The sequence below is a fragment of the Antechinus flavipes genome, chromosome 1 (genome assembly GCF_016432865.1).
Source record: "Antechinus flavipes isolate AdamAnt ecotype Samford, QLD, Australia chromosome 1, AdamAnt_v2, whole genome shotgun sequence".
NCBI lineage: Eukaryota > Metazoa > Chordata > Mammalia > Dasyuromorphia > Dasyuridae > Antechinus > Antechinus flavipes.
Genome location: NC_067398.1, coordinates 676,932,688 through 677,002,988, shown reverse-complemented (window position 1 = coordinate 677,002,988; position 70,301 = coordinate 676,932,688). Strand labels below are relative to the sequence as shown.

Here is a 70,301-nt window from a genome sequence, read left to right as displayed (position 1 = left end):
TTGGGGGCTCAGTAATCTCTTCCATTGCTGTGGGGGTGGGAAAGGGAGAGAGGTCAGCGGAAGGGTTAGTGCTCTGTCTAGGGAAGGCTCGGAGCCCAGAACCAGGAGCCTAACTATCCCCACCTTTGCCCAAGATGAAGAAGCCTAAAGGCCAGATGAATGCAGATGAGATGGAAATGCCACAGTAAATCCCAAGTGATCTCGGCCCAGGGTGGCTCTGGGAAAGGAAAGAGAGAATCCCAGTCCCAGCCCCATCACTCACCCGGCTGCTGTGGCCTCTGCCTGCTGCTCCCCAGGCCCAGGGGAGGAAGGGGGGAGAAGGAACGAGAGAGACAGAGAAGGGGGAGGAGGGAGCGAGCAAGAAAATAAAGGAGGGAGGAAGAATAGAGAGGAGGGGGAAAGCAAAAGGAAAGGAAAGTGAGTGGGTGAGAGAGAATATAAAAGAGATGATGAATAGAGAGGAGAGAAAGAGAGAAGAGAGGGAAGAGGGGGAAGAGAAAGAGAGAGAGGGAGGGAGAGAGAGAAAATGAATATTATGATTGAGGACAGCTTTGCTTCTCATCCCAATATATCCTTTTTCTCCTGTATTTTTGTGTCACCCTCTTTCCCCTCTCCCCAGTAACGGCCCCTTTTCTATCCCTTCCCAATGTCTGTCTGTCTGTCTGTTTCTCTCTCTCTTTTTTTTTTTCCCCTGAGGCAATTGAGGTTAAGTGACTTGCCCAAGTCACACAGCTAGGAAGTGTTAAGTGTCTGAGGTCACATTTGCACTCAGGTCCTCCTGACTTCAGGGCTGGTGCTCTAGCCACTGCGCCACCCAGCTGCCCCCAATGTCTCTTTTTAGCCCTCCTTCCCCAAGCCCTCCCTCCTCTCTCCACCTCAGAGCGAGCCCCTCCCTTACCTGGAGGCTCCTCGGTGCTTGGGCTCCTCTGGTCCTCCTTGGCAGCTGTGTCGGTGGCAGTGATGGTGGCTGCCAGCTGGGCCTGGGTGGCCAGGGCTCCAGACAGGGCTAGCAACCCCGCTGCAGGGTGGGGGGTCAAGGGTACGGGTGGAATGTGGTGTGACAGGTGCTGTAACTGCTGCTGCTAGATTGGAGAAGGGTCCAGGTTGGGGAGGGGGGCAACACGGCCAAGGTTTGTGACCCCATTTCAGAGAAGGGCAAACTGAGGCTGAGGGGGGAATGGCAAGAAGGTGTCCCGGAAAGTCAGGAGTAAAGTAGGGAGCAGGGAGACTTGGAAGCCGCCCAGGTGTGACCTAACCCAATGTCAGCTCCTTGGCTCAGCCCCAGCTGCACAAACCTCAGCCTGATGGACGCTGACTCACCCCGAGGATGCTGTTCAGCTCCGCTGTGGTCACTTGCTTGGCTCTCTCCACAGCCTGAAGGACTTGCTGCTGATGCTTGGGACAGGAAGCACACGGGGGCGGGGGCGGGGAGAAGGCGGCGACAGGGGGAGATGGATCGGTCTTTCCGGGCCAGAGACGGCCCCTCTTCCCCCCGGCCGTCAGCGGTCATCCTCCCGGCTCAGCCCCAAGTCCGACGGGCCCTGGGCCTAAGCTCCCAGGTACCCGTCGGGCTCTCCAGAGAACAACTGGCTCTGAAGGACCCCGGGAACAAGTCCCAGCTCCGCCTCTCAGGGCCTGGGGGACCTTGAGCCGAACATTTCCAGGTTGTCAGTTTCCTAATCAATCAGCATTCATTAAGTGCCTCCTGTGTACCAGACCCTGGGCTAAGAACTAAAGATACAACACGGGGGCGGGACAGTCCCTGCCTTCAAGGAGCCTGGAGTCTCATCTGTAAAATGGGCGGGTTGAAATGGGTAATGTCCGGGGTCCCTTCCAACCCCAAGTCTATGAATGTTCTTTCCACGACCAGACGGATGGGTTAGGGTAGCCTAGCCTGGGGATAAAGGAACCCAGCCCAGCACCCCAGTGCCCCCAAACAGGATGAACTTAGCACCAAGGGGATCTGGGTTCAAGGCCCACCCTTGACTCAGTGGTTGTGTGATCCTGAACGAGAGAAATCTCTCTGAGCCTCAGTCTACTCATCTACAAAATGAAGTCACTGGGCTAGATGGCCTTGAAGGTCCCTTCCAGACCTTGAGATCTGCCCTTCCTCCCTTCTCGGAAGCCCCAGGCTCACCTCCTGCTTCACAAAGGGGATGATCTTGGCGCAGATGGTGCTGAGTCTCTTCACAATCTCCGCCTGGCCGAGAGACAGACAGACGGGGTCAGGCTGGCGGCGAGGGGAGGGGGGCGGCGGCTCCGGCCCCCCAACAGTCCCTTCCGGGGAAGAGAGGAAGAGGAAACCTGCCCTCCTTAGCAGAGCCGGGTCTGCTCCCTGCCCTCGGGGAGCTCCTGCTCTGCCCCTTCCTCTCCCAGCCACTGCCCAGCCTGCCTCGCAGGGAGGAAGGGGGAGGGAGAAGGGAAAGAAACGGGCTCTCTCTGAGAGAAGGCCAGGGCTGAAGACCTGCAGGGGAGGGAGGGAGGTGTGTGCGTTGGTACCCTTGAACATGTCGGCGGATGTCTGTGTGTGTGCACACAAGTGAGTGTGTGGAAGTGTGCATGTGTGTGTGTGTCTCACTCCCACGATCATAAAAGGAGCAAACCGGGAGGGAGGCCTCTCCAGCTGGAGAAATATGGCTGTTGGATTCACCACTTGGTCGGGCTCGGCTCCAAACTAATTTCTCTGGCAGGCAGCCCCGTGATGACGGGATTGATGGATCTGAAGAGTGACAGCAAATTACTGCCGGAACAAAGCAAGCAGCCACGAGGAGGAGGACAGGAGGTGGGGGGGAGAGGGGAGGCGTGGGGGAGGCAGCGGAGGCAGGAGTGGAGAGCCAGGCTGGGCAGGGCAGGGGAGGCTCTGGGAGGATGTCGGGCCTGGAGAGCACCTTAGAGATCCATCACTCAGTACCAGCCTCCCGGTAACCTCTGGCAAGTCACCAACTCCCACTTTCTCCATGTGCAAAATAATGGGATGGGCCCAACCAATCGCTAAGGTGCCTTCCATGTCTGTCAGAACAGCGGTTTCATTGTTGTCAGGAGGTCTTTGAGAGCTGGCACCCCGCAGTTTACATTTACAGAATTGTCTCGGTGGGCAGGGATGGGGGGGGGAGAGAAGCTGAAACATTATGTGACAGGTTCAGGGTCACACAGGTGACCAAGGTCCGAGGTCGGACCTGTACCTGGGCTTCTTTACTTCTCTCTGTATCCTAAGACCTCTTCTGGAGCTGACAGTCTAACTTCTGCATTCTCCCCTCCCTTCTGGTTTTGATGCCCTATGAGTCTGTGGTTCTCCCCCTCCTCTTATTTTATATCTGGGAAAACTGAAGCCAAAAGGTGGGGAAGGTGCCCAGGGTCACACCTCAGGCTCAGGCAGGACCTGGGTAACCTAAAAACAATGTTTGGCTCCACCCCTAGAACACATACTCTCTCTTAGTTGTAGCCCTGGAGGGTCTGGCTATCACAGTCTCACCTCCCCCCTCACCTGCTTGTGCATCTCCAGGTTGAGGCCATAGGACATCTCATAATACTGTAAGGCAAGGGATAGTTGTCATGATCACCAAGCACAGCCAACGTCCTTCTCTGTCTTCCCTTTGGTTCAACAAGAACATTTGTAACCTCAGGTCAGCTCAGAAGCAACCAGCTTAGCTGCTGACATTGTCCTTCTCTTACTCCCCAAAATACTTATATGCAACTTGCATTTACAGAATTTAGTCCCTTATCACTTATCCTATAGAAATCTCTCCCAAGGACTACTGATCCCCAAAACTCTCCAATCTATTTGGCCCCCAGGAACCTAAAGAACTCCAGTCTATTCCATCTTGACCTCACTGATGGAGCAGATTGCATTGGAGAAACCTCTACCATTACCTCCAAGAGCAGAGGAAGGAAGGCTCCTAAGGCATTCTCCCTCCACCATTAATAACCTTCTCCCTTCACCAGGATCCATTGGGACTAGGAAAGAAGCATGCCCAGCTCTCCTGGCTTCTGAACTTCCCATTTCCAGCTCCCTCCAACCCTAAGCCCCTATTCCATCAGCCTGGAGAGAACACAATCATCAAAAGGAAGAAACACCTCCCAGAAAACTCAGTAATGGCTGAGATCCTCCATAGAGGGGTCCATTCAGGGCACGGGAGCTCCCTTCTAGAACAATGCAGTCCCAGCTCTCAAAGAGCTTAAGGTCTTCTGTTGGGAGTGGAGAGAGGAGTGTGACAGATGAGGTCATCTGTGCAAAGCATTTTGATGCTTTAAATCACTGTAGAAATGTCAGGTATTATTATCGATGATAACCTGGTAAAGCCAGCACTGGCAGGCAGTTCGGTACAGAGGAAAGCATCCTGCACCTGGGATGAAAGAACGTCCTGCTCCAGTCACTATAAGAGTCTGGCCTTTTCCATCCTTCCCAGAGCTTGTTTTTTTAATTTGTGAAATGAGTAGCTGGGTGAGTGGGAAGGTATGTCGGATTATATCCTTTCTAAGGTCCCTTTCAGGTTGAATATTTTGTAATTTTTTTTAGACTTAGAGTCTTGATTCATTTTAGAAATAGTGAAAAGAGTTCAGGGAAGAAAGGACCTTCACTAGAACCTTGTCATAACCCCAAGGCAGGGTCAGGGATTGGAATTCAGGTCTTTAGATAAAACAATTAGTAGAAATTAGGATAGGGCTGGAGGTTCCAGGAGGAGGTTCAGTGTGCCCCCCCCCTCACCATGACGTAATGACGCTGCATTTCAGTCTTCTCACTGGCCAGTTTTTCACACTCCAGTTTGAGGCTGGGGAGATCAAAGAGAGGGCAGACCCAGCATCAGGAACTGCCCCGCCCCATTCCCTTCCTCAACTAAACCAGAAACTGCCTTGTCCCAGTCCCTATTTCACTCTGAAGGATACATCCCACTTTTAAGTCAATTCTTAAAATGTTCCTGGCTCTTCTTCCCTCACCTGGCACCGCCCCATTCTTCACTATTGGTTCTTTGAGTCCTGTGGTTCCGCCTTCTTACCCTCCCCATTGGCTCCTCCCAACCCTCACCTGCTCTTAAACTCCACTCCGGCACTCCCTGCTAGACTATGCTTTCCTCTCCCCCCCTCCCCCCCGGCCCGCTCACCTGGCCGCTCCCACTCCTAGACCACGCCCCCAGTCTCTCCAGGCCTATTGGCCCTTAGCTCTCCAAGGCTCCGCCCTCACCTGACATCTCCCACTTTCTACCCCATTGGGCCTTTGCGTTCGGAGACATCGCCCTCACCTGGATGCCCCTTTCCTCCCACTCAAAGTCTTAAGCTCCCAGACTGGGTGAATGTTTGGGGGAGGGGAGGAGGAGAGGGAAAGGGACCGCCCTCCAGCCTGACTCTCCTGGCCCGACTCACCTATGGTACTGAGCTTGCAGGAATTGGAATTCCTCCTTCATGCGGTCGCAGATCTCTAAGATAGAGAACTTGAAGGTCTGTCCGGCCTGGAGTGGAGCGTAGCAGGGGGAGGGGAGAGCGAGGAAGGGGGCACGGAGGAGGGCATGAGGTGGGGAGAGAATAAATAAGGAGATGCTAGGTCTCCGGACCAGAATAGCCTTACCCTCTGATCCCCAACATTCCTACACGCCCCGGGAAGCCACTCACCGGAGGCCTGCTTTGGGGGTACATCCTGCGGGGCCCCGCCTGCTCCAGCCGGTACCCAAGGGCACCCCCGGCCCCGGGCCCCCAGCAGACGCTGGGCCAAATGTTGAGCAGAGCTGAAGGAATAAAGGAAGACGAGAGGGAGGGGAAAGAAAGCAGGATTGAGGATAAAAACCTAAGGAGGGACAATGAGAAAGGGATGCCGCAGGGGGACCCAGGAGTCCAAGTCTCCCTGCGGAACGAGGCTAAAGAGGGAGGAGGAAAGGAAGGAAAGTGGCGGGGAGGTGGGCAGGAGCTGGAAAAAGATGGGGGGAGAGGAGAGTCAGGCAAAGGATCCCAGAACCCAGGAGTTCCCGGCTCCCAGGGGTCGTCTGGAGCTGGAGAGAGATAAGAGAGCGCCCCGGGGCTCCCGCTCGGGAGGAAGAGTGAGCTCAGCTGCTTCCTTTCCGAATGTGCCAGAGGAACTGGGCAAGAGAAAGGGGAGGGGAGGGAAAAAAGGAGCAGGAGGAGAAAAGCGCTGCGGGCGGGGGCGGCGGGGGAAGGAGGGGGGAAGGTCAGGAGCGAGGTGTGGATCTCGGGTGGTGGTGGCAGCCGCAGGGCCAGCGGCCGCGGTCCATCCCACTCTGGCCGCCTTGGGGCTCAGCTCTAGCAGAGACGCCGCTAGCACGGCGGCCTTAAGGTGGCCCGCCTCCCCAATCCTCCTATCCCGAGCCTAACCCACCCCTGTCCATTCTACTCACCCAGACCTGGCCAGCCTCCACCTGCCAACAGCCAGACTGAGAATGTGTGCCTGAGCATTGGAGCCTCCTCCAAACTTCATCTGCGGGGCGCTCCAGAAGGGATGGGGGGGGGAGGAGGGAGGGGGAGCTACTGGTCCAAAAAGGGCTGAGGACCCATTTGGGCATCTGGGGATGGAGACTTGATTGAGTCCAGAAAAATGAGGCCTAACAGATCCAGTTTCTTGGCAATATATTCCCTGATTCTTAGGGGGAGTTATCATATTGTGTAGACTTCATCCCTACCAATGGGATACGTATGACCCTAGAATAAGACTAGAATCCCACAGAGTATCAGAACTGATAGGGTCTTTAGATAAGAGGGTATGAGAGCAGGGAGGGTCCTTAGAACTCACAATGCCAGATCTGGAAGGGTCTTTAGAACACATAATGTCAGAACTAGAAAGAGCAGAGAGGGCTCTTAGAACACAAAATAATCAGAGCAGGTAGAGACCTTAAAATCTGAATGTCAGAGCAGGTAGAGACTTTAGAATACAGAAGATCAGAGTAAGGAGGGATTTTATACCACAGAATCTTGGAACTGGGGAGGAACTTAAAAGTTAGGAGTATTCAATTAAGAAGTTTTTATTAAAATCTATATAATGTCAGACCTGGAAGACTCTTGGAACAGAGGGATGACCAAGCTGGGAAAGATGTTAAAACATGTTAGCATTGGAAAGGACCATGGAACCAACAAATGTCAGAGCTGGAAGGAAGCTTAGAGAACAGAACAGACTAAATCTGAGGGTTATCCCAGAGTTCCCTGTTCACAGAGCTAGAAATAAAGAAAAGAAGGGAGAAAAGAAAAAGTTGATTGGCCTTGCCCATTTTAGATGGTAGCAGAAAGGGATGTAACATCAGAAGATGCTAATTCCTGCTCTACTGCATTTTATTCATTCAACCTTGGACTAGTCACTAACTTGTGTGTTCTAAAGCTGAATTCATTATCCCCTAAACCTGTCCTTCCTCCCCAACTTTCATATTTTCATTGGAGACACCAATGGACTTGAAACCTCAGGAGAGAGACTGTTAGATATGGCTCATGTCCCCCCATCCGGGCCCAGTTCCAGATCTGACAATGCTCCCTCACCCAAGGCAGCCAATCATTGACCAAGTTCTATTCATTATACCAGTCCTTTCATCTACCTCTGCCATCTTCTTGGTTCAGTCTTTCTGTGTCAACTAGAGAGAATGGGGTGTGGAAGAAATAAAAAGACTCTAACCAGAGTTAGAATCAGAAGACCTGGCTTTTCAAACTATCATGCTAGTTGTTGTTCAGTCATGTCTAAAACCATTTAAGGTTGTCTTGGCAGAGATACCAAAATGGATTTGTCATTTCCTTCTTCAGCTCACTTTACAAAGGAAGAAACTGAGACAAACAAGGTGAAGTGACTTGCCTAGGATCACACAACTATTGAATGTCTTGAGGTCAGATTTGAACTCATGAAGATGAGTCTTCCTGATTCCAAGTCTAGAATTGGCCATGGTGCCACCTAATGGCCAGTACATTTAGTCTTTGCATATCTAGCATTTAGTACAATGTTATAGTAGTTTAACAAAGCTTGTCAACCTGATTACAGAATCTTTGACAAATCACTGAATTTCAGGGCTTCCAATAGAGTAATTCCTTGAAACTTCCTTGAAAGTAGTCAGTTTTTCATTTTGTTATCGCATCTAAACCCAACCTAATAGGAAACCTAGTTGCAATTAGAAGATGGTTAATATGCTTGTTAATTTGGATTTGATTAGATTTAGTTTCCTGATCTATAAAATGAGGGAGGAAGGCCCTTTCCAGCTATACAGCCTATATGAGATAACTAAGCACGAGCCTTCTATTTGATCTCCTTGTCGCTAATCTCTCTCCTTCCAAAACTTCTTCCACAGGCTGTCAAAAACAAATTTTTTGACATAATAGTCCCTTCTCAGCTCAAGAGACTTCAGGGGCTCCCCATTTCCTACTGACTAAAGGAGGCACTCCTTTATCTTGTATTCAACCATACAATTTGTCTCCAATCCATTATTTATTTAGTTTTGTTTTGGTCTGGACCTATGGCTTTGCTGGAGCTGGGAGATCCTAGTAAGAAAACGCTCTGTTTATGAGAATTAGCAATTGTTTGACAATTTATAGGCTCAGAGAGCTGCCAAGGAGGAACTGAGAGGTTAGGTGACTGGCTGTCGAAAGGTCACTACAACCCAATTTTTTCCAGCTTTATCTAGTACTCTTTTCTTGTGCTATGCTCCAGGCAAGCTGTTTCTCCATCCCTCATTCTCTTCCTAATCCATCTTTGCCTGCCTTGGATCAAACTCTTATGTCCTAAGTAGACTCCTCTCCCTACTTTTCCCTCTATTGAAGTTCCCTCCTTTCCTTCAAACCCAAGTCAGGGGCCCCCTCCTCCATGTAGCCTTTCTTGAGCCCCTGCTTGAAAAATCAGCTCTCCTCCATCTACGCAGGACCTTGCTCACTTCTTGCACTTTTGCACTCTCCCTTGTATCAGTTATTTATATGTCTCCCCTTCCCATTCAATTGTAAGCTTTTTTAGAGCAAGACCTACATCAAATCTACCCCCCCAAACAATTTGGATTTCTCTCTACTCATCCAGTTACCAGCAGAGTTCCCACTTTGATCATCTGTGCCTTCTAAGACAGTCTTCCAATTGGTCTTCCTTCTCCCAGTCTCTCTTCATTCTCCTCCCCACCCATCCCTTACATGACTGCCAAAATAATCTTAAGGAACAAGTCTCACAATCTGACCACATCATTGTCCTCCTTAAAGACCCTCTGAGACTCCTCCTACATTCCCTCATTAGACTGGGAGTTATTTTGAAGGCAGGCACTGTTTTTACCTTTTTTGGTATTCCCTGTGCTTATCACAGGGGCTTAATAAATGTTTCTGACCTGACAGATATAGGAAAACAGAAGTATAGAAAGTTAAAATTACACCAATTCACAGGTTCACACAGCTGTGTCACTTCCGCCAGGAAGCCTCTGATAACCCTAGTTGTATTGGTTTCTTCCTCCTCAAACTGTCTTATCTATTTACATGTGGCAACCTCATATAGAAGGTAAGCTCCTAGACAGCAGAGACAGCTTTGTTCTTAATCTTTGTATTTCCTGAGCCAAATATAATTGCTGGCACATAATGAACAATCAATAAATCTTTGTTGAATTATTTGAAATGTTCTTGCTACTTTTAGTTTTGAGAATAAGACATTTGAATTCTGTAGGTGACTAATAAATGTATGGTCACTTGGAGGTCTTCAAGCAGAGCCCAAATGAATCACCTGTCCAAAATGTTGCCCAGGAGAGGCTGATGCAAGTAGAGATTGGACAAGGAGGTCTCTGAGGTTCTTTTCCATCTCCAGATGTTATGATTCTATGAATTAAATTCATTTCAATGCAACCAGAAATTGAATTACTTTCTGTGGATTAAATTGCATTGCACTGAATGACACAATGTCTGAACTGGGAGGAACCTTAGAACACCAAACACAGAGTCTCAAAGCTGGAAGGAACTTTAGGGCTGTAGTGGGATAGGATGCTGGATTTGGAATCAGAGGAAACCAGCCTTGTCTCTGGCACTTGTTAACTAGGTGATGTTGTGAAAATAATTTCACCTCTCTTAAGTCTCCATTTTCTCATCTGAAAAATAGGGTGAGGATGAGGACAGCTAGGTGGTGCCGTGGATAGAGAACCAGCCCTGAAGTCAAGAGGACCTCAGTTCAAATCTGGTCTCAGATACTAATACTAGCTGTGTGATCCTGGGCAAGTCACTTAATCCCAATTGCCTCAGCAAAATAAATAAATACATAAATGACGGAGTGAGTATCTGTAATACTTATTTCACAGGAGTGTTGTGAGCATGAAAAGAAACAATGCACAGATAAAGTACTTTGCAAACCTAAAAGCATAATAACACAAATGGCAGCTGTTATCAGGAGGGAGTATCTCCAAGAAGAGATGAGAATTTGCACCTCCCTTTTTTCCAGAAGTGGGTGACAAAGGGAGTGAAGCATTTCATATACTATCAAACTTGGTCAGTTTTGCTAAATTTCCTTTCCTCCATCTTTCTTTTAAAATCTTTGTTACAAGGAATGGTTGGAGATTGTATATGGAAATAAAAGGTGATGTGAAATAACAAAAATAAAACTTAAGTGTCAGAGCAAGAAGGAGTCATAAAATATAGAAAGTCAGGGTCGGCAGAGACCTTAGAAGATGTATGCCTCTGCTAGATAATACTGTGTATCTTCAGAGACATGGTGTTCCCTGTACACTATAGGTGCTATCAACCAGAGGACTTTATAATCTTACCCTTGCAAGCTACTATCATAGGTGCTGACCTAAAAGAGTTTAATATTTAGAATACAGGACATAGCATTTCAAATTCTGAAGGGACTTTCTAATGGAACACAACACACTGGAGCTGGATGGGACTTGGGTATATAGTACTTAGTACAGTTATTGGGAAAAGACAGTATCCCATGGAACTCAGAATCAAAGTTGGAAAAGAGATTAGAGATCATCTAGTCTCACTCCCTGGTTTTACAGATGGAAACACTGAAACCGGGGAAGCCTTGCAAAATGTCCAAACTTCAGGGGAGAGGGATGCACAGAACTGACATTAACTGTCATAAGAAGAGAATCGGAGAGATCAGAGCACACCAGTTATCCAGTCCAGTCTGCGGCTGAACGGGAATCCTCTGGAGCTACATGTCCGACAAAGGGTCACCCTCACTCTGCCTGACTCCGTCCAGTGATGGCGAGCTCACTACCTTTGAGGCAGCCCGTTTCACTGGGTTCTAATTGTTAGGAAGTTTTCCCTCACATTGAGTTTGTCTAGACAGCCTTTCAGATGGCTCTAGCCTTTCTGCCCCTGCAACTCCTTTTATCTGACAGATGAGGTAAAACGCAGAGAGGGGAAGGGGCCTTGCCCCCAAGTAGGCGTGTGACCCTCGGAGAGTCACCCATCCTCCTCGGGCCTTCCATCTGGCAGCTCCCCGCTGGCCCGAAAGCCCTCCAGTACATTGGGCTGTCGGCTTCCTCCTGGCTCCCTACCCAGACTTTATTATGTGGATTCAGTTTTAAAGAGAAGAAGAAAAAAAAAAGGAGGGGGAAGGAAGAAAGAAGGAACCCAGGAGACGGATTGAGGGACCACCTTAAAAGAGCTTTGCAACCCTGGCTACTGTGGAAATTCCATCTCTGGGCTGCGGTTGGCCAATCGCGCCAACCAATCGGCTGGCAGTGATCCCACATGGGTCTCTGACGCCACATTCGCAGCTGACCAATGGGAGGTTGGGTTCGGCCAGCCAATGATAGGCTAAGTATGGGGCCTTCTGGGCCAATCTGGTGGGACTTCAGAGTTGAAGCATGTGACCCTAGGGGAGCCGGGGGCGGGGGAGGAGTATCTCTAAACTGCCTTGGCTTAACTGAGGTTTGCAGGCAAAGAGAATGAATGCCAGAGATCAGGGAGCAGAAAGGGCCCATTCATGGAGGGCTCAACAAGGCGAAGCGACGCCCTGCCTTTCTAAACTCCTGAGGACTCAAGAGTCCCGGGCTCCCAGCTTGCCTGCAGCCACGCAGAATGAGCCAGGGGAGAGGGGAGAGGGAGAAAGCGTGGGCGCCTGCTCTTCCCGGACTAGGACTGAAGCACTACAAGCCCCACAAGGCCCTGCGAACTGGCCCCTCCCGGGCTGTCAATCAAAGTAACGTGGGTCCCTGGTTCTCTTCCCCCAAACCACCCCCACCCCCCGCCCCGAGCCGAGTGGCTGCACAGTATAATTACCGCACATTGATCTAACTGGGCCCGGCTTTTCTACTGCTGCTGCTGCTGCTGCTGCTGTCCTGGGGAGCAGCTCAGCCCGGAGCTGGGAGCCACGGCCCTTCTTCCACCTCAGACCCAGCCAGGGCGACCCGGCGTGACCTCCCCCGCCCCGCCCCAAACACACACAACAATTAAAATAGGGCCCGAGGACCCCGTATTGGCAAAGAACTCGGCGCCGCGGGAGCCCGGCCCGGCCCGCTCCCACCTGGCTATGGGCGACCTCGGCACTTCCCTTCCCCGTCCCCAGTTTCCCCATCTGTAAAAAACCGCTCGGGGGTCTTCCAGCTCTGCGGCGGCTCACGTTGTCGGTCCCCTAAAGAAGCCAATTCTTCAAGTTTTTCCAGGCACAAATAACCACAGCTAGGGCTTATATAAGGCTTCAGAGGTTTGCCAAGGGCCGTTCCCCCGTTCCGTCATTCGCTTCTCACAATAACCCTTCAAGATAAGCTTCTATTCCCATTTACACTTAAGGAAACTGACTGGCCCACAGCCCTACAGCTGGTAACTTTCTGAGGCTGCTTTTGAACTCGTCTCCTTGGTTTCGGGCCGAGTCCGAGGCTTACCCAGGAAACCTCGAGGCAGAGGGGAGAAGTCCCTGCCACTGAGGCTGGAGGTGCGCCCCTTTGTCAGCATAAAACGGGAGAAGGGGATCGTGCTCTGTGTTTCAAGGTGGCTCTTAGTACCGGCAGTCTGTGCAGGGTCCTCAAACTTTTTAAACAGGGGGGCCAGTTCACTGTCCCTCAGACTGTTGCAGGGCCGGACTAGAGTAAAAACAAAACCTTTTGTTTTGTGGGCCTTTAAATAAAGAAACTTCATAGCCCTGGGGGAGGGGGATAAACGTTCTCAGTCACCGCATCTGGCCCGCGGGCCGTAGTTTGAGGACCCCTGAAAGGTCTTTCCCAACTCTGATGTTCTAGGTTTTGAGAGACTTCCCAGCTCTGACATTCTGTCCATACACACACACTAACTCTGATGTAAATTTTGCAATATCTCCAGCCCTGACATTCTCTGTCCTATGCACACACACTCGCACACACACACACACACACACCTTGGTGTGTGTGCTTTCTATTTCTATTACTCTGATTTAGGCCGTAAGATGACAAGTCTGTTCCCTTAAAAAGTGAGCTCAGGCTGCTAAGGGCAGGGTGAGATTGCGCAGGGTGAGGAGTTCAGACTTTCTCCTTCCAGCCATGGGAAGTCACGTCAGATGTCTAAGCAGGGAAAGGTTAGAGGCAGGTTTATGGCCAGAGCCAGGCATGAGGATTATCCTATGCAGAAGTGATGGAAAGGGGAGGAGCGGAAGGCCGAGAAGCCAAACAGCAATCTATCTAGTTCAGCAGAAAGAATCCGCTAATGGCAGATGGGATATGTGAGTGAGGGAGAGGTTAGGAGGCGAGATGACTCAAAGTTTCAAATCTGGGTAACAGGGGTGCCACATTAAAAAAAAAAAGAAAGGGAAGTCAGTTCTGTGAGCATCAGAAATGAAAATACAGATTCCTAGGACCTAACACGAATTCATCAGGAACAATTCAAACCAAACTCATCTTTTCTTGATGGGATTCATTTAGATTTAATTCAACAAAAGTGTTTTGGGCATCTATTCTGTGCAAGAAAATCAGTCAATCAATCAACATACGTTTATTAAGTGTTTATTACCTACCAGCCCTGGGCTAGATGTTGGGGAAACAGAGAGAAAAGTAGAAACTGTCCCTCCCAGCCAGGAGCCAACAGCAGGGGAGACAACGTGTGTGTATGTAAATATATGTGCGTAGGTATGTGTATAGATATGTGTATGTGTCTCTATACACACATATATACGTAATACATATCTGCATGTGTGTGCATGTTTGTATGCTGTTTTTCAGGGTCTTCATGCCCCCGTATGGATTTCCTTTGGCAGAGACACTGAAGCAGTTTACCACTTCCTTCTCTAACTCATTTTGCAGATGAGGAACCTGAGCCAACTTGGTTAAGGGACTTGCCCAGGGTCACACAGCTAGGACGTGTCGGAGGTACCTGAACTCAGGAAGCTGAGTCTTCCTGCCTCCAGGCCTGGCACTCTGTGCCCTGTGCCACCCAGCTGCCCCTCTACCCACATAGAAAAGATAAACAAACACAAGCTCATTCAGAGGGGCACCAGCATCTGGGGAGGAGGCGGGGCAGGTCTCGTGCAGGAAGCCGAATTTGGAGTGAGCTTGGAAGAAGGCTGCTAGGGATTCTCCAAATCAAAGGCAGAGAGGGGAAGCATTCCCAAGGAGGGGGAACTGGGCTACGCTCTGGGAAGGCTTCAGTGTTTCTGTGGCTTCCTGATCTCATTGAAATGGGTATGCCTTTCATTGGCACAGATCAAAACCCGTCCCTGTCTCTCATCCTGACCAATGAGATGCAAGTACAAAGGGAGACTCCGTGGATGAGGGGGGGAGCACTTTGCTTAGAGAAGAGAGCACTTCGGGGGACATGATCCCTGTCTTCAAACATCTGAAAGGCTGGCTGGTAGAAAAGGTTCACATCTGACTCAGTCAGCTTGGCCCCAGAGGGCAGAAAGGGGAGCAAAGAGTAATTAGAGCAAAGGGAGCTTTAGTCCTGACATCAGGAAGAAGGTAGATAGAGATGATTTTGGGAAAGCAGGAAACAGACATTTGTAAAGCACCTACTATGTGCTAGGCACTTTACAAATATTATTTGATTTGATTTTTATTCTGCTCTAGGTTACACAGAGGTCAAGTGACTTGGCCAGGATCCCACAGCCACTAGTAAAGGTCTGAGGACAGTCTCCTCCACTCCATCAATCTGGCCACTGCTGTTCTAAATAAAGGCTGAGATCCCTTGGAACTCCAGGATTCTGGGATTCTCACCTTTATTCTCCAGTAAATGTTCATTAGAAGTCTCTCCCACAGAACTACCTTCCTAGAATGGCTCTGGCCCCGTTCTCAAGGTGCTTGTAGCTTGCCCTTCATTCTCAAAGAGGTTGGAGATATATCAGGGAGATGACGCAGTGACATGCAAGAGAACTGGATTTCAGTGAGGGAGGTCTGGGGGAGGTCACCTACCTCACTTTCCCCTCCAGAGCAGACTGGGTCCAGGGGCCACAATGGAGACCAGGACACTGGAAATGGCCCTGGATGCAGTAGGAGCCCCTGGCCTTTTTAAGCTAAGGTCTTTAGCAGCAGGTTTTAATTTGACTGAGGCAATTCCCATTCAGTGATTAAGGTTAGGTAAAAAATGAGACCAAGAAAAAAAAAAAGGCTTCTTTTATCTAATCAAAAAATAAGTTTGATCTGGGAAGGGAAGGGCCTTCTGGAAAGGAAGGGAAGGTGGGGATTTCTGACAGATACACAAATGAGTATAATGCAAGACAATTATCACTAGCATTTCCAGGACACTGTAAGGTTTTCAAACTATAAATTTCTTTTATCTCATTTCATCCAAGGTAGAGTGTGATAGGGGCAAAAGGCAAAATCAGACAAAGGTTACATAGGAAATCTTAGGGAAGGAAAGAACATTTTCAGGTGGGAGATGGAGAAGGTGAAGAGACAAAGACTTCATGGAGAACTTGTCAGCTTGAACCGAAACTTGGCCCTTGGTGAGGGAACCCACCTTCTCTAAAGGCAGCTTCTTCCACAAAGGGACAACTCCATTTGTTCAAAAGCTTTTCATGATGTTGAACTGAAATCCCAACTTCCCCTCACCTTCTTCCCCTCCTCCCCCATTGTTTCCCTGACCACCATTTTTTCATAAATCTGCCCTCTGGGACCAAGTAGAAGACTGAGAGACCATTATAGTGCTGTGGGGAAAGTCCCAAATTTGGAACCTCAAATCCTCTGTCTGAATCCTGGCCAGATGCATGACACCCGTGTGACCTTGATGGAGGCACTGAAATGCCTAGTTAACCTCACCTGTCAAAATGAAGGGGCCCAAAGTTCACTTCCAGCTGCAGCAGAGAAGTTGTAGGTGAGCTGTTGATTTGTTTTTCTGGAGGGAATTTCCCCTACATTGATAAAGAGTCTCCATCCCTAAAAACTAATTTATGAAGACCTAGAATGGAGAAGTTGCCCTCTGTCGATGGAGGTAATACTCTCAAAAATAAAATGGCATTATTTAATGTATTGGACAGGTAGAATTTTTATCCCTGGATTTCAGCAGAAATCCTGGTTAGGAGGAACTTTGCCAAATCTTCAGCTGAAATCCCTTCTGATTGTTCTGCCCATAAAAGGGTTCAGAGGGGACTGAATGGTCAAACCTAACCCATGTCAATGTGGAAGAAAGTGTCCATTGGAGTGGCCCAGCATTTGATAGAAAATGTCAGAGCTGGGAGGGCCCTTAGAACCCAGGAGGTCAGGGCTGGGAGTGCCCTTAGAACACAGGAGGTCAGGGCTGGGAGGGCCCTTAGAACCCAGGAGGTCAGGGCTGGGAGGGCCCTTAGAACCCAGGATGTCAAGGCTGGGAGGGCCCTTAGAACACAGGATGTCAGGGCTGGGAGGGCCCTTAGAGCCCAGGGTCTGAGAACTGGGAAGGACATTAGGACACAGAAGAAGAGTGTCCAGGACTCGGGAAATAACAGACCACACTCCATGTCCTGCTCTGGTCAGATTGTATCAGCTCCTGGGATTTCATTTTAGAAGTTTCACTGACAGTCTGGAAGGACATTCCCAGAGGAAGGCAGGTGAACAGGCCATAAAAAGACTGACTGAAAGACCTGAGGATGTTCAGCCTGGACAAGAGGCAAGAGTGGACAGAAGCAACCGTTACCTTCAGCTGCGTTAGAAGGCATCAGGAAGGAGCAGAGGGAGCGCTAGAAGCGGGGAGGAGAAATCAGAGGAAGGCAGATTTTCACTCGGTAGAAGGAGGCCCTTTCTAACGAAGGAGCTACCACAAGAGCCAGGCCTGGCTCGGGACGCGCTTCCTCCCGGGAGAGCTCAAGGGGAGGCTGGCAGCTGGACAGGTGGTGTCAGAAAGGAATCTTGCAGGAGGAGGAAGTTGGATCGAAGAACCTCCCAGGTCTCGACTGGCTCTAAGAGAACAGGCTTCTTGGAGGCAAGGGCAGATGGAGGATTTGAACTCCAAGCCCCTGATGATGAGCTCTGGGGCTCTGTCTGTTCCTGGCAGCTTCCCCGCCTCAGAGGATGAAGTTACAGGCTCCTTTCAGGACAGAGGGAGGGAGGGAGAAGCTGTAACCAGAGACCATGCTCGGCTTCAAGCCTGGAGCAGAGCTGGTTTTAAGCCCAGCCAGGACAACCTCCCTCAGGCCTGGCAGGCTCGTGTCTCCAGGAACTGGGGTTATGTGGCCTTGGATGGGAGGCTTGGCAAGTCCGGCTGTCTGACCCCGACACACAGTCCTCCGGGTGTGACTGGCAATGGGGAAGGGGCGGGGGGATTTATAAGCCCAGAATAGTGGCCAGAGCCCAGTCACTAAGGCCTCAAACAGAAAGGGTGGATGGCCCAGAAATGGGGGGAAAGAAACGCTGGGAGGGCCCTTAGAACCCAGGATGTCGGGGCTGGGAAAGCCCTTAGAACCCAGGAGATCAGAGCTGGGAGAGCCCTTAGAGCCCAGGAGGTCAGGGCTGGGAGGGTCCTTAGAACCCAGGATGTCAGAGCTGGGAGGGCCCTTAGAACCCGGGAGGTCAGAGCTGGGAGAGCCCTTAGAACCCGGGAGGTCAGAGCTGGGAGGGCCCTTAGAACCCAGGATGTCGGGGCTGGGAGGGCCCTTAGAACAGGGGATTTGGGGACATACCTTAAAAGAAATAAAAATAAATCTATTTTGACATAAAGGTCCAGTGAAATTAATTATAAACTAATTTCTAGGCTGAGAATTAGTAAGTGGCTTTTCTGATTTACCCTGGATATGGGTGTGATGGGACAAGGAATGTCTGTCCAAAAAATAATTCGGTCTCAATTTCTTCTATAGAATGAGAAAAACATTGCTAGCAAAGGCTCTCTTCCCACTTCCGCCAGGGTTGCTGAGCGTACACGAGGGGATGCCTCTGGCCCTTCCAGACAGACTCATGATGTTATAGCCCTTTGGACTGTCATCATGTCTCTGCCGGGGGCAGGGCTGCCCGGAGAGGGGGTATCGGGGAGGGCGGGGGGGGGCCTGATCTGGGCTGCCTGCCCTCAGCCGGGGAGCAAAAAACATGGTGAATAAGAGATGAGGCTGGAATGTGACATGTTAAATATTTAGCCCGAGAGAGGGCCAGGTACAGCTGCCGCCTGAAATATTTACAGGCCTTTTGTGCTTCCTCCTCAGTTCTGATTCTGAGCTGAGCAGAGCCTCCCAGCGTTAGAGATGGGGGGAGGTGGGGCTGCCTCTGGCTTTCACTCAGGCTTTTAACAGTTAAAAGAGATTATCTGGGCACTTCTCAACTGTCCACAGAAAAGGAAGATAAAAATCCCACCCGGTCCAGGAATCCGTCTTGCAACCTCTGGGAAACCCAGGCCTTGACTCGGTCCCAGGCCCCCATTCCAGCTCTCTAAGAGCTTCCTGTCTGCATTAGGAGAGGCAACATGCCCCTAGGAACCATACACGGCAAATTCAAGACAGCACAAGTGGAGAGAGGCCCTGCTGAGAAGCACAAGACTTGGGTTCTAGGGTTTTGGACATTAATTGGCTTGTGTATTCATTTAATTGTTTGCTTCTTTATTTGCTATGATTCCCCTAGTTACCTTACCTCAGTCAGATCTACCTGTAAAATGAGGGGTTTCTCCTAGGTAATCCCCATATTCCTCCTGCTTCAGACATCCCCTCTGGAAAGGTCCTTCCATTCTAGAGTTCTTCCCAGCCCTGACCTCCTGGGTTCTAAGGGCCCTCCCAGCTCTGACCTCCTGGGCTCTAAGGGCCCTCCCAGCCCTGACCTCCTGGGTTCTAAGGGCCCTCCCGGCTCTGACCTCCTGGGTTCTAAGGGCCCTCCCGGCTCTGATCTCCTGGGTTCTAAGGGCCCTCCCAGCTCTGACCTCCTGGGTTCTAAGGGCCCTCCCAGCCCTGACCTCCTGGGCTCTAAGGGCCCTCCCAGCCCTGACCTCCTGGGTTCTAAGGGCCCTCCCAGCCCTGACCTCCTGGGTTCTAAGGGCCCTCCCGGCCCTGACATCCTGGGTTCTAAGACCCAGCTTGTTAAACTGTGGTTCTCAACTCCATTTGGGGGTCTCCTAACTGAATGTAGGGTTGTGAAATTCTGATTTATTATCAGTAAATGTTTGATTTGTATACCTGTTTGCTATATCTCTATGTGACACAGGGTCACATCAAAATTTCTCAGGTGAAAAGGGGGGAAGAGTAGAAAAAGATTAAGAAGCCTAAGAGGTTTCTGTGTCATTATTGGCCTTCCCCCCTCCAGACCCTGGCTGCCCACCGCAGGCCTTCGTCCGAGGGATGGCTCTCTTCTCTGTCTCCATTCCAGCTCCGGCTCAGAATCCTCACCATCAGCCCCACCATCTCCCCTTTATCCTCCTCTGTTCCATGGGCTCACCCCCAGCCTTTCCTTTGTCTCCCAGCTGGACAGTGAGCCCCACCAAGGGAAGCCACTCTCGGTGCCTTCTTCCATCTCCCCCGGGGCCGAGCCAGAGCAGAGCTGGGCAGCCCGAGAAGTCCAAGGCGTCCCTCTCTCATTCTGTCTGCGTCCCTTTCCCCTCCCAGGCTTAGATGGGGGGGCTGTGGCCCGAGGGAGCAGGGCCTGCTTGGCTTGGATGTATTGGGAGCACCCTCGGGGTCCTAGGTAGAAGGGCTGAGGGGCAGCGGGGAGGAAGGAGAGGTTAAGGGAGGACTCACAGGAAGGGGACTCGCCCCACCCATCCTCCCCGGCTCCCACACACTTCAGCCTGGGCCCTCGGCCAGAGTAAATATTTCACTGGAGAGATATTTATTACCTGGATTTATCTGGCTCCCAAACGAAGCTCGGGGGCTGAGCTTTTAGCTCAGGTCAGGAGGACTGGGGGTGGGGGCGGGGGGAGGGGAGGAGCGGATGGAGAAAGTGGAGCCGGACAGCTTGGCTCAGGTCTGAGCCCTTGATCCTGACCCCACTGGTCCCTGACCTGGTCCTCCACCGACCCCACGGCCTGGTCCAAGACCCATCTTCCGCTTAACTCGGCTTGGTCACAAAAGAAACCATGGGGGGAGTTAGGAGAGAAGATGGTGACCAGGACTGGAGAGAAAGCTGGAGGTTTCATCCTGGGTTAGGAGGAAGGAGGAGGATTGTCCCATCCCCTGAGGGTGAGGGGGCCTGGGCCTTTTCCTTCCTTAAAGTGTTGGGGCAAAGGAGGCTTTTGTTACAAAGCGGGAAACTGAGCCCACAGAAAGGAAGTCCATTGCACATTAGTAGCAGGACTCTGGTTGACAGCCAGACTTCCTGGCTCTTTTTAATACCTTCTTTTTGATATTGATTTTTCCCTATGTCCTTGCCCCATATAACAAAGACTTTTTAAAAGACAAAATATTTCATCACTGATCAATAACTGATCAATAATTCAAAAACTCTGATATTATATGCACCGTGGAACCCTGCCACTATCACCTCTGCAAAGGAGTGAGGGAATGAATTCTCTCTCCTTTTAGGCCATCCTTGTTTGGCCACTTTATTTTTGATCATTTGGGCAACTGTTGTTGGGTTGTTGTTCTTTCTGCTCACACTGTTATGGACGTTGCTGTTTCTGCTTCTCCGGGCTCTGCTGACCCGACTGCTAAGATTATAAAAGTTTTTTCTGCGCATCTCCCTAGCCAGGTAGATGGAACTGCTCAGCCTGGATTCATAGAGACTCAGATCTGTGGTGAGCTTTTTCTTCTCAAAACTCAGCCAGGTGATAAAAGTTCAGATCTTTTATTATTTCCAATATAGCCTGGTTAGCTTAGAGGCCTATCTCTCTGCGTGGTTCCAAGAGCTCTCTCCAAATGTCTTTAAATCCAAAGGTCTGGTCCTTCAGCCTCTGCCTCTGCTTTCTTCAGCCTCCAGCCAGCTCCAGTCTTCATGTCATTCCGGTGAAATCTCGACTTGTAGCGTCTTCCTCTCCAGAACTCTCCAACTGGCCCATTGGCCTATTTATGCTCCTTCCAGAGAGAGGGATTATGGGTAGTTCTACTTAGTACCTTGTTTCAGGTTCTGCCCAAAACATCTTCTTGTAAGATTAGATCAACTCTAATTACTTAGCAGTTAGTAAGGATTCCAACATCTCCCCCTTTCTTTTGTTTTAAAACATAGGGGGTTTCTGAGGGGGTACACATAAATCCATCAATATGGGCCAGAACTTTGTAACAGATATACATGGTATACATAAATCCATCAATATGGGAGGCATTATACATAATTTACATAAGCACATAGCAATATAACACAGGCTAGTAGTATTGTAACAACATAAATCAACCTGAAAATTTACACATGTCCATAAGTCCTAGAAATAGTCGATAAGGAATCCATTGTCCATTAGTTCATGCACCAGGAATCTAATAATTCCTGTAAGCTCTGAAGTACTGCAAAAAGTCTCATCAACAATTTTTCATCTCAGGGAATCCAGTGATTCTTGCTGGTTTTTCAGGAACTGAAAGCTGAAGATTTTAAAGTTCTTTTGACAGTCTCATTGTTAGCCATCTGATTCCTTTTCCACCTGTGGAAATATAAGCAGATCCTCTTCCCCAAGCAGTTAACCTTATTCCCTTCTATTTACCAAATTTGGGATTTCTCCTCCTCATCTGGTAATTACATTGGAGCTGTTTGCACTGGATATTGTTTTGTTGTCTTAAAAGGCCTGTATTCTTCCCAACTGTAATCCTGATTGCTTTTCTGTTGGTTGATGACATCAGAGTTCTGAATTTCTAAAGTCTCTCTGGGTGTAACCTCAGCTGCTATCATGCCCCACCTGTCGTTTGATTGATACTTTAGAGCTGGGCCCTGCCTCTCATTCCTCTGGGTCAATATACATTTAGAGGCCCAGTGAAAGCCTCGGTTACATTTTGGACATGGGGTTTTGGGTTTTCTCTCACCCTGTCTTCTCACTCTATCTCCATATCTACAATGAGCTCTCAAATGTCCAATTTTTCCGCACTGAAAACATCGACGAGTTTCTCTAGAATTCCTCTGCCAAGAAGGACCTTGTCTTTCCATGTTCATCATAGTCTGGGCATAATAAGCATTTGTGCCCACTGTGGCACAGCATCTTATGATTTCTTCTAAAGAAGCATTTTTGTCTAGCCCCCATATAATTCTCTTGCAAATCTCATTGGCATTTTCCTTAGCCAAATGTCTAGTCATTATTTCTGTTGCTGCATTGTCTCCAATGGTTCTTATTACAGCTGTTTGTAAACGTCCCACAAAATCTGCAAAAGGTTCATTGGGACCTTGCTCTATTTTTGTGAAAGCATTATTTCCATCTTTCTGTCCAGGGAGAGAATTCCAAGCTTTTATTGCAGCCTTAGAAATCTGCTCATACACTGTTATGGGATAATAAATTTGTTCTGAACTCTCTGCATACTGACCTTCACCAGCTAGTTGGTCAAAAGCAACTTGTACAATAGCTCCTGTTTGCCTATTGCATTGGGCTTGAATCCTACATAATTCATGAAACTCTGAAAGCCACAATAAATTTTGTCCTGGTTCAAGACATGTTTTAGTGATGGATTTCCAGTCATTTGGGGTTAAGATTTCATAAGACAAATTATCCAGTAACATCTTCACATAAGATGATGTAGCCCCATAAAGAGTGCAACCCTTTTTCAAATCTTTAATTTTTCCCAAATTAAAAGGAGTGTATTTTCTCTCTTTTTGACCTGAGGAGTTGATCTCTTCAATCACAGGATATGCATTTATAAAATCAGATATATCTTCTCCTTCATTTTTTGCTTTAATTAATGCTTTTTCTAATCTTGTCAAATTCTGCTTTACAGGAGAAGCTGACTGTGTTTCTGTCTCTCTCCCTCCCCCTTGTTCCACCCATGAAGGGTTAATTGTGGGGGGAGGGTCATGAGATGTGGAATCATCTAATTCCTCCTGCTGTGAAGTATCATACTCAGAATTGTAATTAACTCCATTCTCATCTGATTCGTCCTCCTTTTCACCTAATAAAGTTGGCATTTCTTCCTCCTGTACTTTCCTTTTCATCATTCTATCACTTAAATAACTTCTTATAGCCAATTGTATTACATTATATGTATTAATTATTGAGTTAGGCCTATTTTTATCATAGAATTGACAAAGATCCTCTCCAACCAATTTCCATTCATTTAGATCTAATTCCTTTTCAAGAGAGAAACAAGGACATATGTCCTTTACAGTTTGTAAAAATTCAGTGATTTGCTGTAAACTTATAATTAAACCTTGGCTTTCCATAATTTTGACAATGCTCTCTAAACATTTTCCTTGAACAGAAACAGGCTGTTTTCTAAATATCTGTCCCATCTTAGCTGAAATTCTACTTTAACTCTTTTAACAAAATTTCTTTGTTGTACTCTAATTTCTGGGTTGAAGAGTCTTTTCCACTGGATCAGGATCAGAGGCTTTTCCACTGGATCAGGATCGGAGCTTTTCCACTGAAATCCACTGAGGGGGTCTGTTAGCCCCACGTTGGGCGCCAAAGTGTTGTGATCTAGTTCAGATGGATCTGAATCGGTCCCTGTTCAGGCGCCAAAATGTGGTGAGCTTTTTCTTCTCAAAACTCAGCCAGGTGATAAAAGTTCAGATCTTTTATTATTTCCAATATAGCCCGGTTAGCTTAGAGGCCTATCTCTCTGCGTGGTTCCAAGAGCTCTCTCCAAATGTCTTTAAATCCAAAGGTCTGGTCCTTCAGCCTCTGCCTCTGCTTTCTTCAGCCTCCAGCCAGCTCCAGTCTTCATGTCATTCCGGTGAAATCTCGACTTGTAGCGTCTTCCTCTCCAGAACTCTCCGACTGGCCCATTGGCCTATTTATGCTCCTTCCAGAGAGAGGGATTATGGGTAGTTCTACTTAGTACCTTGTTTCAGGTTCTGTCCAAAACATCTTCTTGTAAGATTAGATCAACTCTAATTACTTAGCAGTTAGTAAGGATTCCAACACAGATCTGTACCCTATTTCAAACTTATTAGCTGGGTACCTTTGGTTAAATCATTTAATTGCTCTCAACTTCAGTTTCTTACCTTTAAAACTTAAAAGGGTAAAAAAAATTACCCTGGCATGGGTTCTGTCAATAATGGGGAATGATAATCATAGCACCTCTCAGGGGCAGCTGGATGGGAGCAGTGGGTAGAGCACGAGGACCTGAGTTCAAATCTGGTCTCAGACACTTAACCCTTCCTGGCTGTGTGACCCTGGGTAAGTCACTTAACCCCAATTACCTCAGCAATAATAATAATAATAATAGCACCTATCTCACAGAGTTGTTGTGAGGATACGACTGGGATTATACGCGCAAAACTCTTTGCAAACGTCAAAGACTGATATATTTACTATTATTTTCATCATTTCTTTGAACCAGGTAATATTCCATTACATCCATGTACCAGAATTTGTTTGGCCGTTCCCCAGCTAACGGGTATCTGCTTTATTTCCAGATCTTTGCTGCAACGATTATTTTGGTGTATGAGGCTGGAGGAAGGAATGTGTGTGAAGTGAAGGAAGGGACTTTTCCTTTTTATCATTGGCTTTCTTGGTCACCCAAATGCCTCTTGAGAACACTCAGTCCCCTCTTGGCTTCTTTCTTTATCTCCCTCCCCCATTAGAACTCCGATGCTCCTAGAGTCTTTTAGGAGAGGGTTGTAGAGTCCTGGGTTTTAAGTCCAAAGGCTTAGGGTTCAAATTTGAGCTCTAGAATTGAAATGGACCTTAGAGATTCTTAAACAACTGAGGAAACGGAGACCTCGGAGGCAATAATGTACTGGGTGAGGAGCTTAAATTCATTTGCCAATTTTATTTTCAGAAAACTTCAGTCAGTCAGTCAACAAACATTTATTTAGAACATATAGATAGGCAAAAAACAGGCCTTTCTCCCAAAAAGCTTCATAGTCTAATTGGGGGAAGGAGAAGAAAGGAGCTAATATTTTTATGCCAGACATTATACTAAGAACTTTTTTCCCCTTACAAATATTACCTCATTTGACCCAGATGTGCACAAATGTTTGTAGCAGCTCTCTTTGTGGTGGCAAGGAATTGGAAATTGAGGGCATTCCTATCAATGGCTGAATAAATTGTGGTATATGAATGTAATGGAATACTATTGTCCTGTAAGAAATGATGAGCGGGGTGATTTCAGAAAAGCTTGAAAAGACTTACATGACCTGATGCTGAGCGAGATGAGCAGAATCGAGAAAAGACTACACAGTAACAGTAACATTGTATAGGGAATCAGCTATGATAAATTTAGTTCTTCTCAGCAATACAACAATCCAAGAAAACTCCAATAGAGTTGAGATGGAGAATGCCATCTGCATCCAGAGAAGGAACTGTGGAGTCTGAAAACAGATTGAAGTTGACTCTTTTCGCTTATTTTTCTTTCTTTCTTTTCCTTTTTATGCTAATTCTTTCACGACATGCTAAAGTGGAAATATGTTTAAAAGATTGCACATGTATAACCTCTGTTAGATTGCTTGGTATTTTGGGGAGGGAGAAGGTGAGAGAGGGAGAAAAAAATTGGAACTCAAAATCTTGCAAAAACGAATGTTGAAAAAACTATCTTTACATGTAATTGGAAAAAATAAATTACTATTAAGTGGAAAAAATTTATCCCATTTGATCCTCATAACAATCCTCAAGGTAGGTATTATTAATATTTCCATTTTTCAATTGAGAAAACTAAGGTAAAGTTTAAGTGATTTCCCCAGAGTTACAAAGCTAGTAAAGGTCTGCTTCTAGATTAGAACTCAGGTCTTTTTCATTCCAGACCCAGTGCTCTAGCCACTTTCCCATAAGATGCCTCTAATGACAATGCAAGCATCGCTGGAGATGTATCCAAGATAAACTGAGGGAATGCACTGACATTAAGAAGGATGGAAAGACCTTGAATGAATAGTCAAGCACACTTCTCTCTTCTTGGTAGTAAGTTGCATCTACTGTCAGGGGTGGGTTTTCGGTTCTTTTCTTACAAGTCAAACCAGTGGAGAAGAAAGCAAATGTGGTTTTAAAAGCAAAAATGCATCAAGAAAAATTCCAAAAAAAGTTTTCAGTGGTTGGCTACCAGAGCTGATTGGCACATATATTCTTTGTAAGCTCTGTGTGTGTGTGTGTGTGTGTGTGTGTGTGCGTGTGTGTGTGTGTGTGTGTGACAGATAATTTGAATATCACTCATAAACTTTATACAGCAAGGGTTCTTAATCTGGAATGAAATGCTTAAAACAGTACTTGACACATAGTAGGTGTTTTATAAACGCTAACTGATTGATTGGATCCACAGAATTCTTCCCACAAAGGGTACATGGGTAGATTTCAGGGGATCCTTAAACTGAATGGGAAGGAAAATCTTTATTTTCACTAGCTTCAGATTGATATTTAGCATTTTCTTCAATTATTCATGAAAGGCAACACAGACTTCATCAGATCCTCCAGAGGAGTCCATGTGCCACGTGATTATGACACACAGAAAGTCAAGAACCCTGGGCTACAATTACCCTAAAAGTGTGTGGCTGCATTTCTGTTCCATAATAAAATGATTCTAATTAAAACATTTTGTCCTGATCTTCCCCTTGACCACAAGCACTCCCTCTTCTAATCCATTGAACTGGCAGAGATGTGCTTGTATAGGCTCAGAAGAGCTGGTTGTTAAATTTTCAGGATGAGCATTTATGCCCTGGAACTCAACAAATGCTACGAATCAGGGTTTGACTTGTTATTTGATTGCTAGACTTAAGAAAATGATTTTTTAAAATATTAACAATGTGGAGGGAGAGAGGGGAAAAATTGGAACAGAAGTGAGTGCAAGGGATAATGTTGTAAAAAATTACCCTGGCATGGGTTCTGTCAATAAAAAGTTATTCTAAAAAAATTAAAAAGAAAATAAAAAATAAATAAATAAATAAAATAAAATATTAACAATGGAGCAGCTAGGAGGCACAGGGAAACATCGGCCATGGAATCAGGAGGATTTGAGTTCAGATTCAGCCTCAGACACAGCTATGGTGCCTTAAGGCAAGTCACTTAATTTGCTGCCTCCAAAAAAAATTAAAATTGTTCATGATACAGATTAAATGTAAGAGTGTATTCATGTTTACATTTCTACCTTGCTCTGTCTCCCAAGATCTGGTTGTTTCATCTTTACCAGCTCACCCTTTTGTTTGTGAATATTTAATTGTTTTTGCTGGGTCTCATTTCACTCCCTCCCAATTGAAAAAACAAGAAAGACAAAAACCCATTATAAGAAGTTTTCTTGTCAGAGATTCTAGAGTCAGTTTGCCATTTCTTTTTCCAGTTCATTTTACAGGTGACAAATAGCGTTAAGAGACTTGCCCAGTGTCAGGAAGCTAGTATCTGTCTGAGGCTGGGTTTGAACTTAGCCTTCCTGACTCCAGACCTGGCACTCTATTTGCTGTGGACATTCCAGATTTTCCCAGGATAAGTAAGCTTCTGGAGGGCAAAGACTGTGCTTTTTTTCCCCCTGTGTCCAGGGCTCCAATTGCTTCAGTTTCCATTCAACCTAACACCTCTGTCTGTCTCAGGAACTAGAGACATTCTGGCAGGACTTAGTCCCAAGAGTCATGACAGTCCCACTACATTGCAAGAAGCTCAGTATAGAAAGCTATGATCCTTGTCCTGGTCCACCAGGAGAAGCTCTCTTGGAGTCCCTGGGAGGACATGCTAAAAGGGAAATGCAAGGAGATCAAGGTGGGAAAAGCCAGGAGCCTTAACTGCAAATGGAAATCAAAGGAGTAGTTTCTATGGAACAATTGGGTGATATCTGAGGAAGAGAAAGGGGTTTGAATTGGATGAATGGGTTACAGGAATTGGGGAGGTTAGAAATGATGAATATCCTGGGATTGGTCTAAAACGAATGGGAGGTATCACAGAATAATGGTGAGAGTACTGAGTCAGGAAGAATCAACTCCCACCTTAGACACTTATAACCCTGGATCAGTCACATAACCACTGTGCCTCCATTCTTTCTTCTATAAAACGAGTAGATTGTTGTCTGGGTCAATGTGGAAAGCAATGGAACTATGCTCCCAAAGTCACTGATTCATGCATACTCTTAAATCCAATGATAATCCAAAGGAATCAAAGAAAAAGGAAAAGGACTCATTTGTACAAAAATATTTAAAGCAGCTCATTTTGTGGTGGTAAGCCCTTCTTCTTATTATTTCTCATGGCACAATAATGTTCTATTCAATTCATGTACCATAATTTGCTCAACCATTCCAAATGTTATTTTGTTTTCAGGTCTCATTTCACTCCCTCCCAATTGAAAAAAACAAGAAAGACAAAAACCCATTACAAACATGTATAGGCAAGCAAAAGAAATTCCCCTAATAGCCATGCCCCTAGCCAAGAAAAAATAATAATATATATGGTTTAGTCTGCACTGGATTCATCCGCTCTCAGTCTGGAGGTGGACATCATGTTTCATCTGGAATGTGTTGATTAGCATTTCAAAGTCTTTCAAAGGTGTTTGTCTTTACAATATTACTGTCATTGTCTAAATTGTTCTCCTGGTTCTGTTTTGTATCAGTTCATAAAAGTCTTCCCAGGTTTCTCTAAAACCGTCTCTTTCATTATTTTTTGCTGCGCGATAGTATTCCATCACAATCATCTACCCTATTTTGTTCAATCCTTCCCTGGGTGATGGGCTCTCCCTTCCTTTCTAGTTCTTTGTCAATACAAAAAGAACCTCTATAAATATTCTTGTACAAATGAATCTCTTTCCTCTTTCTTTGATCTCTTTGAGCTTAGTAATGGTATTACTGAGGTAAAGAATATGCACAATTTAATAGCTTTGGGTGTGTAACTCCCTTGTATATACCTGCTTGTGTACATATTGTCCCTCCTGATAGAATGAAATCTTCCTGAAGAAAGGCCGTTTCATTTTTGCTGGGTATTGACAGTGAACAAAGTAGAACAAAGGAAGTGTTTAATAAATGTTTGTTTCCCTGACTTGGCTTATTTAATAAATGTTGATTGATTGATTGGTTTAGTGAAAGACACTTTACATTTATTTGCATACACAGAATGCCTGGACCTGAGTAGTCTGAGGTTACTGGAGTTAGGTTGGGCTGAGCTTGGAACTCTCCCGGGTGTCTCGGAGATGATGGACATTACGACCCTGATATATCCAGACCTCAGAGACTTCTTGGGTGCGTCAGAAGGGACTGGGATGGGCTCTATTTGATTCAAAGTCCTGGACAAATATTTTAGGCAGCTAACTGGGGCTCGATACCTGGACACCACAATGATTTGTGTGTTTTTTCCTGAGACCGACGAGGAGACTGGAGGCAAAGTGGGAGCCATTTGAAGAAAAGGGTGCAAAAGGTTTAACTTTGGAGACTCTCTACGTCCCAGAGTATCATCTGAAGGAGAAAATCACCTTGAGCACCTAGTTCTCATTGTCTGAATGGGGAAGGAGCTGTGTCCCTGAAGCAGTGACCAATACCCGCACTAATCACCATGAGAATAGCCAGGGATAAAGTCCAAATTCTTGCCTTCACCGTCTGTCTCCTTGCCTGTTGTATCTCTGTAGATATGTATAGGTCACCAGCCCTTGAACAAGAAATATAGGGAGGATCAATGTACTCTGCTCAAGATCTTGCAAGAGACTCTGGGGGTCTGCTAAGCAGCCATTAGGTTCCAGTGTTAAACCTTTGAATTGGATTATTGGATCATCAAACAGGACTTTGTACTTCACTTAGTTCAACCCCTCAATTTATAGATGAGGAACCTGAGAACTAGGGGAAGGTCATTGATTTGCTCATGGTCATACAAGTAGTAAGTATCAAAGGTGGGATTTGAACTCAATTCTTCTAACTTCAAAGCCAAGGTTCTAACCACTGCACTATACAATCTGCTCCAAAACCCTTCCTATTTTCTTTATTTCCTTTTTTTTCTATCAAAACTGCCATTTTCTTTCAGTCATCTTGAGTTCTCAGCCTTGGAGTCGCCATCCCCTTTTCCCTCACCAATCAGTAGCCAGACCTTATTGGATCCACAAACTTGGTGGTGTATTATTGTTTTTTAATTTAATTATTTCAATATAGTTGGTTTTCTCTGCAATATGTATTTAAAACATTATTCTAGAGTCCACAAACATATTTTGGTTTGTTTCTTTGTTTTGTAGGACAATCAGAACTAAATGACTCACCCAGTGTCAAATATCTGAGGCCAAATTTGCACTCAGTTCCTGACTTCAGGGCCTGTGCTCTCTCTACCACACAACCCAGTAGCTGCCCCTGAATACAACCGAGCTCCTTTGTAATCTTATTTATTTTAATTTGTGCATTTCTGAAGATTCTTCTGAGGATTTTATAGGTATCAGACTGATCACTAAAGGAATCCACGCCACATAAAACAGAACCACTAGCTCACACTCATCCCTTCTGACCAATTACATTGCCAGCATCCTCGCTTCCAAACCTATCACTCGGACTACTTTGATAGTTTATATAAGCCTCTCTGCATCAGTCCAATCTCTCCTTTTTCCAGTCCATAATCCTTTCTAACTCTATGTTAAAATTTGTTTATTTTATTTTTAATTTATGGAATAAAACAAGCACTTTCACAAAATAAATATGATTGAGTTTACAACTGCAAATCCAGTATGCACTATTTGTTATTCCTTTTTTTTGGTTATTCCCTTTAAATCTATAATAAAGTTATATTTTAAAAGCATAAGTCTGTGTCACTAACCTGCTCAAGAAACTCCAATGGCTCCCTCTTGCTGTTGAGATACAAACTCCTCTGTCTTTTACAATCTGTGCAAATCTGGCTCCAGTCTATTTTGCTCCCCTTTGAGCATCGTGGCCTACTTGCGATCCTCTGAACACTATATATATCTCTCGCCCTAGATCCGTGCCCTTGTAAAGACTGACCCCCAGGCCTGTCACGTTCTCCCTCCTCAACGTGGCCTCGAAGAATTCCTGGCTTTCTTCAAGGCTTAGCTCACGTGTCGGCTCTGGAAGGAAACCATCCGAATCTCCTACCTCCCACTTGCTAGCACCTCCTCCCAAAATTCATTCTGCATCAGTTTTCCATTTAATTATCCCTACACACTGACTTTTTCCTCCCAGAGAGGGAGAGGCCCTGAGGCAGGGTCTTAGACCACACCCCTTACCCCAGTGCCCGGATGCTTATTAAATAAGTTGGTGAATCCTTAGTGGTAGAGGAAGCTAAGGAAAAGACAGTTTCCATCTGATTGGGAGAATTCAACCAGCTTCAGTGGAAGCCCCGAGAAATGTCTGGGGGGTCCCGAGTCACTTTTCAGGGTATTGGGGAGTGTTAAGAATTCCTTGGAAACATTGAGAGATGATCTCATCGTATTTGGAGAGGAACAGTATGGGATGGTGGATAGGGCATTGGGCTTGGGAATCAGGAAGACCTGAGTTCAAATAGCAGCTCTATTTATTCCTGTGATGGTGGGCAGCTAATTTGACCTTTCTGGGCCTCAATTTCCCTTTCTGTAAAACGAGAGGATTGTATTTGATGATTTCTAAAGGCCTTTCCAGCTCTAACTCTGGGAGTGTAGGAGGTGCTGGAGAGCGCTGGGAAGGATGACCAAACGTGTGGGATTGGCTGGAGGCCACGGATTTGGAACTTTCAGTTGTCGTCCAGGGGCTCCATCTGTGGGTCACATGGCATCTTGGTGGAGGACACACACACACTGACCCAGAAAGACAGAAGGAAATGCGTGTCACCTGGACACGTCCAAGGAATTTAAAAAAAAAAAAAAAACTTTGCTGGAATTTGGTGGCTACTTTAGGAATGTGGAAAGAATTATGGAGTCATCGTGGAGGTATCTAAGCTGTCCAGTGGATGGAGCTCAGAACCTGTAGTCAGCAAAACCTGAGCTCAAATTAGACCTTGGACACATACCAGCTGTATCATCCTGGGCAAGTCACCTAATGTTAACTCTGTTATCAGATGAGCTACTATTTGCCTGCCACATAGTAGATGCAATATAAATGCTTGCTCCCTTCCCTCTGCTGTCTCAGTTTCTTTGGCTGTAAAATGGACCAATAATAGTACTTACTTCCCAGGGTTGCAAGAATCAAATGGGATAATATTTGTAAAGAGCTTAGCATAACATCTGGCAACTTGCAGTTGCTGCATAATGCTTATTTTCTTCCTTGTTCTGGAGCATCTCATAGATCTCACCTGTGGGTACAAACCTGTCATGAGCTGAATCAGGCACAATATCAGCCACTCAGTAAGTATTTATTCAGCACTTATGTGCCAGACACTGTGCTAGGTTCTGTATTGAGAAAGACAGAGACACAGAGAAAAGGATAGAGGAAGGAAGGAAGGAAGGAAGGAAGGAAGGAAGGAAGGAAGGAAGGAAGGAAGGAAGGAAGGAAGGAAGGAAGGAAGGAAGGAAGGAAGGAAGGAAGGAGGGAAGGAGGAGGGAAGGAGGGAAGGAAGGAGGGAAGGAAGAAAAGGGAAGGAAAGAAGAAAGGAAGGAAGGAAGGAGGGAGGGAGGAAAGAAGAAAGGAAGGAAGGAAGGAGGGAGGGAGGAAGGAAGAAGGGAGGGAGGAAAGGAAAGAAAGGAAGGAAGGAAGGAAGGAAGGAAGGAAGGAAGGAAGAAAGGAGGGAAGGAAGGAGGGAAGGAAGGAAGGAAGGAGGAAGGAAGGAAGGAAGAAGGAGGGAAGGAAGGAAGGAGGGAAGGAAGGAGGAAGGAAGGAAGGAAGGAAGGAAGAAGGAGGGAAGGAAGGAAGGAGGGAAGGAAGGAAGGAGGGAAGGAAGGAGGGAAGAAAGGAAGGAAGGAAGGAAGAAGGAGGGAAGGAAGGAAGGAGGGAAGGAAGAAGGGAAGGAGGGAAGGAAGGAGGGAAGGAAGGAAGGAAGGAAGAAAAGGGAAGGAAAGAAGAAAGGAAGGAAGGAAGGAGGGAGGGAGGAAGGAAGAAGGGAGGGAGGAAAGGAAAGGAAGGAAGGAAGGAAGGAAGGAAGGAAGGAAGGAAGGAAGGAAGAAAGGAAGGAAGGAAGGAAGAAGGAAGGAAGGAAGGAAGAAAAGGAGGAGAGAAGAAATGCTTTTTCCCAAGGAGTTTACATCTAAGGGCAAAAGTGGACATTCTGGCCTGAATCCTCTGCCATGATTTGCTGGTCGCTGAGAGATGTGAGCGAGGATGAAGGCTTTAGCCAAGTACCTCACATATGGACCCTGTGCCCTTTGCGGGCCTGCTCAGGCCCTTTGTGTGGCGAAGAGCACCTGGGAGCAGTTTTAGGCCAAAAAAGTGTCGCCGCGGGCAGCCCCATTCCATAGAGGCCCAGAGAACAGTGTGGGGCACTGAGGACACTGTCAGGCGGGTCCCCTGGCCTTGAGAGCCCTTCCCCTTTTCCCCTTTCTTTGTTAGCCGAGGGGAGGGAGTCTTTGGAAAGGAGGATGCTATAAAAACACAACGTGGGGGACGAGAAGCAAGGAAGCGAGTCTCGGACTTTCTTGGCAGAGCCGCTGCTCACTCGCAGAGACCCATCGGCCCTCCCGTATCTTGTTTCCGGCCCGCCGTGGGCTGGCGCTGTGGTCCTGAGAGAATGGGATGGCGCCCGCTTCCAACCCCCTGGCACAGTTTGGCATTTGCCCCGTCCCTGTGGCAACGAAGCACCAGCCGTGCCCACAGATGGAGAGGAGGGCGAGCTGCCAGCCGGAGAGGGCCGGCCCCGGCCAGGTAGAGGACAGCCACTGGAGGGAATCGAGTCTGGAAGCCCTGAGCCAATCAGCCCTCTCTGATCCATCTGACCTTGGGAAAGTGACCTTGGAAACAAAGGAAGCGGCCCAGGAGAAGTGGTAATTTTTAATAATAGCTAACATTGATAAAGAGCCAAGAGGAGAATCTGTTCCATTACAAGGGCCATGGGAATGGAAACATCCATCAAGTTATTAGAAAACCAGAGAAAGTACCAAGAGAACAAAAAGTAAACCATTCCCTTCCCTCTCTCCTAATGAGCAGGGAGGGGGTCTATAGGGCAGAATGGTGAATACACTATTATTTCTCAGATCAGGTGGTGCTGTTTTATTTTATTGGGGGAGGGGGGCTTGTTTATTGTATTTGTTTTGTTGTTATTGTTGTTTAATTGGTTTTCTTTTGCACAAGGAAAGATTTAAGAGTTCTCCTTGCCAAAAAAACAAAAATCCTTCTCACTCTCAGTGCTTTTCCCTCCCATTTCGTGTCCACATCTGATTTTCCCTGAGTTGTTGCACGTTGTCTTCCTGTCCCCCACCTATCCCATCCCTACATTTTAGACTGTAAACTCCTGGAGGGCAGGAACCGTCCTTTAAATCCCCTGCTCTTAGTACCATGCCAGGCCATAATAGGTGCTTAATAAATGCTTGGTCACAAACGGATTTAACTTGGAGCAGAGTGATAGCATTTTTTTCATTTCCCAGAAACGACCGTGATACAATATTAAAGACAAAAGGCATCCACAGAACATTTTAAAATAGAGATTATTTTTCTTAAACGAGATCTGTGATTTCATTGATATAGGATATTGGTGTCCAGTTCAAATAGAAATAAGGCTACTAAACTTTAAATAAAAATCCCTGAAGCTACATATTGACTTTGAAAACCACATATTAGCATTGCCCATGTGCTGCTGCTGTATTTTTATTTATTTTGTTAACTATTTCCCAATTACATCGTACTCCGGGTGGACACTAGGGAGGGTTGTGGATGAGCCCCAGCAGACCTCCGGTGTAGGGAACTCACGCTAAAGCCACTCCCTCCTTCAAAGCAGATGAACGATTCTTTTTCATCTTAGAAAATTGCCCAGGGTTGGGCACCTAGGCGGCAGAGCAGGTGCCCCGAGTCTGGAGGAGCTGAATTCAAATTCAACCTCAGAACCTGCACAAGTCACTTAATTTCAATAAGGGAAAAAGAAAAGGGGAAGGGGAGAAGGGAAAGAGGAAAAGGGGAAGGGGAACAAGGGAATGTGAGCAAGGGAAGGGGACACTTGGGTCAAGGAAGAAGTTTGGAACTAGTTGGGAGTTGAATCTACTCATCCAAGATGGCAGCAGTAAGAGATGTGTTCAAAGGTAAATGGTACCAACTCATCCATTTCCCTGGGAAGCAGGACTACCATAAAGCCCCCTGGAGCTGTATTCACTGTGTAGAGACTTATCTTTGGAAGAACATGTAGTAGCGACATTATATTAGCAAATCAGAAAGCTTCTCCAGTGGCCAAGGGAGGGAGTAGGGGGAGAAATATTTCTCAGTCCTTGGTTCCTTCATCAGAATCCATTCTCAGCAATGGAAAGAGGTTGGTAAAATGTTGTCGTTCTTGTTTTTCCAAGAGGAACTTCGAAACAGGAGGCTGTTCACTTGCGGGTGAATTAGTTTTGAATGGTGCAGAACTGTGCAAAGTCATCAGGCTCACTCTTTTCTCCAGCCAGAAAAGTCCAGGGGCAGATCAAAAGTCAGAACAACTCTCCATGGCCTGGGATTTAGCGGATGACCTTGGTCTTTCTCAGTGAAGGTTCCCTTGATTTAATTTAATGTAATTCCCAGTTCTTGGTCTGAAGCAGAGTTCGGACTTGCACGGGATACCTTTCGGATGGCTTTTTAAGTCTTATTTCCCATTTATTCTGAATATAGTTCACAAGATCATTTCCTTGCTGTCTCCCTCATTATACTGGGAGCTGCTAGAGAAGAGGGACTGTCTTTTTGCCTTTTTTAGCCCAGTTTTTAGCACAGTGCTTGACCTATAGTAGGCCACTTAGTAAATACTTAGAGGACCTACTGACCTGGGTTCAAATATCACTTGTGGTAGGAGACATCCTAAAGCCTTACACCATTCAAATCAGGCTACTGTGTTGTTAGAGTTTTGTTTTTTTTTTTTTTTTTTAAAACACACTGAAACCATTTTTAAGATTTAATTGTTGGGAGGACTAAGACTTGGGTCATTAGGCTAACAGAAAGGGGAGCAATTCCAGCCCCTTACCTCCCACTTTTGACCTCAGACAGGGCACCAGCATTAGATCAGCTAAACATCCTTCACCCTTGCTGTCAAGAATTAAAAGAAAAGGAAATTGCAAATTTAATGCCCTCTTAAAGGTAACTAGATGTAAAAAGTGCAAATGTGGAGTCCGGAAGACCTGAGTTCAAATTCTGCCTTTAACATTTACTAGCTGTGTGACCCTGGACAAATCATTCAACCTCTCAGCCTCAGTTTCCCCATTTGTAAAACGGAGATAATAATATCACTTATGAAGGGTTTGTAAGGCTCTAAATAGGCAGCATCTGTAATATGCTTTGCAAACCTCAAAACACTATAAAAATGCTACTATTACTGATGTTATTGTTTCTCTTCTTATAATTAGTCATAGAAGAAGAATTAGCCCAGAAGCGCCTGAGCCTGGGGCATCCACGAGTTTCAGACTGAGATTGAGACAGATAAGGGGGTTTAAGGAAGCCAAAGACACATAAATGACCGGACATCTCTATATAAGTGCCAGGCTTATCTCGCCACTGTCCAGGTTGACTTATAATAGTCCAGAAAAGAAGATTATTTAGGTGGCAGAGCAGATAAATCTGCCCTGGGTTTGTGCTCAGGAAAACCTAAGGTCAAATCCTGCCTGAGATGTTTCCTTCCACTGCTCAATTGGGGCAAGTCACTTTGCTTCCCTTGGTCTCAGTTTCCCTGTCTGGAAAATACAGGCTTTTAACTCTATGATCTCTTTCCATCTCTAAATACAGTCAGACTTGGAGAGTTCCTTTCAATTCAAGAAACACTTATTAAAATCCTACTGTATACTGCAAGGCACTGAGGATAGAAGGAAAGAAATGAAAACCAGGTCCTGCCCTCGAGGAGTTGACAGTCAATGATATGGAACACATACTTTTTGGTTGTTGAGTCATTTCAGTTGTGTCCAACTGTTCTTGACCCTTTTTGGGATTTTCTTGGCAAAGATACTGATTTGGCCATTTCCTTCTCCAGCTCATTTTACAGATGAAAAAACTAAGGTGACCTACCCAGGGTCACACAGCTAGTAAGGGATGGAGATTTGAAGATGCAGCCTTCCTGACTCCAAACTTAGCACTCTATCTACTGGGATACCTAATTATTATTATTATTATATTATTATTATTATTATTATTGCACAATAATTTGTCCTACATACCCAACGAGGACCATGATGCTGAGAAGGTACAAATGAATTGGATTTAAGTAAGGGAGCACCTGGCAAAGTCACCAGCCTTTCTACATCAATAATCTATACCTGGAGCTTCCCATCTCTGCCATGAAGGGGAGATGCATTTTCACAACTTTTCTGGGACCGAGGTGGGTTATTATCATTACATATTATTATTTTGAATTGTAGTCGTCATGTTTATTGTTTTCTTGATTCTCCTATTTAGCTCAGTTGCTATAGAGGGATCTTCTAGTTCTCTGAATTCTTCCCATTTGTCGCTTCTTATGGGACAATAATATTCCATTCCATCTGCATGTCACATTTTTCTAACCAGGCTCCAAGTAATAGTTATCTTCTCTTGATTTTCCTGTTCTTTGTTCCCACAAAAAGCCTGCGAGAGGCTACCTGGTCCAAGGGAGATGAGATAAAGGAAAACAGCAGCCATTTTTTTTTTTAAAAAAATTTTTATTTTTAATATTATATTTATTTATTATATATAATATATTAACAATTATTAATTTTTAATAGCTTTTTATTTACAAGTTATATGCATGGGTAATTTTTCAGCATTGACAATTGCAAAATCTTTTGTTCCAACTTTTCCCCTCCTTCCCCCCATCCCCTCCCCCAGATGGCAGGTTGACCAATACATGTTAAATATGTTAAAGTATAAATTAAATACAATATAAGTATACATGTCTAAACCGTTACTTTGCTGTACAAAAAGAATTGGACTCTGAAATAGTGTACAATTAGCCTGGGAAGGAAATCAAAAATTCAGGCGGGCAAAAATAGAGGGATTGGGAATTCTGTGTAGTGGTTCATAGTCATCTCCCAGAGTTCTTTTGCTGGGTGTAGCTGCTTCAGTTCATTCCTATTCTGTTGGAACTGATTTGATTCATCTCATACAGCCGCCATTTCTAAACAATGTCAAGGTGGCAGAAGTGACCGCGGGTCAACGGGCCCTTGGTTGTGGGATGCTGGGAGCGGTCAGCATAATCGAAGCTCTGGTGATTGAAAAGGTCAGGTCAGCACTCAATTGCATCCCAGAGCCAAAGGAAATTGGAGTGAACTCTAAGATATTCTGTGGTTTCTTCCAGCATCCCCAAAGCTGTTGCTACGGTAAGTTAACATGACTGACCCTATGTGTCCTTCCTTAGGAAACAAAGGGGTTAAATTGGGAGGAAACAAAGGGGTTAAATTGGGAGGAAACAAAGGGGTTAAATTGGGAGTCAACAAGCATTCCCATTTGAGAATGACTTCCAAGAATACAAAATGTCTTTGCTTTGAATTCATGTCATCTGGCTTGGTCTGGTATGAGCAGACACATTCATGGGGGCCCAAAGTGATGAATCCGTAGCTGTATCAGTCACCTGGGCAGAGCTGAGAGGAGAGTTACAAGGAGGTCCTGGGATTACGCTGGCTTCTAGTCCCTGCTTTGTCCCGCAGAGAGTTGTTGGACCGGCCTCTTCCCCTGCTTGGGATCTACTTTTTCCACTAACAAAATGAGAGGATTGGATTATATATTATCATTAAGGTTCCTTCTTGTTCTGATAGTCTAAGATTCTCTTCAACTTTATGTAGAGGGCCCGGACTCCGGAGAAGTAAATTTGAAACAAGGTATAAGTCAGTGGGACTGAGGAGATGATGGTTCTCTGGTTCACAGAAATACTTAGTACTTAGTGTGGTGATGTAATGAATCTCCAAGCTCATATATAGTCAGTGTTCTGTGATGATGTAATTACAATAAGGTATGTAACTAAGGCCTGAGAGGGCCTGGAAATGAGACATTCTATCGGACCATCCTGGTGGCTCCTCCTGCACTAAGACCAAGGACTCAGGTTTGTTCTGAGATCCTCCAGAAAGCTAGCCTGACCATTACAATTTTCTGTTCCAAGATTCTTTTTAGTGCTGATATTTGTTACCCTAAAATTATTTTCCAGCCCTGACCTCCTGGGTTCTAAGGGCCCTCCCAGCTCTGACATCCTGTGTTCTAAGGGCCCTCCCAGCCCTGACCTCCTGGGTTCTAAGGGCCCTCCCAGCTCTGACATCCTGTGTTCTAAGGGCCCTCCCAGCTCTGACATCCTGTGTTCTAAGGGCCCTCCCAGCCCTGATCTCCTGGGTTCTAAGGACCCTCCCAGCCCTGACCTCCCGGGTTCTCAGGGCCCTCCCAGTTCTGACATCCTGGGTTCTAAGGGCCCTCCCAGCCCTGACCTCCCGGGTTCTCAGGGCCCTCCCAGTTCTGACATCCTGGGTTCTAAGGGCCCTCCCAGCCCTGACAAAACGGGTTCCAAGGGCCCTCCAGCTGACACTCCCTATTCTAAGGGCAGGCCTAGTGCTAACAATGTTTATCTCTTAGTCTCTTCCTCCCCTGCTTTTCTGCCTCTCAATTCTTACATCTTCTCTTTTCTCTTTACTCCCTTCCCATAATTCCTGGCAAAACCCACATCCCTCAGGGGATTTAAATTCCCACTGTCTTCCCAGCGAGGATTTTGGGGTTGGTCCCCACCAGCTCTTCTGATTGGAGATCTTCCTCTCAAACCGTACCCACCTCCTGGCTCAGGGTTGGGGACGAAGGTTCATGGAGGGAAGGGGAGCTTGGGTGGGAGAAGGCTGAGTGTAGGAAGCTTTGTGTAGGACGGGGACTCGCTGAGGGAGCAGAACGCTGACTGAGGCCCCGGGAGCCCCAGCGAGGGGGGGCTCAGTGAGAGGACCGGGCTCTGGGGTTTTTTGGGGGGTCCTTCATTAACAGAATGTGACCTAAGTGGAAGGAGAAGATGGGCTCCATGAGCAGGCTGGAGAAGGTCTGATAGAAAGCTGGGACCCAGAAGGGGGCTGGGATTTCGGGAAAGGGGCTGGGGTGGGGCTCCCCGAGCAGATGGGGGGGCTCAGCAAAGGGAGGAGGCCACACGGGAGGGAGCCTGGGCGCTCCCACTGTCACGGCTGAGCTTGCGGCCCCTTCCTCTGATCTCTCCCTCCCCATCCCCCGCTCAGCCCAGGCGGGGCCTGTTGCTGAGTGCAGATGAATTATTGATGCCTCCTGGGCTCAGTGGGGTGATGGATGGCGAAGCCGCCGCTGTCTGACCCCCCTCCGCCCCTCTCCCTCCCTCCGGCAGCCCAGCCCCGGCTGAGAGCCCCTGGGAGCTGCCCCGCTGGGCCCGAGCTGCCTCCGAGATGTCCCCCCTCCCCTCACCAGACTCATTAACGGCAGGCCCTGCGGAAGGGAAGCCGATTAGCGGCTCAATTAGCCACGTTCCGCCTGGGAGCTGAGCACCAGCCTCCCGCAACCACAGCCGGGAGGGGTCAGCCTGGGATGGCCCCAAGTCTTAGAACAGAAGCTTAATTAGGAGGGGCCCAGGAGGTCGGGCCGGATCTATCAGAGCTGGGGGGCCCTTAGAACACAGGTCAGAGCTGGGAGAGCCCTTAGAACCCAGGAGGTCAGAGCTGGGAGGGCCCTTAGAACACAGGATGTCAGAGCTGGGAGAGCCCTTAGAACACAGGTCAGAGCTGGGAGGACACCTAGAACACAAGATGTCAGAGCTGGGAGGGCCCTTAGAACCCAGGATGTCAGAGCTGGGAGAGCCCTTAGAACACAAGATGTCAGGGCTGGGAGGGCCTTTAGAACCCAGGAGGTCAGAGCTGGGAGAGCCCTTAGAACCCAGGAGGTCAGAGCTGGGAGAGCCCTTAGAACCCGGGAGGTCAGGGCTGGGAGGGCCCTTAGAACCCAGGAGGTCAGAGCTGGGAGAGCCCTTAGAACCCGGGAGGTCAGGGCTGGGAGGGCCTTTAGAACCCAGGAGGTCAGAGTTGGGAGGGCCCTTAGAACCCGGGAGGTCAGGGCTGGGAGAGCCCTTAGAACACAAGATGTCAGGGCTGGGAGGGCCTTTAGAACCCAGGAGGTCAGAGCTGGGAGAGCCCTTAGAACCCGGGAGGTCAGGGCTGGGAGAGCCCTTAGAACACAAGATGTCAGGGCTGGGAGGGCCTTTAGAACCCAGGAGGTCAGAGTTGGGAGGGCCCTTAGAACCCGGGAGGTCAGAGCTGGGAGAGCCCTTAGAACACAAGATGTCAGGGCTGGGAGGGCCTTTAGAACCCAGGAGGTCAGAGCTGGGAGAGCCCTTAGAACCCAGGAGGTCAGAGCTGGGAGAGCCCTTAGAACCCGGGAGGTCAGGGCTGGGAGGGGCCTTAGAACACAAGATGTCAGGGCTGGGAGGGCCTTTAGAACCCAGGAGGTCAGAGCTGGGAGAGCCCTTAGAACCCGGGATATCAGAGCTGGGAGGGCCCTTAGAACACAAGATGTCAGGGCTGGGAGGGCCTTTAGAACCTGGGATGTCAGGGCTGGGAGGGCCCTTAGAACCTGGGATGTCAGGGCTGGGAGGGCCCTTAGAACCTAGGTTGTCAGAGCTGGGAGGGCCCTTAGAACCTGGGATGTCAGAGCTGGGAGGGCCCTTAGAACCTGGGAGGTCAGGGCTGGGAGGACCCTTAGAACATGTCACAGCCAGCAGGGAATTTTGAGAAAATGTGTGCAATGCCCTCACTTTTCAGAAATAGGTCCACTGAGGGGCCAGGATTTCCCTGAGTATCATTAGCAAACCAGTGCAAGAGCCAATTTCAAAGTCTCTCCATTCCGGTAAGGATTCTTCCTCCCATACCAACCTGTACTATCCAAAAATGCTGAGGGGTTTGCCGTGTTCTCTGCAGCCCTTCCTGGGCCTCCTCCTCCTCCTCCCCGGCTCCCAACCCCACCACCCTCTTGGATGGATCTGGCTCATAAAGCTCCAGTCTGGAAAATGCAGGGCTGGATGAAGGAGACTGGGACAGAGAGCTTGGAGCACCAAGGTCAAAGCATCTGCTGAAACTAGCCTCCAGGAAAGAATGACCTCCTGTCAGCTGACCAGGCAGAGGTGGGGAGAACCACAGACCCGAGGGAGAGGCTGGAGATGGGTACTTGGACATTTCAGACATAGGAAGGGAAAGCACTTGGTTTGTTGGCAAAGGGCTCCCCATATCCCGGGGTTGGGCCCCTACACTTCTGAACCCCGACAGCCATCCAAGGGAGGCAAACAAAGGCAAAGAAGGACCCAGGGCCCTCCGGGAGAACCCATTTCTGAAAGCGACAGCACGAAATCCTCACTGCACCCAGACTCCCCAAGCAGCGCTGGGGTAAACAGCGCACCCAAGAGCTCTGAAGGAATCCGGGGAACAGGGAGCCGGGACCTGCCGGCACAGGGAGCCTGGCCCAGCCACAGCCCGGCCGGGCCCGCTTTATCGAGGTGGACGCAGAGGCCCGGACTTTTCCAAGGAGTCAAGAGCAGACTCAAGGCAAGAATCCGGAGGCCCGGGGGTCTCCAGACCAGGCCTTCCCAGTGAGCTCGGGGTCACCAGACAGGAGACGGAGGCCGGCTCGGGCCCGTGAGGGGGAGCTCCCCGAGCAGAGCTCTCGGTCCGGCCGTGCTCGGAGGCCCCGCACTGGGCCCGGCGGAGGCAAGCTGGAGTGGGCAGCAGATCCCAGGGATGACAGCAGGAGGCGGGCGCTTTAAACCGTCTCACATCTTTATTTGAAAGGCACAGCTAGTACAAGCTTAGTACAGTGTCTCCATTCCTCCTCTGTAATAGGTTAATGAACACCAGAAGCCGACAAGTTTATCTAAAGGACTATATACAAACACGAATCTGGGGGGAAGGAAAGGGGGCCTTTTTTTTGGTGAATTTTTCCTTTTTTGTTTCTTTTAAAAGACAGACTAGCAGACTGAAAGAAAACCAGACAAATGCGGTACCCTCATCTTTATTTGTGGGCATGGGGTGGGGGAGGAAGCAGGTCCCCCAGACCCTCTCCATCCAGCCTCCCCTCCCCCAGATGCCTGCTGCTGAGCTCTCTCCCAGAACCTGGCCCCAATCAAAGGGGGCCCGGGGCCCAGGCTGGGTGGGTGATGTAGCAGAGCCCGGGGAGCAGAGTCAGGCAGGCAAATGGCTGGAGGGAGGAAAGGAGGAGAGGGATAGGGTAGAGCCTCTACATGGGGGAGGGGGCGGAGGGGAGGAACCCGGGGCCGGCTGGCATCCGTGATTGCATGCAGTACCAGGAGGGGACTGGGGAACTGCTGTGCTGGGTGCGCAGCAAACAGGCCGAACGGGGGGAGCGGTTACATATGTGCACAGGGAAGGGGGGAGGCGCTTGGAGCTAAGGTGGGTCCATTCTTTTATTCCCTTCCGCCCCAGTCCGGTCCCATTCACACCCCAAAGGATTTAGGGGAAGGGGGAGGGGCTGGCAGGGGGCAGGGGAGTGGTCAAAGCTATGGGGCGCCAGCAGCCACCATAAACACCAAGCCCTTCTCCCACCCCCAGGGCTGTGCCTCTAATCTGACTTGTCCCCATCATCGTCCTGGTGGGCGTCCCCATCGTGCCCGTTCTTGTCCTCCTTAGAGAGGTGGGCCTGAGAGCCCAGGGCAGAGAGGGAGAGGAGGCCGGTGCCGGCGCTGACGGCGGGCAGCGATGGAGGCTGCAGGCCCACGGGCAGCGGGGTCAGCGGCAAGGCCAGGGCCTGGAGCTGGGACAGCTGGTGAGCCTGGAGCTGCTGCTGCAGGAGAGAAGGGAAGAGGTGAGGGCGGAAAAAAGCAGCAAGAGCAGTCCTTGTAGACCGCCCCAGAGACACAAGACTGCACACATGTATGTGTGCCTATGTGCACGTAAATGTCTGCCTGCATGTGTGTACATAAGTGGCTGTGCATGTACATGTACATAAATTGCTGTGTGTTTATATGCACGCGCACACACGTATGTCTGCATGTGTGCACACGTGTGCCCCTGCTTCTGCAGTGTGTCTGCCTGCATGTACACAAGCTGCAGTGGGTGCATATGCATGTGTGCACACGTGTGCCTCTGCTTCTGGAGTTCTCCAGCTCTAAGTTGAGAGCACTCAGAGTCTCTTTGGGTCCCCTCCATCCAGGACATGTCAAAGTGACCTACTCTATTCAGGAACCACCAACTCCTGGAAGGACGGGCGGGCAGACACTTCCTTCACATCACCTGTCCCACCCACAGGAGGCAGACTAGACTCTAGACAACTAACCTGGGGCCTGGGCCCACGAAAGTCTCCCCCTCCTACTGAGCCTCCCCAGATGCCCCCTCCCGGAAGAAGCCTTTCCTAAATCCATCCCTAAAAAGATCTGTTTCCTCTGCACCCCAAAAGCCTCTGGCTTGGCTGGCGTGCCACAGTCTGTTTTATCCCCTACCACACAGAGAGAGCACAGGGTCACAGACTGGAACCCTCATTTTTCAGAGGCCCGGAGGACCAGTGGTTTGCCCCAGGTTCCTTGGAGGACCTGGACCCAAGTCCGACAACTCCAAGTACTGCCCCCTTTCCAGCGCCAGCCAGCAGGGACAACCGAGGGCATTTTTTAATCCTTTTGCCCTCTTTTTTTTTCTTTCCCAAGGTGCTGAGCACATGATCTCTCCGGGTGAGCCCTCAACGCCCACTGAACGAGTGGAAGGAGGTGTGGAGTTCCCTGTAGTTTGCTACAAGGAGACTTGCTGGGGTCGGGGCCAACTTTTTAATTTAGTCTGTTAGCAGTAAAGCATCTTCCTCCGGACAGCTCTGAAAAAGAGGAACTGCCCTGAACAGCTCCCTTCACAGATCAGCAAACCGAGGCCTGGTCACACACAGGAACAGCAGGAGCACAGCTGGGGACTCAGACCCAGGGCTCTGGTCTCAGAGCTGGAACCTCTGGAGGTTGAAATGAAATGCTTCCGGGATTTTAGCCAACCTCTGGATTTTTTCAGACAGGGAAACTGAGGCCCAGAAGGGGTAAAGGGATTTGTACCAAATCATTGCTCTCTGAGGCAGACTTGTGCTTTCTGAGGGGGAAATGTCTTCACACTTTAAGGTAAACAAAGTAGTTTTACATCCATCACCTCAACCCTCATCCCATCAAACAAACCTCCATGGTGGATATTGTTTCCATTTTGCCAACAAAGAAGCTGCAGTCCAGACAAGTTTAGTAATTAGTCTAGTCCCATACTCATGCGTGGGAGGGAGAAGCCAAGGTCAGCACTCCCCCCCAAGCACCTACCCCTCTGCCCAACCGCTGCTTCATGTGTCACAGGACGAAAGAACGACTCTCCTTGCCGGTGCTTTGGGCCCACAATACCCTTACACACCAGGGGATCAATCCCCCAATTTTGTAGAGAAACTGGGCACAGGCTGAAGCAGGGATCTATGTGCCCACAGCCACCCTGTGGCAGAGCTGAGGCTCGGAGCCTCCCCAGGCCTGCCTCGGTGGGTGCTGCTAATACAGGTTCCTAGAGCCCCCCAACTCTTTCTTTGGGGATAAGATTCATGCTAATCAAGACACATACCCGGATGATGGAGTTCAGCTCCGGAGCAGTTACCTGCTTGGCTCGCTCAATCGCCCCCAAGACTTGTTGTTGATGCTAAGGAGAGAGGAGAAAGAATTGTTGACTTGTTTCCATCGGCCCCAAGCCTCAGTTGCAGCAGTGCTGGCCCCAGGGGCACCAGCCAGTTCCCTGGACAATAAGGGGATTCTCCACAGCCGCCAACACTGGGGCTCCTCTTCCCCAGAGCTCACGTTTCTATGGCTGGTGCCTTAAGGTTTATAAAAAACTTTCTTCATCATCCTGCTGGAAAGCATCAGGAAAGCTCAGAATGGGCATGTGACTTGGCTACTGTCACACAGTTCACCATTCTTTCATCTCCTGTCTAAGTCCTGGGGAAGGATGATCTCAGGCCCCACAGCTGGTAGGCTGCCCAGCAAAATGCAAGAGAACCAGAAGGATCCATGGCAGGGACCAGTCTGAGGCTCCCACTTATTAGAGAAAGAAGTTTAAGAACAGAGTCCCCAATTATCATGTTCCACTTTGCAGCAGTTTGATAAGGTGGAAAGGAAAAAAAAATTCCCCAGCATCTGATGTTTCTAAGTGACTGACTGGCAGGTACTTGTCTCCCATTTTACAGGTGAGAAGACTGAGATCAATGATATGTAGAACCTAGTGCAGGGAGACAAAGCTAGCAGGTATGGGAGGCTAGATTTGAACCCAGCCCTTAGTTCCCATGCCAGGAAGAAATCTCTAATTACAAATGCCAGTGCCTCCAAGGGGGGCTGGCACAGAGAAAGCACTTCATAAAAGCCTTCATGTTTGTTAATTGATTCCCACTCTCTGGGGCTGGGAAAAGAAAGCTTTTGCTGACCCCAAAGCTAGACCAGTGTGGCCTACAGGTGTCCCAGCCAAGGGGCCACCTGGCTCACAAGCGTCTCTGCCAAGAGCCTCCATCACTGACATCGCCCAGATTGGGCGAGCCCCTCTCAGATGTCTTCAGAAGGCTAAGAGACCCCAGGGCCGGACACTGTTCGGGGTCAGCCGGACTGGGGGCCGCCTGCTATTTCCCTAGGCCCATTTCCACAGTGCCTAAGAATTACAAATGTGTCCTGGGAGGGGGTGGCCATTTGCTCCATTTTATAGAAAAGGATGTGAGGCTCAAGGAGCAGCGGGCAGCCCAAAATCCCGAAAACTTTACAAAAAGAGCAGTTCTTTCTAACGCCACGTCAATGTTCCTAAATGTTCTCTCCTCCCAGCAGAGCCAGGGCCCATGTTACCATCTGCATGCGTGAGGAGGGCGGGAGGCACAAGGCCCCCGCTCGGGATCACCCAATAACGGTGGGCACCTATGTGACAAGCCACCTTCGCAATGATCCTGGGAGTCTATGATCCTCATTTTACAGATGAGGAAACCGAGGCAGAGATTAGGTGACTGGCCCAGCTACCAAGTGTGGGGGGCAGGGTTCCTGACGGAGGCCTGACCAGAGAGGGGCGCAGCTGGCCGGCTCTCTGCTCCTGCCCTTTCCTCCAGCCCCTCCCCAGCCGTGTCAGCCTGTGTCCAGGGGGAGGATCAGGACCCTGCAATGGGGGTTTGGCTGCCCCCTGCTGGCCAAAGTCCAGGAATTCTGGGGGCGGGGGGCTCCCCTTACCTCTTGTGAAAGGTAGGGCAAGACTTGAGCACAAATGCCATTGAGCCTCTTGACGATTTCGGCCTGAAAAACAGAAGGAGGTCTGTGATGGTGGGAAGGAAGGAGGAGTCAAGGTTGGGGGTCAGAGGGTCAGAGAACCTTCCCATCTGGAGGCCCAAAGCCCAGTCACAGAGGGGCCAGGTTGAGAGCATCTCAGACCCAGAGGTCACTGGACCCCCTCCCTCTGCAGGGCGGGCCTTCCTGACCTGAGCTGGCCCACCTTTCTGGGTCTCCTGGAGCTGCTCTTGGGAAACAAGGACCCAGCAGTGGCTCTTCAGGTCCCAGTGACCGCCACCTGCCATGGGGAGCCCCGAGTTGGGCCTGGAGACGGGGGAAGGCACGGACAGGGACGTTTAGCCCGGAAAGAGGAGCTTTAGGGAGGGACATGACAGCTAACTGGGCGCCAGAGCTCTCGGGGGGAGGATCGGCTTCACTCTGCTCGCCCTGGGATGGCAGGACTGGAAGGGGCTGCCAGGAGGGCTTCCTCCCAACCGAGGAACGGCTGGCCTGCCAAGGGAGGCTGTCCCAGTCCAAAGGTCTTTAAGCAAGCAACGAGGATGTGCTGGGGGTGTCTCAGGTGTCCCCTTCCACTGTAGAATTGCTGTCCTTCTCAGTCCTGAGGATGGGAATTCATCCCCTACTGACCTGTTATCACAAACTTTCCCATCACTCCACATCCTGCCAAGTGGAAAGCTAGCACAGGTGTTGTTTCCCTGGCCTTGGGGCTTGAAACAGAACCCTGCTGGAGAGTTGGGGGAGATCCTGCCCAAACTGGACCCATCAAGCCTGGATCACAGGGGGCCCAAGGAACAGCCCATGTCCTAGTCCCTTCAGCTCTGTAAGAAGTTGAGTCCTCAGAGCATTTAAGTAAAGCTGTGTGCAGGGCGCTGTACTGTGCTAAGGGCTGGGGATACAAGAAAAAGCAAAAGGCACAAACCGCGTTCAGTCTAACGTGGGAGATGACTTGCAATTAAGCAAATCTTTGTAAGATCTAGATAAACCGTAGGGAGGTGATCTCAGATGGAAGGTGCTGGGGAACGTCTCCAAGAACAGAGTAGGTAAGAAACCTTTGGGAAGACACGCTTTTGACACCTTTCTGGAGAAGCTTGGACATTCATTTAATAATGGAGAGATGTTCCCCAAAGCCTTTCCCTCCTCCAAGGTCTTCCTGTGGCTGGGGAGTGACACTGAGACAAGCAACTGTGATTCGTGAGGAAATGGAAACATTCTGAGGCTGACAATCCATTTACTCCATTCTCTTAGTTGGATCTCACAAGCACCCATCCTGTGACACAGAGGCTATCACCGTGCCCACTGCACAGATGAGTAAACTGAGGTTCACAGAGGTGGAGTGAATTGTTCTGTGGTCAGGCAGCTCTAAGAAGCAAATCAGAGGAGGGATTCAAATCCAAGACTTTCCTAACTGATGGCCATCTGAAGAGCTAGAGAGCCAAGACACTCCCTTCCCCTCCTCAGGATACCAAAAGGCCCCGAAACAATGGAATAAGTCAAGGGCAAGGGAACTACACTGCCTGGAATGGACCAGAAGGCTGACCGGGAGCCCACCCACCCAGGAAGTGCTAGGTCACAGAAAAAAATCCTCTGCACCCAAACCACGTGGGGGGCTCAGAGCATTTGTCCCATCAGACTGGGGCTGGTCCAAAGTGATGGGGTTAGTGGAGGCTGCCTGGGAGCTGGGACTCAAACACAAGGTTCCCGGGCTCAAAACCAGGATTCCCTCGAGCCTAATTTCTTTACTGGGCCTTTTCCCCCATCTGTAAACAAGGTGGGGGAAGGGTCACACTTACAACAAATGGGAATTGAGAACATGGAATATCAGGGGAGAAACCAAAGGAAATAGATTGCCCAAATTTTGGGGGGGGAGAGAGGGAAACAAGTATAAGAAACAAAAAGCCAGGTTGAAGGGGGGACAGAACGTAGAAAGCACAAGGGGGAGGGGAAGCAGGTTAACAGGGCATGGGGGAGGGGAAGCAGGTAACAGATCATGCTCTGCTGACTCTTGGAGACCTCAGCAGCAGCCACCTAGTCTAGTTCCTGGAGATCCGGGCCTGGGGAGGGGAGGGCCTCAGCAACTCTAAAGCCCAGGCCCAGGGAAGCCGCAGCCTCCAAGCAGGAGCAGTCAGCAGAGAAAGGGGGGAGGGGAGTCCGGTGCCCCCAGGCCCAGCAGAGCGAGCTGGGCCCCTCGGAGCTTTGTTCCAGATCAGCCGACACCCCAAGGGCAGGGAGAGCCCCCACCCCCAGCGCCAGGTGTGTTCAGACAAGGGGTGCTTTGTCGGAGAGTCAGATTCTGAGGCCGCTTGGCCACTGTCCCTGGAGAGACGCCCCTTGTCTCCCTCCCCCTTTCTAGTGAGGGAAACTTCTCCAGGGGTGGCCAGAGAACAAGCCCCAGGGGGCCCCAGTAACAGGGCGGAGGTGGTAACTAGAGCAGGGCTGGGGTGGCTGCCAAGGTGAGTGAGTGGTTCCTACCTGGAGGGAGGCAGGTGGGAGGGGAGAGAAGGGAGGGGGAGGACCGAAGGAGGGGGCTGTAAACCAGATCTTACCTGTTTGTGCATTTCAATGTTGAGGCCATAGGACATCTCATAGTACTGCAGCAGAGATGGGGAGAGAAGCAGGCAACAGTTCAGGGCTGGCCCTCCCCCAGCCCCAGAGCTCTGTCCACAATCACAGACCACCTGGGACCCAGCGGGTCCCTCCTCCCCTCTCAGGCCCCAGCGCCCGGGGTTCCACACGGCTAGCTGGCAGCGAGCAGAGGATCAGAGAGGGGACCAGATCTGCCCCAAGTGACCCAGGGAGCTGGGACGTGGAGCCAGGTCTCCTGCCTGCAGGGCTCTTTCCCCCAACAAGGGGCATCCCTGACCACTGTCCGGCACCAAGGGGTTAAACAACTGGCAAGGGCAGGGAGGGAGGGAGTGCGCTCAGAAAGCAAGGCCTGAATTATTCATGTCCAAGTGCCGGTGAGCTCACCCCGCCCGTCTCCGTGGTAGGCGGGCAGACAGCCCAGCCTCCCAGGCAGCAGGGCCCGGGGTGAGCTGGCAGGCCTGCTCCAAAGCCGGGCCCAGCCTGCCACGCCGTGGTTTGGCACTTGGGCCCAGGGCCCTACCCTGCTGCGCCAAGCCAGCCGGCTTGCCTGGGCCTGAGGCCAGGGAGTGAAGGCCTGGGGTTTGGCTGGGGCAGTTTACTCCGACTCCTTCAGCAGCTACTCCCGAGCACTTCCCGGGGACCCCTGAGCCAAGCCGATCCCGACCCCCTCTGGCTTTCGGGGCACAGCGGGAGGCTCCCCAGGCAGGCGGCTGAAGCCCGAATCCCCCAAAGCTGCCCTTTGTTGTGCTGGGCCCGGGCCTCTGAAATCTTCCCCGGGAAGCTCTGATTCAAAATCAGAAACATATGTTCCCAGCCCTGCGAGCCGCGAGCGCGGCCTCCACCGTCGCCCTGCTCCTGACCTCACCTGGGGGGGCGGGGGCAGTGACCCTGGCCCTGCGGGGGGCGGGGGCTTACCATGACGTAGTGACGCTGCATCTCCGACTTCTCACTGGCCAGCTTGTCACACTCCAGCTTCAAGCTTTGGAAAGAGACACACAGGGGGAGGCCTGGCGGTGGGCGCCATTTACAAAGCACTCCCGGCCCACCGCGGCCTGCAGAGCAGGCCTCCCGCTTCCATCGCGTCTTGCTGGTTCACAAAGCAGTTCACAGACGCTGGGGAAACTCAGAGTGAACTCAGAACTGGGGGGAGGGAGAAGGGGAAATTCTCCCCACAGGCTCCCAGGGCAGTGGGGCCCGTGCCAAGGATCTATTGGGTCTTCAGCGGGGGACAACGGTAAGCCAAGCCTCTGAAGAGCTTCCTGGCATCATAAATGGGTTCCTGAGCTCAAAAGCACCTGATGCTCAAGTAGGTGGGAGGGAAGCAGCCACTCCTCCTACAGGGGTCCCTCCTCCTGCCTCAGGGGACCCTCACTCTCAACCCGGGCCCTCCCATTTCTTTATTTAGAAATCCAAAAAAGCCTCATTTCCATGTTATCCGGTGCAATAAACAAGCCAGTCGTCTCAGGGGGCCCCTCCCAGACTCTACTGGGCCATAATTCCTGGCGTGAGGGGGGAGAAAGAAAAGGAGAGGGGGGGATGATCAGGCAGACAGCTATTGCTGCTGGGAAAGCCACGTCCTACCCCCCAAAAAATATTTTTAATAGAAGGAAGAAAAGATATTCTATTACCCTTCTGGAAAATAACAACCCCTCATCAATTTCCTGGTAACCAAAGGGGAGTGGGGAGCCTGCTATCTGTTAATCTATTTAAATTCAATAAGCCAGGTGATTCTAGAAGCCAGCAGGGAGACATCTTCAGCTCTGGCACGACCCAATTTGGCATAAGCTGGGAGTGGGGAGGGGGGAAGGAAGGGAAGTATGGTTAATCATAATAACTTCATTTCTCTAATGCTTCAAGGTCTCCAAAATGCTTTTCCTCAACCTCAAAATGAGGGAGTATAAGGATTATTATTTCATCTGTCTGAAAGATGGGGAACAAAAGGCCCAGAGAGGGGGAAAACTTGTCCAAAGTCATAGACTTTGAACTGCAAACCTTCTGGAAAAGGGAAACTGAATATGGCCTACCCGGCTCCTTTTTTCCATCTCAGAGACTCACGCCATTTCCCCCTGGACCATCCCACAGCTGACTGTCTCTACTTTCCTCCCCTAAGGTCTGATGACCCTAAGCTCAGGAGCAAGTGTAGGAGAAAAGATAGGGCAGAAGACATAGCCAGGCCCAGGAAGGAAAGTCCCAAGTGGCATTGAGGAATAGGCCTGAGAATAGGAGCCCAAGGCCCCTAGCAGGCCGGGCAGGGGCCTGGAGAGGAAAAATCTGCCCTAAGCCCTGTGGGGCAGAAGGGGAGGAAAATGACAGGCTGGCTCAAGAGGGCATTTCCCCCCATCAGCTCAGCTCTGGAAGGCAAGGATGGTTGGGGTCAGGCAGGAGTGTCACACCCAGGTAGTTGGATCCAAGAATAGCAACATTTCATATTTACATAATGCTCTATACTCTGCAGAGGACTTTCCAAGGGAGGCCCGGGAAGAGGGAGATGACGGTCCAGGTTTGGATCCCTACTTTTTAAATCTACATGACTGTTGGCAAATCATTTAATCACAGGTTTCACCTTAGTAAAAATGAGGAGGGGGTGGGGCAAGATAGCTTCTAAGGTCTTTCCTGACTCTAAATCCATTAATCGAGGCAAGTGAACTGGGGAGGAAGCAATCCACCAAGGTCACAAAGGGAGATGTTGTTGGAACCAAGTGGGAAATCTAGGTTCCCTGTCTGTCTATTTAAATCCCAGAATCTTGAAAGGTTTCTGGGGGTCACCTAACCCTTATCCCCAGAAATGGGGAATCCCAAACTCAGAGCTGGGACTCAGCCAAGGTCACACACACGGGTATTAGCCTTGTCTTTAGATCCTAGCTCAAGCTCTTTCCCCCCAGACTACTCAGGGACGGCCCTCATGGGGTACCGAGGCATCCCTAGGCTCCCAAAGTGGGCTCACCTGTGATACTGGGCTTGCAGGAGCTGAAACTCATCTTTGATGCGGTCACAGGAATCTGAGGTTGTGAACTTGAGCTGCTGGGGCAGGTGTGAGGAGCCCTTGGGGAGGGACAGGGAAGGTTAAAGCAGACACTGACCCCCCCCACCCCTTGGGCCATTGGGGGAACTGGAGGGGAAGGCTGGAATCCAGACTCAGGGCTAAAGACTTTGGCTTTCACCACAGAAGCTTAAAAAGGGGGTTGTCTCTCCCTAAGGAAAGGACTGGCTGGGGGAAGATGACATTCCCTTCCATTCTGCTTTCCAAGGGACACAAACAGGCTGCTTGGAGGAGGGCAGTGACACCCCTTTTCTACCCCTGGGCCGAGCCAGGCCCGGACTCCTTCCAGTCTGAAGGCTGGCAGCTGCTGTTATGTTCCTCCTGCTCCCACCACCACCATCCTCATCCTCATCTCCTCCTCCAGGCACTTCCTGGGCCCAGCCGCCAGCCTGCCTGCCCAGCTCTGCCCCGACAGAGCTCATGTTTACATACTCAGCTCAGCTCCCGGCCCCCCCCCCCCATTTCCTGCTCCCCGTCTGGCCTTCACCTCCCCCCCCACAAGGCCATGCACATGGGGGGGGGGATTGCTGCAGGGCGCCCTCACTAAGACCGCCCTCCCACTGTTTTTAAATGAAAAATTAAAGCTTTTTTCCCCGATCACTGACGTTCCCTCCCTCCATCCCTTTGCCCCCCATTTCCTCGCGGATGCCTAAAAGGGAGGATTAGAACCCAAAAAAGGGGCCAGGGAAACCGTCACGAGGGGGTTTGCGACATTGTAATTGGGGGCAGGGATGGAGGATGGGGAGTCGCGCAGCAGGGGGGCTGAGGAAGCAGCGGGAGGGGGGGAAATGCTCTGGCTGGGCCCCGAGGGGGCGGCCCCACCCCAGCCCCCCCCCCCCCGCCGCGCCGATCGCACCCGATCCCCCGCCCCCTTACCGAGTGCCTGCTTTGTGGAAACATCATGTCACTCGTGGGGGGTGGGGAGTGGGGGGAGAGAGGGAGGGCTGCGGGCCGAGGGAAGGCAGAGGCCGCCGCACCAACAGCAGGCGCCGCAACCGCGACGACGCCCCCGCCGCCGCCTCCTCCCCGCCGCTGCCGCCGCGGGCCCGGCCCGGCCCGGCCGCCTCGCTCACCGCCCGCCGCGGCCCCGGCCCGATTCCGCCGCCGCCGCCGCCTTTGTCCCCGCCCGGACGCCGCCGCTCAGCGTTGCCGCAGCGCGTCCCGGCCTCCCGCCGCCGCCTCCTCCGGGCCGCCCGCCCTCCGCCGCCGGGCCCGCTCCCGCTTCGGACCGCTGCCGGGCCGGCCGCCGCTTCCTGCCTCTTACGGCCCTCCCGGGCTGCCGCTCCTATTGTCTAATGGCGGCCGCGGCGGCGGGGGGCGGGGGCGGGGGCTGCAGCAGTGGCAACAGCGGCAGCAGCAGCTCCGGCCTCGGCTCCGTCGGTCCGGCTCCGGCCTCTGCTGAGCACCAGCAGCACCACCTGCTGCCGCCGAGCCCGCGGCCTGCACTGGGACGCGCGCGGGGGAGGGGGCGCGTGAGCGAGAGGGGCGCGTGCGCGTGCGCGGCGCTGGGCGCGCCCCCGCCGCCGGGATCCGCGATCCCACCGCCCGGCGCTCGGGCTCGGGCCTCGTCTCTCGCCCCGGTCCCGGTCCTCGAGCCGCCTCCGCTTCCGCCTCCCTAACCCCGGGATGCCAGGCTCTCTCCTCCCCAACGCGCCCCCCGCGGCCTCGGACGCCCAGGCCTCGTTCTCACCCCGCCCCCACACTCCTGCCGACACTCGCCGCGTTCTCCCCGCCTCCCTCCCCTCCCCTTCCCTGACCTCATTCGGAGCCGGCTTCCCCTCCCCCTCCCCTCCTACTCTCCTCCCTCCCTCCGTTCTCCCTCTCTCCTTGTCCTCCTCTCCTCTTCTGTCTCTTTCTCTTTCTTTCCCTCCCTTTCTTTCCTTCCCCTTCTTTTCTTCCTCACTCCCCCCTTCCCTTCTGCTTCTTTCCCCTCTTTCTTCCTTCTCCTTTCCTTCTCTTTTCCCTCTCCCTCTTCCCTTCCTATTAATCCCTTTCTGTATCTTTCCCCTCCTGCTCTTCTTTTCCTCTCCTTTCTTCCCTCCCTCTTTCTCCTTACCCTTTTCCCTCTTTTTCTCTTCCTTCCCTCCATCTCCTGACTGGGGTAGATTTCAGTCCCTCCAATGCTTTACTTCTAGGACCATAGAAAATCAGACCTTTTTCTTGTATTCCATTTTCAGAACACAGATAGAGCTGTGAGGAGAGGGAAAGACTTGTCCACGTTCACCGTTAAGAGTCAGTGATAGGGGAACATGGTGAAAAGCTTGCTCTCCAGACTCCCAGCGCCTTCTCCTCACCCCTGTTTTCCTAGATGAGGCAGCTCCCTAAATTATACCCCATCCATTATATCATCCTTATTCCATCTCAACTTGCTGCCAGCCCCTTCTTCTTGTAAAAAAAAACCAACTTGAAACATTCCCCTATGTAGCAGTTTTTATCTCCCATTGTTGATATAAAGAATATAGCAGGCTCTCAGAGCTGGAAGAGACCTTAGCTTGTGGAATGTGAGAACTGGGAGGGAACTTTGACACACAAGGTTAGCAAGGCTGATAAAGCCCTGAGAACGGAGAGCTGGGAGGCAGTCAACCCCCTCATTTCACAGAAAGGGTCCCGGGGAGGGAAAGGATAATAATAATAATAACTCATATTTAGGCAACATGAACACATCTATTATCTCCTTTGATCTTCAATGGCAACCATGTGAGAAAAAGCTCCTATGGGCTTCCTTCCCATTTTAGAGATGAAGTCAATGAGATCTAGCAGGGTAAAGTGATTTGCTTGCAGTCACACAATGAGCATCAGAGAGATTTAGACTGAGGTCCTTCTGTTGGCAGGTTTGAGAGATTTGCACAGGTTCCCAGGGTTAGATCTGGGAAGCTTAGCTTGCACCTTACTCCAGACAATTTCCCTCCCTGCAATTTAAGTGTGGGGCTCAGGAGCTGTCCTTCTCTGGGTCCCTAGTGATGGATTTCTTAAGAGACAAGAACATTGGCCTATGGTTAAGGAAACCAAGACCTCCCCCTCAGGCCTTTGTCAGATTTTTTTCCCTGTCTGCCTGGGCCCACGGTTACAAATTAAATTGGCTTCCTGGCAGCGGCTCCCTGACACCACTATGGCTGCTAATAGATGGGGCCCAGGCTGGCTCAGAGCAGAGCAGACCCTTTAATCAGAAATTAGCAAATGCGCCATAAGGCCGAGAACAACTCCCAGAGCCCCCCCTCAAGGAGTCAGACGTGGGAGGGATGTCTTGCTTCCCAAGGACCAAAGCCTATTCACTTCTTTTCTGAACGTCTCTGAACCTTGACCTCCAGCTGAAGGACCCTGGACCTCCTTCCCAGAGCTAAGAGATCTCCCCAAGCAGATTCCGTGTTCCCCTTCCCCTAGGTCTGCTGGCCCTGCGGGGAATTAGGGTCTCCAGACCCCACCAGGGAGCTCCTCTCCAACCCCCACCTCTTCCTTTTCTGACTATCTCTAGTTTTTACTAACTCCACGTAGCAAGAGGAAGATTTTTCCTGTACTTTGTACAAAACATCCATTAAATGTCATACTGGTTGAGACTTGCGTTTTGAGTAAGAGTCCCTGCCCTTTGGGGTCTCACCTGTAGAGAGGGAGGGAGCCTTTTTTCGTGGCCTAGATTTCAGTGAAACCTAGGGAGCGCCTCTCAGAGTAATTTTTTAAATGCATAAAACAAAATATTCAAGATTACAAAGAAACCAATTATAATGAAATCGTTATCCAACCATTTAAAAAGCAACATTTTCATGGATTCCAAGTTAAGAACCTCTGATCTAGTGGGAGGATTTGACATTCAGATGATAAGAATTCAGAGGAGTTGATGAGAAATCCCCTGGAGCTGGGCTCTTAACCCTTTTTTGAGGGTCTTAGACCCTGCTGGCATTGTGGTGAAGCCCCACGGACCTCTTTTCAGAAGAAAGTCTCTAAATAATTGGAGGAAATGATACATTTCAGTTAGAGTTCAGTGATGATAAAGATTAATTTCTTTCCCATCCAAGTTCACAGACCTCCTGAAATCTATCCAGGTCCATGGACTTCTTCCTGCCTTTGAAAGTTACAGTGTTCTCTGCAGAATAATGGGGGAAGTCCCTGGCCTCAGACACTTATTAGCAGTGTGATGCTAGGCAACTCAATGCTCATTGCCTCAAAAAAAGGGGGCAGGGGGTTGGGACCACGGAAGATTTTTGAAGGGAGGAGTGACATCTCTACATAAGGAGAGGGATGGCAATAGCCTTGTGATGGAGGGAGCCATCTGCATCCAGAGGGGACTGTGGGGATAGAGTGTGCATCACAACTTAGCATTTTCATCTTTTTTTATTACAGTTGTTTGCCTGCATTTTATTTTCTTTCTCACTTCTTTTTCCTTTTTGATCTGATTTTTCTTGTGCAGCGTGATGAGTGTGGAGGTATGTGAAGAAGAATTGCACATGTTGAACCTATTGCTTGCCATTTAGGGGAGAAAGGAGGGAGGAAAATTGGAACATAAGTTTCTGCAAGGGTAAATGTTGAAAATTATCTTTGAATGTATTTTGAAAAGACAAAGCTATTATTTTAAAAAATTAAGGAGAGGAATGGAGTGAAACAGACTTTATGCACCTACTATGTGCTTTACAAATATCTCATTTGAGACATTTTGGTTATCAATCCAGCACCTTAACTCTCAACTTAACTTAATTATCTCATTTGAGACAATTAAAAGATAATTAAAGATTCAAGAAGAAAGATTATTCTAGCAGTAGTATTAAATGGAGGAAAAGGAAGTGGGGAAACTTGGAAGGGTGGGGAGTGAAGTGGGAAGCTTACTTCTCTACACTGTTCTTCCCCCCATCCAATCTCTAGTTTCTTAGTCCCAGCAGCAGCAACAGAGGGAAGAGTTCCTAGAGCGTAAATAAATAACTTACATTTATACAGTTCTTTAAGGTTTGTAATTCTCTCTCTCTGTGTCTGTCTTTATATATATTTGTATGTATACATAAATGTTTGAATATCTATATGTAATTATATATAAAATCTCATTTGATCTTCACAGTTACAACTGTAATCCCATTTTACTGATGAGAAAACTGAAGCTGAGAGAGGTTAAATAATTTGGCTAGAGTCACATAGCTTACAACTATCTGATTCCTAAGTCCAAATCTGGAGCTCTGTCTGCCCTACTACATCACACTGCTCCTGAAAGGGCAAATCACAAGAAGAGGGAACCCCCTGATCCCAGGATTAGAAATGGAAAGGCGGTGAGAACTCTGGATCTCCCTTACCTGGAGTTCCAGGGTACTCTAATTTCCTGAATCAAGCCAAAGGGGACAGCCTCAGCATGGAAGGGAGACAGCAGGCTCTGCCTCCCAGGAGGTCTGTGGGTCATTAGGTGTTTAAGTCCCCACTATGTGCTAAGTGATGGGCGTACAGCAAAAGACAAACTGCTCTCAGAGTTCATAGACTTGTGATTTTTTGGGCCAATGCAGGGCTCCCTGGAGGCAATAGGAGTTTAATCAGCTTGCCCTGGGTATGTGTCAGAGGCTGGGCTTGGACCCAAGCTTCTGTAGCCTCCCCTAGGTCACACCTAAGTCTGGAGCATCTTCTGGGACCCTGGAGGTGGCAAACCACTGGAGGCTGAGGCTACATTGCGCTTAGTCTTCTCCCTTTTAAGGAAAGCCTCAGAAGTAGTGTTATAACTCCAGAGTACCAATCCTGAGGGAATAGGGCTCACCAGAGAGGGAAGGAGAGTTGTTTTGACTGTTTATAAACTCAGGTAGGAGGGTTTTGTAAAAATAATTTTTATTACTGCTTTTTGTTCTCAAACTGAAGTCATTTCCCCTCATACTCCCTCCTCCCTTATTGAATTTTTTTCTTCTAGCAAAAAAAAAAAAAACAAAAAACAAAAAAAATTTAAGCAAGATAAACTTACATTTTGAATATATACATATGGAGGTCTTTGTGTTTTGCATTTTCTCTTATGGAAAATTAAGCCTGCCCCTATACTTAATGTTAGCTGGGAGCTGAGTGCCCTTTTTCCCCTTTCCTGTAGAGACCCGGACACCAGCTATATTCTGAGATTCCCAGGAGGAGACACCTTGGGCTGTAGCATAGGTCAAAAGAAATATTTGTGAAAGGTGCCCCAAGATTGTAGAAATTACCCAGTCTGTGTAGACTAGCAAGGACTCTGAGTCATGGATCACAAAAATCCAATCCTTGGAGTTTAAACTCCAAACCTAACACAACCCAGATTATAAACTCCGGTAGAATTTTTATATCACCATCAAGAACTGTGCACACAATAGGAGCTTGACAAATATTTGCGAATTTTGTTGTTGCTGAATGACCATCTGTTTCTGCATCCTTGAGTACTTAGCACAGTACCTGGAGCACAGTGGACCCTTAATAAATATTCATTAACTGACTAGAGTCTAGAGACAAGAAGGACTTCCTCAACTCTTCAATCCACCACAATTTGAGGAACTAGATCAAGTTTACTGATCCATTCTACCATCTTGGATTCATTCTTGGTCAATTAGGAAACCTCTTGATGGCCTGAAATACTTTTGGTTTGGGGAACCCCATGACTACTGCATCATAAGGTTCAGTTAACACCAATTAAAGATTTAATTGGAAGCAGATGTGGGGTTAAGGTTTCCCTCCCACCCCAATCCCAAGCTCTCAACTTTCAGGGCTCTCAGAATGCTCTATCACTGTCTTCACACCAATTGGTTTATAGCCAATCAGTTGCTAAATGATACATAACCATTCTACCCAAGTTGCCCCTCCCCTCCATTCCCAAGGCCAAACAGAATCCCCTCCTGCCTTGCTATACTAGTTTCCCAGCTGACCTACCCTTCCCCCACTTCTCTCCTCTTTTATCCTTTCTGTACCAGTTTCATTTTCTAAAAATTTACCCTTTCAAAGGCTGCCCAAGGATCTCAACCAGCATTCTACCAACTAGCCCCAAACTTCCTCTTCAGATTCATTTCCTACTACTCCTTAAACTTAATTCGATTTTTTCCAGTCAAATTCCTTGCCCTCTCTTGACCCCTGAGGGAGAGATAAATCTAAGGCTGAATTCATATAGACTGAGGATGCTTATTACTCCTAGGGTTGATTGAGATTGAAAATAAAAACAGCTCCCAAGGGAGTCAGGAAAATTGTAGGAATAACAAAGCTGCAGATGGCTATCTCAGGGAATCCGGACTCCACCTCACCTTTAGAACTCAAAAAGGTGAGGGAGGATAGGCAGATTCTGAAATCATTCAGCTATTGGTCAAAATGGGAGAGGCCACTTCCAGGTCCTCTGTTTCTTTTTAAGTTCACTCAGAAGAGGAATTTAGAAATTTGTAGGATGCCAGAGCTTAGAAAATCCAACATCAGGAGTTAAACTGGACCTTAAAACTATGGGGACCGAATGTGGATCACATTATAGTATTTTCACCTTTTTTGTTGTTGTTTGCTTTTTTCTTCTTTTTCCTTTTTGATCTGCTTTTTCTTGTGCAGCATGATAAATGTGGGAAATAGAGGAATTGCACATATTTAACATATATTGAAGTACTTGTCTAGGGGAAGGATGGGGAGAAAGGAAGGAGGAAGAATTTGGAACATAAATTTGTAATGTTGAAAACTATATTTGTATGTATTTTGAAAGTAAAAAACTATTATTTTTTAAAAAATGATCCTTAGAACATTAAATGTCAGAGCTGGGAGGGACCTTAGAAGGGGAAGGGCCAAAAATAAGCAATTATATAGTGTTTACTAATGTGCCAGGAACTCTGCTAAACACTATTTACAAATATCTCATTTGGGATAATGCACATAAAATGTCAGAGCTGGTGGGAAATGGGGAAGCAACTCAGAACAAAGAATATTGCTGCTTGACTGTGTGGTGGGAAAACCTTAAAACCAGAATGTCATTATGGAGGAATGAACTGGCTTAAGTTCGAAACTGTGGATTAATGCTACTAGATTGGTTAGTATTGGAATTGGCTGGATAGGGATTTCCCAATCAAAAAAAGAAAAAGAAAAAAAGAGTAGATGTAAGAGGAAAATTCTTTGTCAACCTTAAAACTGATAAGGAAATGGAAGTTGCTGTAATTATTTGTAAATAGTCCCAGAGGAAGATGAAATGTATTTTTACAGCTCTATGGGTAGCTCTGTTGGCCTTCACTGCCCCCTTGGATGAATCCTGTATTCTTATATCATATCATTAATTCTGTTTGCCTCAGTTTCCTCATCTGTAAAATAGGTTGAAGAAGGAAATAACAAACTACTCTAGTATTTTTGCCAAGAAAATTGCAAATGAGGTCACAAATAGGTATAACTGGAATGACTGAACAACAAATTGATCTCATTTATTGCCTTCTCAATGGAGTGAGACTTGGGGGAATTTGAAATCCCTCTGATGGGACTAGATCCCTTCTCTCACAATGGGCCGTCCCCCGCTATGCAGTCCTGCGCCTTTCCCAAAACTGGATCCCGGGACCCCAGCTCTGTTTATTGCACGCCCAACCTAACTGGCCTTGTGGCCTGTGGTCCAAGAGGAGCGCCTTCCTCCGGGTACCCTTCCATTCAGCAAGCACCATGTGTCAAGGGCCGCGGCCCTCCCCTCCCTCCCCCCTCCTCCTCTTCCCCCCTTCCTCTCCCTCCCTCCCCTTCTTCCCTTCCCTCCCTCTCTCCCTCCCCTCCCAGCAGATGCTCAGGCCACAGGCATTTCCCAGTTTTCTGCAGTTTGCTGGGCTGAATAGAGCAGCTTTAGGCCCAGGGGGAGTGATTAGGAAAAGGGGGGAGGCGGGGAGGATTAGAGCGCTGAAAGCAATTGTTCTCCGCTCCATTCCTGGAGGCCAGCTCAGCCCAGCTTGGAGGAGGTGGCCGGGCAGGCTGACAGGCGGGCAACCACACCCAGAAGCCTCCTCTCCCGCCAGTTCCCGGAGGTCAGCCAAGGACATCGGGCGAGTTCAGCCCAGTCCCAGCCTCCCGTCCTGCTGGCCCCCAGGTCCCGCAGCAAACCTGGAGGCAGCCTCTGCTAGAAGGACCCAAGTGTTCCCCAGGGGCAGGGGGCGTGGGGGGCTAGATGGGCTCTGACCCCAAGGCCCAGGGCCAAGGTCATAGCTGCAAAGGTCAAAGCAGGCGGAATAAAAGCAGCAGCTCACATTCCCATTCCCTGTAAGGGCTTATAGAGCTCTTTAGCCAGGAGCCCACGCCTGGGTGGTAGTGCCCCAATCTGTTCCAGTTTGTTTGATCGGATCCTGCTCAATCTGTCCCTTAATCTATGATTTGAGACAATGTCTGGGGCACTGAGAGGTTAAATAATCCCAGCTCCTCAGGGGCCGGAGCATCTGCGTGGTGGTGGAGGGTGCCCTGGACCCAGAGTCAGGAAGAACTGGTCTGTCCCTCTTAGCTGCTGTAAACCGGTTTAGAAAGAAAGGAACCAAACGTTTATTGTTGTTGTTGTGTCATTTTCAGTCCTTACAGACTCCTCGGGAGCCCCTGGCCGGTTTCTTGGCAGAGGTACTGGACCAGTTTGTCCTTTCCTTCTCCAGTTCATTTTCAGTGAAGGAAACTGAGGCAATCACGGTGTGGAAACTAAAGCCCAGAAATAGGAAATGGCTTGTTCACCATCAGATCAGCTAGTGTCAGTCCGGAGCCGTGCCCACCCTGCCATCCAGCAGTCTCACTCCCGGTGTCCCAAAGAGATCATAAAAAGGGAAAAAGGACCCACGGGCACAGAAATATTTATAGCAGCTCTTTTGGGGCGGCAAAGAATCCGACAGTGAGGAAATGTCCTTCGCTGGGAAGTGGCTGAACAAGTGGTGTGTAAATGGAATGGAATGCTATTGTTCTGTGAAAAATGATGAGCAGGAAGATTTCAGAAAAACCTGGAGAGATTTACATGAACCGATGCTAAGGGAAGTGAGCAGAACCAGGAGGACATTGTGCACAGTACTGGCTCATTAAAGGGATGAGCAACTGTGAGGGATTTACTCAGCTCAGCAATGTGGTGATCCAGGACGATTCCAACAGACTTGGGACAGAAAATGCCATCTGCATCCCGAGAGAGAACCCTGGAGACTGAATGGGGATCAAAGCACATTATTTTCAACTTGTCTTTATTTGTTTGCTTTTTCTGATTTTTCTTTCGCAACATGACTAATATGGAAATATGTTTGATAGGATTGTACATGTATAACCTATATCAGATTGATTGCCATCTTGGGGAAGGAGAAAAAAAAAGAAGATCAAAATATCATAAAAGAAAATATTGAAAACTAATAAATAAATTTTAAAAGAAGGAAAAAAAGATAAGCTGATGTTAGAAATAGGATTTATATCTAGATCTTCTACCTCTAAGAACAGAGATTTGGAGTTTGTTTTAATTTAACATCATTTAACACTTCCCAGATACAAAAGGTTTTCTATCCACACTGAACCTTTCAATTTTCTCAGATAGCAGCAATAGAACCAGGGAAACCCACAACCCAAGAAGTGTAAGAGACCTTTCATCCTTTACAGATGGTGACCAGGGTCTGCTTACACAACTGAAAAAAAGTCAGACTCCGTCCTTCTCTGGCACTCCATCCCATGGTTGGACAGCTCTCCAAGTTAGAAAAAAATTCTTTCTTTTGAGCTAAAAAATCTATCCTTTAACCATATCCTACACTGTGATCTTCTTTGGGACAAATTCAAGAAATATTTATTATTGTGCTTTCTGTTAGGTACTATGGATACCAAAAAAAAAAGAAAGAAAGAAAAAAAAATCAGACCTGTCCTGAAGGAGCTTACATTAAGGTTTGGTTTTTTAACATATTTTGTTTGTCAAACTGGGAAAACATCTTTACAATTAAAGGTTCTGATAAAGGCCTCATTTCCAAAATATATAGAGAACTGACTCAAATTTATAAAAAATCAAGCCATTCTCCAATTGATAAATGGTCAAAGGATATGAACAGACAATTTTCAGATGAAGAAATTGAAACTATTACCACTCACATGAAAGTGTGTTCCAAATCACTATTGATCAGAGAAATGCAAATTAAGACAACTCTGAGATATCACTACACACCTGTCAGATTGGCTAAGATGACAGGAAAAAATAATGATGAATGTTGGAGGGGATGCGGGAAAACGAGGACACTGATGCATTGTTGGTGGAGTTGTGAACGAATCCAACCATTCTGGAGAGCAATCTGGAATTATGCCCAAAAAGTTATCAAACTGTGCATACCCTTTGATCCAGCAGTGTTACTTCTGGGCTTATATCCCAAAGAAATACTAAAGAAGGGAAAGGGACCTGTATGTGCCAAAATGTTTGTGGCAGCCCTGTTTGTAGTGGCTAGAAACTGGAAAATGAATGGATGCCCATCAATTGGAGAATGGCTGGGTAAATTGTGGTACATGAATGTTATGGAATATTATTGCTCTGTAAGGAATGACCAGCAGGATGAATACAGAGAGGCTTGGAGAGACCTACATGGACTGATGCTAAGTGAGATGAGCAGAACCAGGAGATCATTATACACTTCGACAACGATATTGTATGAGGATGTATTCTGATGGAAGTGGATTTCTCTGACAAAGAGACTTAACTGAGTTTCATTGGAGAAATGATGGACAGAAACAGCTACACCCAAAGAAGGAATACTGGGAAATGAATGTGAACTATTTGCATTTTTGATTTTCTTCCCGAGTTATTTTTACCTTCTGAATCCAATTCTCCCTGTGCAACAAGAGAACTGTTCGGTTCTGCAAATATGTATTGTATCTAGGATATACTGCAACATATTTAACATATATAGGACTGCTTGCCATCCTGGGGGGGGGGGGGGAGGAGGGAGGGAGGGGAAAAAACGAAACATAAGTGATTGCAAGGGATAATGTCGTGTAAAAATTATCCTGGCATGGATTCTGTCAATACAAAGTTATTATTAAATAAAATAAAATTTAAAAAAAAAACAAAAAACATATTTTGTTTGCTAAGACTAGCCAAGTGTCACAATACTTAAGAGTTGGGCCTGTAATCAGGGAGACCTGAGTTTAAACCTTACTTCAGACATTTAGTATCTGTGTGGCAAGTCTTTCAACTTCTGTCTGCCTCAGTTTCCTCAACTGTAAAATGGGGATAATAACAGGATTTACTTTTTAGGACTATTATGAAGATCAAGAAGATGATATTTGTAAACCTGACATGTAGTAGGTATATAATAAGTGCTTGTTACATTCCAGTTGTGCTGTGGCTCATTTGGCAGAAGCCTATGGACTCTTGGAATTTTAAAATAAAATAAGCATTTTTAAAAATAAAGTAAGAGATATATAATTACAAAGGAAACCAATTATATTTCAAGATAGCTAATGAGATATTTCTAAAAATAAATTCACAGACTGAAAAATCATATCTATGTTAAGTGGACAACTCAGTGCTTCTATTCCTCACAGAGAGAACAATACAGGATAGGGTGTGACAAGGGAAAAGATCTAGATGAAACAGAATAGGAAGATTGAAGAGGGAGGGAATCCTTTTAGCTGAGGAGAATCTGGGAAGGCTTTGTGGAGGAAGAAGCCTTGCATAAGAAGATAAGATCCTGCAAAGAAGAAATGCAGAGGAAATGTTTTCCAGAGCACCAGAGATGGCCCTGGGCGAATATAGAGTGATTGGAGACAAGATATTGGGAAATAGTTGGTTTGAGGAAAAAATAGGAGCGTGTGTGTGTGTCTGAGACAGAAAAAAAGAGAGAGAGAATATTTTTTAAATTCAATAAATATTTATTAAAAATTTACTATGTGCCAAAGTGCTGGAGATACAAAAAGAGACAAAAGTCAGTCCCTGCAGCCCTTTTTGTAGTGGCTAGAAACTGGAAATTGAATGGATGCCCATCAGTTGGAGAATGGCTGAATAAATTATGGTATATGAATGTTATGGAATATTATTGTTCTGTAAGAAATGACCTGCAGGATGATTTCAGAAAGGCCTGGAGAGGAATTGATGCTGAGTGAAATGAGCAGGACCAGGAGATCAATATTCATGGCAACAACCATACTATATGATGATCAATTCTGATGGCCGTGGCTCTCTTCAACAATGAGATAAGCCAAATCAGTTCCAATTGATCAGTGATGAATAGAACCAGCTACACCCAGAGAAAGAACATGGGAAATGAATGTAGACCACAACATAGCATTTCCACTCCTGTTTTTGTTTGCTTGCATTTTAGTTTTCCTTCTCAGGTTACTTTTACCTTATTTCTAAATCCAATCTTTTTGTACAGCAAAATAACTGAATGGACATGTATACATGTATTGTATTTAACTTGTACTTTAACATATTTAACATATATTGGTCTACCTGCCATCTAGGGGAGGAGGTGGGGGGGGAAGGAGGGGAAAAGTTGGAACAGAAGATTTTGCAATTGTCAATGCTGAAAAATTACTCATGCAGATATCTTGTAAATAAAAAGCTATAATTAAAAAAAAGGAAAAAAAAGTTGGAGAGTTGAAGAAGTATTAAAAAAAAAAAAAGTTAGTCTCTGCCCTCAAGGAGCTTACAATCTAATGGGGGAGACAAGATGCTAACAAAAATATAAAAGCAAACTATAGATAGGATAAACTGGAAAAAATTTACTAAGAGAAGGCACTGGAATTAAGAGGGGATGGGGAAGGCTTCCTGCAGAAGGTAGGATTTTAGTTGAGACTCAAAGCAAACCAAGAAAGTCAGTAGTTAAAGCAGAGGGAGAGCATTCCAGACATGGGGGACAATCAGAGAAAGTGCTCAGAGAAAGAGATGGAGGGTCTTGTTTGTGGAAGAGGCAGCAAGGCTGTGTATCAAAGTGTGTGTGTTAGGGAACAAGACTGAAAAGATAGGAGGGGGTTAAATTACGAAGGATATTTGAATACCAAACAGTAACTTGTAATTTTAACTTTGAACAATAGGAATATGAAATAAGGCTGAAAAAGAAGTTCGAAGGGCAGGCTTTGTATTTCATCAGAGGCAATGACCACTGGTTTGGAACTGGGAAATAAGTCAGTCTTCTGCCTTAGGAAGACACTTTTCACAGTACTATACATAGAGTTTGGAGAGGTCAGAACCTGAAGACCAAGACATCATCTCAGAGGCTCTGATAATGGTTTAGGAAAGAGGCAATGACACTGACCAACCATAGTTCCAAAGGACACACCATAAAATGTGCTATCTTTTTCAAATAGAGAAGTGATGAATACAGAGTACAGATTGAGGCACATTTTCTTCTATTTCTTTCTTTTTCCTTTCTCTTCCCTTTTCTTCCTTTTTCTTCCCTTCCCTACTTTTCCCTTTCCTTCCCTTTTTCCCTTTCTTCTTCCCTTCCTTTTCTTTCCCTTCCCTTTCCTTTTTTTCTGAAATGTGACAAAGGAAGAATTTGTTTTGCATTACTATACATATTTGTGATGGGTGGGTCCTGTTTTTTTTAAATTTCTCAGTGACTGGGGAGAAGGAAAGGGAGAAAGAGAAAACTTGGTATCAAAATAAAATATAGTTGAAATTTTAAAAAAGAAAGTAAGAAAAATGGTGATGAGGGGCTAGACTAAAAGCCCACACATTGTATAAATAACTTAGCACAACCCTTGACACATAATAGGCATTTAATAAGTATTTTTTGAATCTAACTGAATCTATCCTGTTGGAGATAGGATATAGATGCTGTCATAACTCTATGACTTCTGTGATTCTGAACTCTGAAATTTCCCTTTCTGATCATAAGCTGCAAATGACCCTCAAACCCTCTCTTCTTTACCACTTCATCAAACCCTGTTCTGGCCTCATTTTTATATCAAAATAATCTTGTCCCGTTTCCCTTCCTATCTTGCCAAGCCCCATCCCTGAATTACCATCGAAATCTTCCTTCTTTGCTTATATTTGAATTCTAACAATCAACAATGGAAGAGATTATTTATCTGTGTCAATTAGGAACACTAAAACTTTATGTTCTCCCACACCCAAAGGGCTATAAAATTGGGCATGCCCTTTGACCCAGCAATATCACGATTAGGTCTGTGTTCCAAGGAAATCAAACAAAAAGGTAAAGGACCTATTTGTACAGAATATTTGTAGCAATTCTTGGAAATCAAGGGGAAGTTTATTAGTTGGGGAATGATTGATCAAGTTGTGATATATATGATGGGATAGAGTATAATTTTTCTATAAGGAATGACAAAGGAAAGAAGTTTCAGAAAAACTTAGGAAGAATCTTATTAACTTAGGCCAAGTGAAATTAGACCCAGAAGCAGGAGAACATTGTACATAGTAAGAGTAATATTGTATGTTGATCAACTATGAATGACTTAGCTACTTTAATCAATACAATGATCCAAGATAATTCCAAAGTATCCATGATGTAAAAGTCTATCTACCTGTAGAGAAAGAACTGATGAACTCTGAGTACAGCCTGCAGCATACTTTTCTAATATTTATTTTATTTTGTTTGTGCTTTCTTTTACAACATGGCTAATATGGAAATATCTTTTGTATAACTACACATGTACAATTAATATCAAATTGCTTGCTTTCTCAAAGAGGAGGAAGGGGTAGAACAAAAGGAGAGAAATTAAAACTCAAAATTAAAAAGAAAAAGTAAGAATTTAAAAATTTTACACAGAACTAGGAAATATTTAAACTAATTGAGTAATAAGTAAAAATAATTTTAAAAGCCCTTTATGTTCTCTGATCTCAACTGAGCCCTCACTGCTGCATGGCAATCCTTTGTTCTTGAACTGACTCATATTGTTCCAAATTTCTTCTCTCAACAAGTTTTTTACACTACCCTCTTCCCTTCTCTCTTTCCTTAATTTTTAATTAATTTTAATTTAATTAATAATTTAATTGCCCTTAACTTTGCCTTAATTTTTTAAGAAAATAGAAGTGATCAACTGTAAGTTCCCATAGAATATAAAGTCTTTAGTAGAGAATAAGTTCTTTGAGAACAGAAAATGTTTTTATTTTTGTCTTGACATCAGTACTGCCTTACACAAATATTCAGCACCTAGTAGGTCAGTCAGTCAATAAATATTGATTAAGCACTTACTGTGTGCCAGGTACTGTGCTTAACAGATGTTTGTTGAATTGCAAGTGATAATGTCGATATACTATTGGCAGGACTAGGAAAGTGGCTTGATGTGGAAGGTGAGAGAAAGGGAAGAATGAATCAAAGATGACTGAAATTTTAAGACTGAGTGTTGTTTTCAGCTGAAAGAGAATTTGATCCAAGACAATTCCAATATACTTGGGATAGAAACCATCTGTATCCAGAGAGAGAACTATGGAAACAATGCAGACTGAAGCATACTATTTTCACTTTTATTTGTTTTGTTTTGTTTTTCTTTTCATGATTTTCCCCCTTTGTTCTGATTTTTCTTTTACAACATGACTCATATAGAAATATGTTTAAAATGTACACCCATAACTTGCATCAGATTGTCTGCTATCTTAGGAAGAGGGGAGGGAAGAGAGGGAAGGAGAAAAAAAATTGGAACTCAAATTCTTACAAATAATGAATGCTGAAACAACATTATGTGATGATCAAATCTTTTCAACAGCCAATTCCAATAGACTTGTGATGGAGAGAGCCATCTTGCACCCAGAGAGAGAATCGTGGGGACTGAATGGGGATCACAGCATAGAATTTTCATCTTTTGTTGTTGTTCTTGTGTGCTTGGTTTTTTTTTTTTTCTTTCTCATTTTTTTTCCTTTTTGATTTGATTTTTCTTGAGTAGCATGATAAATGTGGAAATATGCTTAAAAGAATTGCTTATGTTTAACCTATGTTGGATTATTTGCTATCCAGGGGAGGGCAGAGGGGGAAGAGAGGGAGAAAAATTGGTTTTTCAAGGATGAATGTTGAGTTCTATCTTTGCATGTATTTTGAAAATTTAAAAAGTTATTATTATAAAATTATAAATTATTATAAGTATTATAAATTATAAATTATTATAAATAAAAATAAATATATAAAATTAATATTGAAAACTATACATATACTTAGAAAAATAAAAAATTTTTTAAAAGACTGAGAAGGTCAATAGAGCAGAATCAGACTAATCCCTCTTCTCTGATTTGAGAAGAGAGCAACATCAATTCCCCTAAGTTTGCTCACCTCCAGTTCTTTCAAACAGGCTATAGCATGACCTCTGGTTCCTCCCTGCCCTTATCACATAGACCAGTTTGCCAATCTTCCCTAAAGGATCTATTTGTATGTTCAAAGACAAGGGTGGAGGTATATTTGCCTAAATTGGT

General features: G+C 47.5%; 2 protein-coding genes across 6 annotated transcripts in view; both read right to left on the bottom strand.

The window, feature by feature from the left end:
- Nucleotides 1-6,259, bottom strand: part of TLE2 (TLE family member 2, transcriptional corepressor) — a 16,262-nt gene extending 10,003 nt beyond the window's left edge. For 2 of the 4 annotated variants that reach the window (XM_051972410.1, XM_051972411.1), the window contains exons 1-8: nt 5,605-6,259; nt 5,359-5,444; nt 4,706-4,769; nt 3,485-3,529; nt 2,138-2,200; nt 1,321-1,395; nt 899-1,079; nt 263-285 (exon numbers count right to left, since the gene is read on the bottom strand). In XM_051972410.1, coding sequence (XP_051828370.1) covers nt 263-285; nt 899-1,079; nt 1,321-1,395; nt 2,138-2,200; nt 3,485-3,529; nt 4,706-4,769; nt 5,359-5,444; nt 5,605-5,628 — 561 coding nt within the window. In that variant the 5' untranslated portion in view covers nt 5,629-6,259. Of the gene's footprint in view, nt 1-262; nt 286-898; nt 1,083-1,320; nt 1,396-2,137; nt 2,201-3,484; nt 3,530-4,705; nt 4,770-5,358; nt 5,445-5,604 lie in introns of all 4 variants that reach the window. The other 2 variants (XM_051972408.1, XM_051972409.1) reach the window with 1 other exon arrangement.
- A 36,669-nt stretch (nt 6,260-42,928) lies between these two features.
- Nucleotides 42,929-54,119, bottom strand: TLE5 (TLE family member 5, transcriptional modulator). 2 transcript variants are annotated; one of them, XM_051972413.1, is made up of 7 exons: nt 53,930-54,119; nt 52,958-53,055; nt 50,929-50,992; nt 49,974-50,018; nt 47,374-47,436; nt 45,746-45,820; nt 42,929-43,964 (listed from the first exon to the last, which is right to left on the bottom strand). In XM_051972413.1, exons 1-7 carry the CDS (start codon nt 53,954-53,956, stop codon nt 43,746-43,748), a joined length of 591 nt encoding a protein of 196 aa, XP_051828373.1. In that variant the 5' UTR covers nt 53,957-54,119; the 3' UTR covers nt 42,929-43,745. The 2 variants fall into 2 exon arrangements, with proteins under 2 accessions (XP_051828373.1, XP_051828372.1); XM_051972412.1 differs by having other exon boundaries at nt 42,929-43,967; nt 53,930-54,114.
- Between the last annotated feature and the right edge of the window lie 16,182 nt (nt 54,120-70,301).

What these genes read in the sequence shown, in the direction of transcription:
- TLE5 (XM_051972412.1), bottom strand. Translation starts at nt 53,956, where the DNA reads ATGATGTTTCCACAAAGCAGGCACTCG. An exon ending in CTGCAAGCCCAGTATCACAG is followed by an intron (nt 50,993 to 52,957) that starts GTGAGCCCACTT and finishes CTCTTTCCAAAG; the next exon opens with CTTGAAGCTGGAGTGTGACA. An exon ending in TGCAGCGTCACTACGTCATG is followed by an intron (nt 50,019 to 50,928) that starts GTAAGCCCCCGC and finishes TCTCTGCTGCAG; the next exon opens with TACTATGAGATGTCCTATGG.